The sequence below is a fragment of the Ruditapes philippinarum genome, unplaced genomic scaffold (assembly GCF_026571515.1).
Source record: "Ruditapes philippinarum isolate M1 unplaced genomic scaffold, ASM2657151v2 ctg4322_1_1_1_1, whole genome shotgun sequence".
Classification (NCBI taxonomy): Eukaryota; Metazoa; Mollusca; class Bivalvia; order Venerida; family Veneridae; genus Ruditapes; species Ruditapes philippinarum.
In genome coordinates, this window is record NW_026858350.1 from 53,140 (window position 1) to 125,228 (window position 72,089).

At 32.0% G+C, this 72,089-nt stretch overlaps 3 protein-coding genes across 3 annotated transcripts; 1 reads left to right on the top strand and 2 right to left on the bottom strand.

The window, feature by feature from the left end:
- The first annotated feature begins 28,629 nt into the window (after window positions 1-28,629).
- Window positions 28,630-37,204, top strand: LOC132752931 (methylcrotonoyl-CoA carboxylase beta chain, mitochondrial-like). Its single transcript, XM_060743342.1, has 7 exons — window positions 28,630-29,095; window positions 32,852-32,943; window positions 34,229-34,377; window positions 34,799-34,920; window positions 35,303-35,398; window positions 35,767-35,919; window positions 36,559-37,204. The coding sequence occupies exons 1-7, from the start codon at window positions 28,880-28,882 to the stop codon at window positions 36,634-36,636; spliced, it is 906 nt and encodes a 301-aa protein (XP_060599325.1). The 5' UTR covers window positions 28,630-28,879; the 3' UTR covers window positions 36,637-37,204.
- Window positions 37,205-39,511: 2,307 nt separating this feature from the next.
- On the bottom strand, window positions 39,512-40,699 carry LOC132752930 (neuronal acetylcholine receptor subunit alpha-6-like). Its single transcript, XM_060743341.1, has one exon. The coding sequence runs from the start codon at window positions 40,697-40,699 to the stop codon at window positions 39,512-39,514; it is 1,188 nt and encodes a 395-aa protein (XP_060599324.1).
- An 11,663-nt stretch (window positions 40,700-52,362) lies between these two features.
- Window positions 52,363-53,718, bottom strand: LOC132752932 (uncharacterized). The gene has a single exon (XM_060743343.1). The coding sequence runs from the start codon at window positions 53,701-53,703 to the stop codon at window positions 52,501-52,503; it is 1,203 nt and encodes a 400-aa protein (XP_060599326.1). The 5' UTR covers window positions 53,704-53,718; the 3' UTR covers window positions 52,363-52,500.
- Window positions 53,719-72,089: the final 18,371 nt, after the last annotated feature.

Here is a 72,089-nt window from a genome sequence, read left to right on the forward strand (position 1 = left end):
TTTACAGAAATCTTATCGGAACTGTTTAAGATATCAGAAGCAATTTCCAGATAAAGCTAATTTATTGATAAAACAGTCTAATCGTTAGACAGATAAACTTTGTCGCACTTCCATATAAACAAGAATTCGTAACAGAGTTACCAACGTCCCCCACCTCGGGGAATATTTATATGAAGCGTAAAATTGTGCTATTTCAAAAGATTGAGGTATGGAGTCCAACATTATGATCAATGCTAGATCTGCAAATGCAACAATAAATTTATTGAAGAAATAAAAACGAAACACGGAATTTAAAAATCGATCGTGTTTAGCTTTGACCTCTAAGTGTGACCTTGACAATGGAAGTAGGGATGCAGGTGTTGTGCATGACATATCGTCTTATTATTGTAACTATTTGTGCCAAGTATTTTCAAAATCCCTTGAACTATGAAGAAGTTATAGATCGGACACAAAATATACCCTATTACAGACTATGTTAATCTTTTACCTCTAAGTGTGACCTTGGAGGTAGGGACCCAACCCATGTTTTGTGCCTGACATATCGTCTTATTATCGTGATTATTTGTGCTAAGTATTTTTAAAATCCCTTGATCTATGAAAAAAGTATGGACTGGACACAAAATATACACTATAACAGACTATGTTAATCTTTGACCTTCAAGTGTGACCTTGACCTTGGAGGTAGTCGACCGATTATTGCGCATGACACGTCGTCTCATTATTGTGAACAATTGTGGCAAGTAGTTACAAAATCCCTTCAAAGATAAGAAAGTTATGGACCGGACACGACATATACCCTCAAATAGACAATGTTTACCTTGAATGAGCAAGTGCGACCTTGACCCTAGAGGTAGGGGTCTGGTTGTTGCGCATGACACATCGTCTTATTATAATAAACATTTGTGCCCAGTTATTTCAGATTCCTTTGATAAATGACAAAGTTATGGTCCGGACACGAATGTGTGACGGACGGATGGACGGACAGACGGAAGGACATTCTAACAAGAGAGTAATAATGTGGCTACTCCATTGTTCTCTCTATTGTTCATTTTAGCCACACAAAAGAAAATAGCCACATAAAAGCATTACGGAATGAATGGCATCAAAGAGAAAGAACAGTTACCTATTGTTCCTCTAGCCACATAATTACTGTCCTGAGTGCGGACGGACGGACAGGCGGACGGAGCCTATTTCTATATCCCCTTTTTTCTTCGAAAAGGCGGGGGACAATAAAGGTTATTACCTTGTTAAAGAAAGCAGGATGTTAGAAATTAAAATGATATACATGTATAAGGATACTGCACGCACTTAGGCACAAAATAGACGAACGCAGTGTGCTATTGCCTCAAAATATTATAATGGAGTACCATTCAAATAACTAAAACTTCGAAATTGTACAAGCACTCAATCTTAAAATATATCATACATAATTCAAATATGTTGGCAAATGCTCATGGCCAACTATACAAAATGTTATAAATTTATGTCCTCAAAGATTCGGAAAATCATAATTATTAAATGTTAGAATTCGGTTTCTCTGTACGTAAATAATACACTTGATATTGTTAATGTATACTGTCCGTTTCATGTCTCAAAACAACGATTAACAGTATTGAAAAAGAATTGTTGTTTTATCATTCTTTAAATTAGATTTACCTACTTTATTTGAAAATTAGTTAAGTTTTAAATCTTCATGGTCCGCCCAAAATGAATGTGTTAAATGTAATTCCTATATTCTATACCTTTCATAGACAAATACATTTTGAAATTTACAACTTTTACACTAGTAGCATTCTTGCAAATGTGTTGCGATCCTTGTAAATCCATTTCTTTATACGTGATATGATACATGATGTAGAATGAAACTAATTATATCACGAGTTATTGTAAAATCTCTTAACAGTCACATCAAGTTCTATCAGAAAAAGTATGTCGTATTTTCCGTTGTCACAGTTTATATGGGCCGAGTTCATTCGATGACAATTTGCGATCTTATTAAGTAATCGGTAGCTTATATTGCATTGTCTGTTATTTGAACGGAAAAACAACAGTTCCATGTTTTTTCTACTTTATCAAGAGCTTAATGACGCATGTGATTGTATTTGTGACGATGTCCAGACACAAAGGTAATACAATTACCTAAAATAAGACAAATCTTGTAAAGATTGTCATTTTCTAAATATTTTGATAAAATAATCAATGAAACATACGGTCAATCATGTTCCTGAATAATCCAGCCTTATATTCTTCATCAATCTACTATATTTTAAAAAATATACTCTGTATAATGAAGTTGTAGAAGCACATTTGTGAAGACTTGCTGATAATGCACACATTTTGATGTGTGTTTTGTTTCTTAATTTAAACTGATGGGACCAGAATCGTATCGAGATTAGGTAAAGGTTAGAGATTTACCTACTTAGGTATTACATCATTGGCACCGTGTCAGAAGTTTACTGAAACATATAAGTGAATTGAACTTAAAAGACCGTTATACATTTATTGTTTCTTTAACAAAATTCAAGAAAGGTTTGGCATTGTCATTAATGTAGTTTCTAATTACCATATTTCACCATTGTTATATATAAATGTTGAATACTATTTAAGCCGGTGCAAGGGAGAGTGGACGGTTGTTTGCATTTAGCACTTACATCCATAAACTCAATCAAAGAAAGCCTGGAACAATTTCAGTTTTTTAGAAGTTTTTACTTAAAACTGTACTAGTATATGTACCACTACCCATACAATATTTCAAAACTTGGGTAGTACTTAATTAAGATATTAAATCAATGTCCCGTAGGGTTTGAAATATATAACACCACTGTGACATAATCAGTCAACACATTATAAATTAGACGCTGGTGTCAGTTTCCTTTTAGTACTGTTGTATATTCTCTTCTCGATTTGAAGATGGCTGATAAAACGAGATATGTGACAAAGTTTCAACGAAAGAGCATTTTTCTAACGTCAATTTGTAAGATCTGTTTTATTTCTCGTCATGAGATCAGGAATACCTATCTTAGTCCGTGATCTAGGAAGTTACATCTTCTGGAGATTCTTTTTACATTTTCGTATGTGATTACTTATTTAGTATTTTATGATATCTTTTCTTTTGGTTCTAAACGGTATAAATGAAATCATAATCGCTTAAGTAAGATATAATTTATCTTAGATTAGAATATTTTTGTAGATATAACATATACTACATCAACTGATTTGTAGATTTCGAAAAATAACCAAGAGACTATCTCTTACGGAGCCCATCAAGTGACATTTTCCATACTTTTCCACCAGGACTTTATTCGTTTTTATGAAATATTAAATCGTCAAAACGAAACATTATTTCGCAATAACGAAATATTATTTCTTAATTACGAAATAACATTTCGTTAAAACGAATAAGTATTTCTAGAGGGTTTTAAAGGGTTTTGGTAATATTAATAAGCAAGGCTTTATTCAAACTCAGACACTGACAATTTTTCTTTTAGCTGTTTAGTTTTGTCGATTTAATTGAGTCTTAAATGAACTAGATAAGTAAAGATCAGGGGGTCAGCCCATTTAATTTTTACTAATGTGTATGATAAAAGAATAATATAGCCTGTTTCTTTTTTAAGAAACATGTCAGAAAAGATTAATTGTCTAAAAAATTTAAAAACATTTCAATTTTTGTTAGCTGTTGGAATTATTATATGGTTTATCAAAACGAGAAAAATATTAATAATATTTGTTCTGCTTTATCAAAAGTTAATGAAGGATATTTGTAATTTCCGACGGTGTCCAGAAACCAAGTGAGTAAAGTTATACAAAGAAAAAGAATTGGTAATTCCCGCTGTATTATACAAGTTCATTGAATGCCTATGCTTCCATTTTATCAGAAAATTTATAATGACTAATATAGACCTACTCATGTGAATATGAATGCATACAAACAAATGTTTTGTTTCATCGTTGTATAAAAAAGTTTAATTTTCCGTTTGAATATGTCATTTTGATATATTATTTTCTGTATTTCTTAACGTATCAGTGACACAACGTATACTTCAATGTAACAATATGATTCGTTTAATTGTAACTTGAAATAGATACCAAAAAAATTTGCTCTCTAAACGCTGTCCATATTTTCATTGCTAAAATCAAAAGACTTGTGATTACTCGACATTTCAGTATTGTTTCCCTGTATATGGTCAAACTATTTAACACTTTGGAATTTGTTGTCATACTTTCTAGAAAACTTCTGACCAATAATCTGTTTGTAATATTTGGTTTGAATATCAAAGTTGAAAAATCTAAATAAAAAGCCTTTAAACAGTCATTCGTTCGTGATTTTGTGTACATATAGATATTTAATTAATCAACTAGCAGCGGTCATTAGGCATTTTAGATAATCTACGCAAATCTTCTCTGTTAGGTACAGCTGTAATTCAATTTCTCAAAATGGTCGTATTTTCTTACGAAAGAAAGCTCATAGCGTAAATACCCAATAATCTTTTTAAGTGACCAAGTAAAACCACAGACACTTGGATTTGGAGCACAAAACGCCTTTAAAATCCAAATAAAATGCATATTTGTCAATCCCAGCCCATGTACTGATCATATACGAGTATATATATATAAAAAACTTAATATAAGCCGTTTTGAAAAAATTCATATTTCAACATCTATAATAATACACAAGATGTTTGCAAAATTATTTTGTCCGTATTATACTTTCTCACAAATTCTAAAATGGGGATATACGATGAAAGACATTTAATGTCTCAAAAGTAATAATTTACTGTATTCAATAAAATGTATTGTTGTTTCATTATTGTTCTATAATTCATAAAGATTACATTTATCTATCCTATTTGAAAATGAGTTAATTTTAAAGCATCATGATCCCCCAAAAGAATTTGTAAAATGAAATTTACATAACCTCTGATCCCCTTTCAAAATTCCATTTTATTTAGGGAGGGTAACTTGCACTTTCCAGTACCGTCCATGAACAGGCTCAATCATACCGAGCCTGCAACATTTTCAATTTTGTCGTATTGGGCTTTCTTTAGGTATTCTGTATTTATCTATTTTACATCTTTTACACTTTGATGTAGACACTTCTGGATAATTTACACTTCTTGTAAATGTGATCTTTGTAAACTCTTTTTTTATACGTGATCATATAGAACATATGATACATGGTTTATGTAATACAGAAAATGAACGACGAATTATCGTAAATCTCTATACAGTCACATCAAGTTCTTTTAGAAAATAAGTATGTCATATTTTCTGTTGTCGCAGTTTATATGGGTCGTATAAGTACAGTTCATTCGATAATAATTTGCTATCTTATTAAGTAATCGGTAGCTTATTTTACATTGACTGTTATTTGAACGAAATAAAAACAACAGTTTCCTGTTTTTTTTCTACTTTATCAAGAGCTTAATGATGCACGTGATTGTATTTGTGACGATGTCCATACACAAAGGTAATACGTTACCTACAACAGGACAAATCTGGTAAAGATTGTCATTTTCTAAATATTTTGATACAATAAGCAATGAAGCATTCAGCCAATCGTATTCCTGAATAATCCAGCCTTATATTCTTCATTAATCTACTATATTTTAAAAAATACAAAATGAAGTGTATTTACATATTCTACAAGCACATTTGAAAAGATTTGCTGATATTGCAAATGTTTTAATGGGTATTTTGTATCTAATTTTAAATGGATGAACCCGAAATCATGTCGGGATTAGAATCAAGTTAGGGTTTTACCTTCGTAGGTATTATATCACTGGCACTGGCCGACAATTTACTGGAAAATATGAGTAAATTGAACTTAAAAGACCGTTATACATTTATTTTTTCAATAACAAAATTCAAGAAAGGTTTGTCATTGAATGTAGGTTTTAATTACCATATTTCACCATTGTTATATATAAATGTTGAATACTATTTAAGTCGATGCAAGGGAGACGGAACGATAGTTTGCATTTACCACTAACGTCCATGAACAGACTCAATCAAAGCAAGCCTGCAACATTTTTAGTTTTGAGAGGTCTTTACTTAAAACTGTTCTAGTATGTGTCACACTATCCATTTAATATTGCAAAACTTGAGCAGTACTCAGTCTTTGGAATAGAAAATACTGGCATCAATGTCCCTAAGGGGTTTAAATATATAACACCACTGAGACATAATCGGTCTCAGCACATTCTAAATTAGACGCTGGTGTCAATTTCCTTTTAGTGCTGTGTATATTCTCCTTCTCGATTGGAAGATGGCTGATACAACAAGAGATATAACAAAACTTCGACAAAAGAACACTCTTCTAATGTCAATTTGTAAGATCTGTTTTATTTGTCGTCAATAATCAGAATTATCTATCTTAGTTCGTAGTCTAGTAAATTACGTATTCTGGAGATTCATTTTACATCTTCGTATGTGATTACAAATTTAGTATTCGATGATATCTTTTTTTAGTTCCAAACGACATTAATGAAATCATAATCGCTTATGTAAAATAGAATTTATCTTTAACCTGATTTGTAGAACATATATAGCCAAGAGGCTATTTCTATACATTGAATTAAGGAAATACTATTCTTAAAAACATAGAACATGAGTTATAATTTCAGAAGGTCAGTATAACACAAGAAGTTTTATTAGCACATTTTAATAAAAAGGGATTTCTTTACTGAAATGCAATGGGTAATATCTCATTTCAAGGAAACAGAATCAATGAAAATTAAAAACTTTAATATAAATTATCGTCATAATATATGTGACATTTGTGACGTTTCAAATGCATTGTGTCACATTAAATTATATTTTTGCATATCAAATTTTGAAATGTGCTTAGACCTATATGTAAAATATAACTGGATGAATATTAATACATATATAAAGAGCAAATATCTGATTTTTTTGGTTTTGTTTGATATGTTATACTGTGCGAAATTTGACAATTTTAGTTTGTGTATATGACTCTTTACAAGATACCATATCATTACTGATCAAATATAATAGACAAAGGGAACAGACCAGTATTCAAATATTCGAGTGTCGTATCTGGATTACGGGAAAAATACATTGCAAAAACCAAGAATTTTCTTTAAAAAGATACTCAGTGGTAAATATAGTTTGTTGTAGTAAATCTAGTTTATATATTTTGTGTTATTATGAAGTCAGGTTTTCACAACTTCTGAATCGGAACAGAAATGTATTTATTTATACAAGATCAAGAAGAACTATAAAGTTTAGACACTTGAAGGCACTGTCTTCTATGTATTGATTGTCAACAAAAACATCATAATGTTTAATTACATGTAGCTTACCACATGAATAGATATTAACCTATATTGTTCGTGTAACAAATTTTGTAGAGTATGTGATGCTTAAGAGATTGGTTACGAAATTGCATGTAATTAGGTGTAAAAATATCGAGTACAATATGAAAACTTACCTCTACATATAAGATTGTTTAATGGCGCTAATCATTTTCGGAAATATCTCTGATAGCAAGCAATTTATGGTACCAACTGAATCAATTCAATGTCTTCAATTATTTTGTTGATTGATCAAATCACAGAGGAATAACCTCAAGAATGTGCTAATTAGTTAAAGTCGTATTGGCACTCTTGGAGCGGTTGTGAGGAATAAGGATTACAATGGCCAGTGAAAATTTTATTTTATTACGTTCATCCCTGTGTAGTACACAGGAAGTTTATCTGAAATCTGGCATTAGTCGGCCAGTCTGGGTATATAATAATGTTGCATATATATTAATCAATGTGTATACTATTTTATGCTATTGCAAGAAACACTTATTGAGATATAGATCCACTCATTTTTTTTTCAAAAAAATGCGGTGAACTTAGGCATAATGATGTGTACATAACAGACTATACTTTACTCAAAATTCAATATTATCCGTGACAACTATGTCCCAAATATAAATAAAGGATATTTGTTTCTTTTGTATGAAAAATCCTTTAGAAAATTAACATATTTAACTGAGTATACACATCATGCAATATTTTTACGAGTGGCATTGCCACGAGTGAAAATGTACAGATGGTTTTCACTAATGAAATATATTTTCATCCTAAATGTAAATGCAAAACAATCAAATTGTCTACATAGAGTTTCTGTCGCAAAAAGACATGCGCTTTCATTCATGACGTCATTATATCGTGACGTTATATTGTTCTTCTTGAAAATATTTCTGTTACATTTTACGAATTTTGTTGCATTTCAAACATGCTCTGTCATTATTGTAACCAAGTATTTAGTAACTATAAGGCGTCTTAACGCTATGTTTTGTATAATGCAAACAAAGTGATGTCATGTCAGGTATATGCACGGTCGTGCAATACCATTCTTTTCTCTCGCAAAATCGGCATGGGTAGGCTATGTGATGGTCTATGTGATAATTTCTTTTAAAATGAAATTACAAAATAATTTTTGGAGTGTAAGACAACTGTTCTATCCTACAGGCTAAATCAAACCTGTTCAAGGTATTTATTGCAGTGCCATGAATGCAAAGCAGTAGCATAAGCTATAATATGTACTTTGTGAAACAACACAGAACAGAGCAAAACAGAAATTTATTCAAAACTTGTACACTTAGATCATCTTACAATACATGTATACAATCTTACATAATACTAGTATACAATAGTTACTCATAATTATAGAATTTGATTATATAAACATGGTTGTTATATGTGCCATATCATTTCTGCATAATCATCATCAAGATTTAACAAATAGTTTCAACATTCTAAGCTTAAGTAATATTATCTTCAAACATACAAGTTTATGTATTACAGTATAACCGGTACATATAAATATGAATTAATACCCATCTTATATATCACAAGTGTTACAAAATACACAATATCGTTCTAATCTAGAGATTTTATTTATATTAAAACATCAACGACAACGTTAACAACAAATACTTTTTGATTTCAGATTACTAACATGTCATAACATGACTTAGTTTGTTTCCTAGTGAACGTCCAGATTGTTTTAGTGCTTCAAAGTGCACTTTAAATAATTAAAATGTAATATATACAAGGCCTTCACATCTTTACCAATTAGCTGATCTTGCTTAAAAAGAACCGTGTCCTTGGACTGCGTGCTCCACTTGTCTTAGTGTTGCATAGTTAAATAACAGCAACCTAGAAAATGCAGAGGCGTACCTCTGCTTATTATGAGTGTACGCCGAGTGCCGGTTTTTGGCCGAAAGATCGCCAGAGACTTATATATCAAATATAGCTTTGTGCTATTACTAAGGATTTAGGGGATATTTTAGCTAATTGTACTACTATTGTCTTTATCTTTAATTATGAAAATAGTACATAAATTGAATGTAATAGAAATAACACGAAATGTAACGTGTATACTGTTTTAAATAGTTCAAAAAATATTTGCTTTAAGAAAAACAAAACATAACCAGGTGTCTCTCTTGTAAAAAAGATGGGTTTTATTTTATTTTGTAACAAGTTTAGTTTTTTCTTTGTTATTTTATTTTGTTTCACTATAACTTAACGTGAGATATAAACAAGGAAAATAAGGGGACAAACTTCTGCATACTTAACAGTCGATGGTTAATACATATGTCAAGTTTGAAGTAAATACCTTAGCGGTTTTTCAATAAAAGTCAAAAAGGGAAATAGTAAAGCAAAAAAGGTTTTTTATCATTATTTCCCTCCTCCCTCCTTCCCCAAATACATTTTCAAACTTAATAGTGAACAAGTACTCCAAGTCTTTTAAAGTGAATAAAAAAGTTACACGATAAATTTTATTTCAAATGACGTCAAAACTGAAAGAAAATTAAAAAGTTACCTGTCCTCTAATATGAATACTTAAACAGTATTTTAAGTTCGAAGTAAATAATTTTTACAGTGTTTTATGAGTGTCATCAGAAAAATGAATTTAAGTACGGCAGAAAGAATAACTTTGCAAAACTGATTTTTTCATGGCTTATGAAATTGTGTCATATTTTTATAGCGAACAAATATATTAAGATTGAAAAGTGTCTGAGAAAATTGGCCCTTAACAAAAAGGTTAACCAGGGCAAAAAATAAGTCGAAAAGGGCATAAACATCTGGAAAAGATTGATCTCTCGGAAACATTAAAAAAAGCAAATTACATGAAAATTGAAGACTCTGTTTGATTGAGTCTGTTCATGAGGGATAATGAATATGTGCAACATCCCTCACGCTCCCCTAGCACCGGCTTGAGCGTACTCAATTCTCAACACTTAATAGTGCTGGGTTCAATGACCCCGAAGCACCAGAAAAATTTAATAACATTGAAGTGAAGTATGGTGCAACTTTTTACGACTGCTACACAGCACTTGACACCTGCTGTTGTGATTTATAAATACAATGAAAAGAGAGATCCCTCGGGAGCATTAAAAACTGCAAAATTAAATTAAAATTGAAGACTCTGTTTGATTTAGTCTGTGATAAGTTTACAAAATTTGTCCTTTTGAAATTGCGTTCTTTTATGACATCAATTTTAAAATCCAAAGCTTGTATATTGTCAGAGGAAAAGGCACTTATCAAAAAGGTCCACCGACGCCGACGAGTCATGATAATAGCCCCGCTTCTTTTTCTTTGAAAAGTGGAGCTAATAACACTGATATAATTAAAATTATTTACACTATCTAACTTTCCGTTACCAAACACATTTTTTAACATTTTGCAATAACCCCAATGTTTTCTACATATTTTCATTTTAACAGTTTTTTAACAATTTTTTTTCTACGTACTTCTAAGCTGTCCTTTTTTGCAAAAACTATATAGAAAGACTTAGATAGTATATAACCCCGATACATATCATGTAAAATAACGAAATAACTTTCCGAATCCGAAAAACGTGACGTTATCAACAACTCACAAGAAACAAAAAAAATCGATTTGTCTATTTCATGAATTTATTCATTGACATTAAAGTTAAGATCTGTTGCATATTTTCTTGAAAATGCTGTTGTAAGACTCCCTTATTTCACTCAATCGTATAAAATAAATAAAGGGATCACATATTGAATTGAGTAAATATAAGTATGAGAGTATTACCGAAGCATTTAAACCAAACTTTAAAAGACAGACCGGACTACACATATCAGGGTTATAAGCTATAATAATTGCAAAAAGCAAAGTCCATGTCCCTGGCATCATAAAGACGAGATAAGTTATCATGACAGACAAAAATGTAATAGCAGATTTCCGCAGTAATATAGAACGAGGCGAACGCCTTTTAAGTTTGTATATCATGAAAAACACAATCGAATACAACGCTATTAAAACAATAGCAGATAATGTTGATGCAGTTATGACTGTAAAATATACAATGATCAAAGCTTCAACGTCCTCAGAATAGTGTACCATCGGGAATGGTGCTAGATGTTGACACAGAAAGTATATAGAAACAACTACAAATCCATTCCCTATCTAGAAACAGCACAAGAAGATGTTGCATCTGTTTGATGAAATCAAACGTCCATGATGTAATGGAAATTTCGTTGCTATGAAAAGATTGACAGCAAATCCGAGCATTGTCGCTGTTTGTGCAAGCTGTGTTGTTAGATAAGTAAGTGACAAGAACAACTGTTTTGAACTAATGTCAAAATCTAAAGTTGCTGATACCAAAGTTGGAAATTTAAAGAAGCGCCTGACTAATTGAAGAGCTGATATGATCATATCAGAGACAGCAAGGCTAAATATCAGCTTCATATGGGCACTCCAAGTTGTTGCCATGTTTACCAGTGCTATTCCGTGACAAACGTTTAACAGAATACCAACTAAAGCCAATGCCATTTCTATATCATGCATATACTCTGGTGGCATAAAAGGTAACATCGCCTGATACAATTCATCTTTAATATTAACAGTCACTGTATCGTTTGTTGAAATGCTAGTATAGCTCATATTTTAGTTGGAAATAAATTGCATAATACGCTATCTATGATGATCAAATGATTGCTTTGTTAATCACAATAATCCAATATTTATAATCTTTCGTAATTAAATTATCACTTTTCATCATACGAACTCAAGAGTTAATTTCTACAGCTTTGGTTATCATGTGTTTAGATTGTGCTTTAAGCCCCTCAAATGCCAGTTATGGAATGAAAGCAGAACAGAACATTCCTGGTATGTTTGTATAAGTGTTGGCATTTTGTAGCTTATAATGTTGCAATAATTAGGAAATTCTCAACGGTGTGCTATTTAGCGAAAATATCCGAGTGTAAAAAAATGATATTGCTATATTATAGAGGCCCTGGTATATATATAATTATGTAGGTTTGTATTTGAGCTGACAACAAGTTTAACTGAATATCTGTTTCTGTTTACATATTACACTACAAAATCATGATACAAATTAAAATGTACTAAGAAATAACTATATAAACAGGCATGCAAACATAGCTTCCATGGGTTTCGATGGCTGTTTGCAGTATATATTATAAAGTTAATATATGTTCTTCATCTCAGTGATATAACATTTCTATGGCGTCCGATGGTTTATTGCCATATATGTCAAAATCAAAATTAACATTTCCATGGCATTCGATGGCTAAATATTTTATCTCAGCGCTATGAACAAGGTTTCCATGGCGTTCGATGGTTTTGATACTGTGATATATGCCAATTAAAGATTATACTTTATCTCAGTGCTTTACCATTTCAATGGCGTTCGATAGCTTATTGTGATATATGTTATTAAAGTTTATACTCTATCTCAGTGCTTTAACATTTCCATTTCGTTCAATAGCTTAATGTGGTGTATGTCATATAAGATTATACCAAATTTTATTTCCATAGCGTTCGATAGCTTATTGTGACATATGTTATATGTTTATACTTTATCTCAGTGCTTTAAAATTTTTAATTTTCATGTCGTTCAATAACTTTTATTTATGAAATTCTTAATTTTTGAAATGAACTCTATACTCTCACGAATATTATATGGAAATAAAATATGTCAAACTACGATTTCTTTTCGTGGGGGGGGGGGGGGGGGCTAATGAAGCATTTATTCCTAACCATTTAATTCAATTATTTCACAGCTAATTGATATGGCATTTCAACAAATATTAACGTGAATTATGATATTATACCTTGTAAATTACCATGGGAATACTTTCAAACAATGTCGACATTTTGCAATTTTCCCTCTTTAGTCTGTACATTATAACACACTGTACGAAATTGTTAACAGTTGTAGGAAAGGCTGATTGGATTATTTTAACTTCATGAATTCATGAGTTCACTTCCAAATTTCTGGAATTTAACTTCATGAATTCAGGATTTAACCTTCATGAAATGAACATTCGTGAAAGTCTATTGTCAAATCATGATATTAGAATGTCCCTACCCGTCTTTCTTGAGCTTCCTATGATAATACCTATTTTTAATTACATTGTATTTGAATACCCGACCCGTCAACTCAATAAATTAAACTTTACCACCTCACAGCCTATTAATTAACATAACACAACTCAACATACCGTAAAGTGATCAGTTTATCATTCTAAAATAAAATTTAAAAAATCAAGGATAGCTTTAAAATGAAATGTAAGGGATAGTTTTTGCCACTATAGAATAAAATGTAAAGGATATTAGAAAATAAAATGTTTATGAATGAGGATATTTTCTTAATTTTTAAGTTAATTTGTAAATGATTACAAAATTTATAAAGTCAAATATAGAACAAGTGAAAGAAATACCTGAAATAGAAGTTGTCCTACTTTGAAAAATTATCAATATCAGTATGTCATAGTTTACAAAATAGGTATTTTAAAGTGTTGAGAATTGAGTACCGTTCAAGCCGGTGCTAGGGGGCGTGAGGGATGTTGCTCTTATTCATTATCCCTCATGTACAGACTCAATCAAACCGAGTCTGCAATTCTTGTTATTTTGTTGTGATTAATGCTTCTGAGGGATCACTTTGTGTCCAGAATTTTTTTTCATAGCTACAAGAAATAATTATTATGTCACTGTTATGCAAGCATTGCTAACATTTCTTTTTGTGCTGAAAACTTAAAAATCACATATTTTAATCAGTTTTACTTCGGCCAAGTATCTTTTTTAAAGATACTTCTTGTTTTTAAGTATTGAGTATTTAATGGCACAGGAATGTTCAAGGTGTGATCAAATTCCGTTATTCTAACCAAACAAAATGGACGCGGATAATTCAATACAATATTGGGTCAAACGAAGATATTTTTGGAACGGAAATGGAGAATCATAACCAACAAGCATTGACAAGAATTTAAATTTTGCGTACAGTTTTGATAAAATTTGGATCTAATTCAAGAGTCATAGACCCGAATGTCAATATATCAAGCACCATAGGGTGTACCCAGATCGGCAGAAACTATGTTTAACCTTCAAGCTTTTTGGAAACGCATGGAAATAATAATTAACATCTTTAGTGAAGATCGCCCAAAATATTTCTTTGTGATAGAAATAATATTGGCTTTTTAGTACTTCTAAACCCATGTCACAGTAGGGCTCTGAAATTCATTCCAGGCGCATGGAAAACAAACATGAACTTGATCGTCAGCCTTGCAGCCTCAGATATCATTATACCGACCTTACATTTTGTTCAAACATCTTTATTTTTCTGTCTGTTCTTGTACAATGTGTAATTTTAGAACGCGGGCCTGTGCAGACGTCACAGGGGCTAAACTGAACAGTTAAAGGAGGCTATTCCAAAGACGCGTATGCTGTTAGGAAAGAAAGAATTTTGATGATATTGTGTCCTCGAGTAGGGTATCAGGTAGTTCAGGTTTCTTGTTTGAGTAATATGTTGGTGGCCAACACAGACAATGTTGTTTTAATTTTTTACACAAGTATGTTACAGCACTGATGCTTAGGGTTTGCCAATTAAGTTGAGACACTATACTTGCATAGCCATAATCTTTAAAAAATATATCTAACAGCTGATCTTTGGACTCGATCTGCATGAGCATTTTGTGAAAAATAGCTGTTTTCATTGAAAAGTCTCCCGTTACAAGTTCAAATTGCTATAAAACAATAAAATTTGCTTTAATACTAATATAACTTGGCATAAATGTTGAATGGACCATTGCCTCTGTAAAGACATGCTCAGTCTAAACTTTCCTGTTACCATGACAACGAGGGGACATCTCAAAATTGCCAAAAATCACTATTTTGCGTTGATTTTTTCCAGTCAAAATTGATTACTTCTCAATGGATTGAGATAGAGTCAAATGCTTTTCAGCGTTGGTTACACGTTACCTTACTTGGTCGACCTGGGGTAATTTTTGGCTTGTCACAAGTCCAAAATTTTCTTGGCGATGAGGGGGACTGCTGTCACCCTCAACCCCACCCCTCCCCCCAAACAGAAGGGGACACATCCACCTTCTGGCAACCCCCTGATGTATCTTTTGGAGAGGGGACGGCGCCAAAAAAGTGGTCACGTTTTTTAACAACTTTTTTCAGACAAAAACAAATGTTGGGGGCCTAAATAAGGCATCTATTCACCTTTTCATCATTTGAGACAGCAACTTAATTGGGGGAAGGGGGTGAAAAATGCGTTAAAAGGCGTGTATATCGGGTAATGGGTAAACATGATTTTAAGCGTATTTAAAACATAAATTCCCGTTTAGAAGCTGGTTATTAAATAAATGCCATTTGTAAATAACATTTTCAAAGCAAAAAGGCAACTTTATTTTTTTTCCCTTGCTTTTGTATGGTTTTACATCTTTCGCTTCAATGAAGGAGAGTTCAGAAAGTATAACTCTTATTTGTTTATATATTATTATCTTTTGTCGGAAAATGCTATTTTAACGTGGTTAACATGTGACCAGTTATCCTGTTTTGATTGATGCAAGTACTGTCATTTGAAAACTGTTTGTAATTATGCTTATTAGTTGATTAAATTGTTAAGTGCAGAGTAATCGGATACGTAATTTTTGTATACCGGTGAGCAATATCCTGAGATCCTCTTTGTTACTATGCAAATATTTGATAAAGTAAAATACTACTAGTAAAGATTGACCTAACAATACATTCTCTTATACAGACCTGTCTTTTAATCCAGAACAAATCTTATTATTACCTAATGCCTTTTATAAATTCTATAATTCCTTATTCAGTTATAATTTAGAGTAACAGTACCTGTGCCCAGTGCTCGACCAATACTTCTATTTGTGTACGATTTATGCATTAAAAGTGGAAAAAGCCTGGGGATTTGTGTTTGCTATTTGTACCTGACATGTAACCTCTACACCATGTACAAGTACTCCTCGTTTGGTAGAAGATTGGCCATTTTGCAGACAAAATTAAACAGTACAAAAATACAATTCTATAATAAAAGTAGCAGTAAAAACTATTTAAAACACTGAAATAATGATAATTTAGGGCTAATGTGGACAATACTTTGTTAAATTGCCTTAACTCTTATGCTTCCTATTAATTTCTGTAAGAAAGGTGCCCGAAAATCATCAAAACCCTGCTATCCATAAAAGGCAGAGGCTATGAACATGTTAACAAATATGGCAGCTGTACGGAAACAAATCGGGAACACACCACTAAAAGCATAGACCATTTGTATATTACATAAGATATCACACTTTACTCTGTTTGCAGAGTGTTTTAAGTAAAAGAAATATGAGAATAAGTAATCGCAAATACCCCAGTAAATTCCAAAACTCTTATAAACTCTTTATTTGTCAATGTTTAGCAATTCCTTCGTATCATATTTGCTCTCTGAAGACACTAAATCATAAATGTTTTAAAATATTTTTGAAATACAATTGTTGAACATAAAAAGCCATATCTGTTTTTAAAAAATAAGAGTTATGATAGAGATAAAACCACGTGGTCGAGCACTGGTTTGGTTGCCTGAAAAATATAGTGGTTTTATACCCTATATACAACTCCGTGGTAAATTGTATTCTGATCCGTGTTATTAAAACGCTTTAGCGTATAGTGAGTTTGAAAAAGCCAGCTTTATACCAAAAATAAGTTTCCCAGCAAACTTTTTGTTCTGATAGAGTTTTTATGTGATTTTGTGAAAAACTGGTTGAGCACTGGTACAGTAACTCTACCCATTTCCCTGTGTATTTACCTGTTTACAACAGTTAGATAGAACTGCTGAAATCCTGTGCATGCGCAATGATGAAATGAAATGTTGAACAGTCAGCATTTTATAACTGTTACACCCCTGTCCTAAGGCGCTAGTCACATAATCAAATATTTTTCACAATCGGCCTATATGACTCCAACTAATTGTACTGCGCAACAAGATATTGCGCTATTTTCGTGTCTGGGCAATATCTCGCCTCTACGGCCTATATATGTATATAAAGATATTGGCCGATTATGAAAAATATTTGATTTTGTGACTTTAGCGCCTGTGCCCCTGTCGATGTTAACGGATATTTCTGTTAACGCCGCCCGCCACCATTCAGTTATTGAAAGCCTTTAAGCTCATTGTAGGGTAGCGGTTTGTCTGCAGGATTCACAGTTGAAAACAATTAAAACAGTTGTAAAAATTTTATGTGTGTGTTGTTGCAATATGTATTGTAGTTTGATTGCAAAGTATTAGGTAATATAACAGTTATTTTATGGTTGATTGTTGAACAGTCAAAATTGTTGGCCTAAGGTATCAGGGATGACATTTGGAACCTTTGCTTCGGCCTCCAAATGTCATCTCAACAGTTTTGATTGTTCCACAAACACCCATGAAATAAATGTATAGTAGCTTTGCAATGCATGATATCCCTACAGTATCCCAGAACAACCAATAATAAATGGAAGGCGATGATGCTTCAAATCTATTTTAGGTATTTATGTATCTATCAACATTTATTCATTTTATTGTTGAGCTTGCTTAGAAAAAAATTAAAACAATATGACCAACTCAGGTTATATCCAGGAATATTTAAACCTCAATTCAAACAGCTGGGTAAACACCACTGAATAAGAACAATGCTCATATTCACTACATTTGTACCAATGTATTAAAAGTTGTATCACAAATTAGTAAATTGTAATTTGTAAATTGTACAACTTGAAATTGATATTTGTAAATTGGACATTCTAAACATTTTGTTTGATTTCGGACTAAATTATCTCTGACTGAAATGTGGCACTAATAATACAAGGAAAATGTTATGTTCACTCTGCTTGGGTAACAAGTTGGTAAAACAGCAGTATGTGAACCAAATTCTTCGGACATTGTATATGTCAAATCAGAAACAACAACAACAACAGCAACCTGAAAGGAGAATTAAACCATTTCCGGTTCTTGATGGAAATATTGATTCCACTGATAAGAACTTTTTGAAGAACCTTGAAGTATCGAAGAGCTACGAGACTAGTTAGTGTGAGATAGTAAGCAAGTCACAGCTTGGTGGAGGGGAGAAGGCAATTGCTAGACATGTGAAGCAGTATCAGAAACTACTAGCAGAGGACAGGGTTAAACTCTTGCTTGATGATTATACTGAGTTTCTAGAGTTGTCTCCAATTGCAGGGCATGCGATGGAGTATGGAGATGTTGCTAGAGCTGGTATTCTTGGAGGTATTGTTTACTATGATAGAAAGAAATCTTTACTGTTACAGAAAAATAAGTACTGGTATATGAAAAAAATCTTCAATGAATTATAATAAGGAGTTCTATACCTTTACTTATAATATACATGGATATAAAAAATATTTAAGAAACGTTTTGCATAGAAAAACATAAAAAAAAATATTTAAGAAATGGTTCGCTTAGAAAAATAATAATTATTTCTGTGTTTCTGTTATATATTAAAGCTACATGCTCCAGATGAGCTGAAATATTTCAATAGAATCACGGGGGAGGAAGTGTTACACGAAGGATGGAGTTCTTATGATAACTTGTTCAGGAGTTCTTGTGATAACTGTCACGGAGTTCGTTGGAAAACATCTGTATATACTACAAAAACACTCGTCAAAAATGGTTATTGTCATCGTTCAAAAATGAGTTTAAGGTGCTAAATTAAACTTTAATGATTAAGCTTGTCTTACATCTTGTATCATGTGTTAAAGCCTAATTTACAGGCCATTTTGCATCGCCTCTTGCTTCAAATCTGATAGTTTTCAATAAAATTTCAAAATTACTTGCCAATTCACAAGTTTTGACCGGTTTAGTTGTGGTCTTCATCCTTGGCATACTAGTTATAACATTATAATGCAAAATTGCAAACATAAAGCACCGGCTAACATATTTATACCAGATTTTTCAAATGTCCCGGAGTTCTTGTGATAACTCTGATGATGTCACAGAGTTCTTATGATAACTTTTGTTATTGCCAGTGTGTTTCTTGCGCTAAATCACGGCACGTTTTAGCGTTTTTTATTATTCAATGAGATTGTAAATCATTATGAAATGCAGTACAATCATCCTTTGCACAAAAATGTGGATAAAACGTTGGTCTTAAATGTCTGCAAAGGATAAATAGGTGATAGGCTATCATCTACAGTAAAAATTGAACCAGCGGCCACTGATATTCAGCAGTATAATGGCTTAAACCGCAAAACAAAAATGTCTCAAAACTCTCAGTTTCACATGTTTTAAGCAACCACCTTTCTTAAGCAGACAATATATAGGCATGCTTCCCTTACCTAAGGGCTAAGTAATTTGTATCATTTTAAACCATAATAAATAAGTATATAACCAGGACAATTTCCACACCTATGTCTTAAAAAAGTACGATACATGATAAAAACTCAAGTGCGGTTGGCTCTAACTACCGATCTCTCGAACAAATTTGAACTGTCCCTCCAGGTTCGAGCGAACTAAGTTTGACTATATATTTTTGTTATCAATTACAGTAGAAGTAGCAGATGTTCCTCCACTAAGATTACATAGGGGAAATACTCATCAAACATCGACAGAAAAATATACATGAAAATACCATATTTGAGTATTTCAAAGTGCATTTTATCACGTACATAAATGCCCTACTGGTTTCATAGCAGTTCCCGGCCCCAAATCGCACTTTTTAACAAATACAATAAAAATCTGTCTACCGAAGAGTGCAAACTTGACAGAACAAAGTTAGGTACCTGTCCAGCATTATCATGTTTTAATGTTGCTCTTTTATTTTACATTTTAATGGAATAAAGGCCTGAGATGTAACACCTTTGTTCACATTTATTCAAAATTTCATAGCAGATTTTCGGGCCTTTTTTATTTTGAATATATTTCAGTACCAATAAGCAATATTAGGCTGGTTTTTTCTAAAAGATATAACTTCCCAAACTTTTCCGTGTCGTCTGCAAATATATTGTTTAAAGTAGTGATTTACCAAGAATGGGATAACTAGAATTCCCCAGGTGTTGCTTGTAAGTGTCGCAAGTTCTCTAATGTAACTTAAAACAACAGACAAAACTTTGAAACATATTACATGTATTAATCGCTGTACTATTATAACAGCTGTATTACATAGAAAACAAATATTTCTCTGATTGATGCAGTAACATAGATGCTTAGAAAAAATAGAATGTATGACTGGATGAAAATGATAAAGGGCCAGAATACTGCTATGCTAGGAAACCAGTACATAAATCTTTTTTCCAGTCTACGAAATTTGTGTCAAACAATAAAAATACTATGAAAAAGAAACGGGGGTAAGAAATAATATCTCTTGAACTAAAATTCACTCAAAACCAACATTATATATCCTATTTTTGCGCAAAGGATGAGCGTACTACATTTCATAATGATTTACAATCTCATTGAATAATAAAAAACGCCAAAACATGCCGTGATTTAGCGCAAGAAACACACTGGCAATAACAAAAGTTATCATAAGAACTCTGTGACATCTTCAGAGTTATCACAAGAACTCCGGAACATTTGAAAAATCGGGTATAAATCTGTTAGCCGCTGCTTTATGTTTGCAATTTTGCATTATAGTTAGGTAATTATGAATGGCAAGGATCAAGACCAGAAATAAACAGGTAAATATTTGTGAATTGGCAAATAATTTGGAAATTTTATTGAAAACTACCAGATTTGAAGAAAGAGGCGGTTAAAAATGGCCTGTGGATTAGTTTTTGACACATAATACAAGATGTAAGACAAGCTTAATTATTAAAGTTTAATTAGCACCTAAATCTCATTTTGAAAGATGAAAATAAGCATTTTTAACGAGTGTTTTTGTAGTATATACAGAAGTTTTCCGACGAACGCCGTGACAGTTATCATAAGAATTCCTGAACAAGTTATCATAAGAACTCCATCCTTCGTGTAACACTTCCTCCCCTGTGAGAATCAAAACCAAAATAAAGTACTAAGTTTTTAGGAAAAGTAAAAACATTCAAGATTTAAGTAATAATTTACATGTTATGTGTGATTAATGATTGACTTTTTAATTCTATAACCATGTTTCTACTGTGTTACTAACACAGTAAAGGCTATTTTTTTGTATTTTACCTCAATTTGGTAATTTACGTGAGTTGTGGATGCCGTTTGTAATGTGAAAATTGATTCCCTTTGGTTACTTCACAATATTTTTCATTTTCAAAATGTTCGTGAAAACTAGCATGAATGTGGAGGCGTGCTGCTTTAAGTGCACTTACATGTACATTATGTATGTGTCTACTATAGAATTTAGCTACAGAAACTAATATGGGAGGAATTATATAATGCAGTAAAGTCTGAATAAGTAAAAAAATCTTAGTAAAAACATACTAGTTTCTGTTATATGTATTATTATATGTGTTAATAATGCTGTATGTGTTTTGAAATATACGTCACCTTATTAAACTGATATTTTCCTCTATAGTTTGAAAGATTGTTTTTAGATAATTGCTTATATTCAGTTACAATCAGTGATGCTAAAACCTCAGTCTTCCATCTAGTGTCAGTATACTAACTACATGACATAGTTATATCAAGACCTCTATTTTGATTTTTATTGTTAAAATAATATTAGCTCACCTGTCACAAAGTGACAGGGTGAGCTTTTGTGATCGCTTTTCGTCCTGCCATCGTCTCCGTCCATCCGGCGTCCGTCCGTAAACTTTTACTTTAAATGACATCTCCTCATAATCCACTAAGCCAATTTCATCCAAACTTCACAGAAATGTTCCTTTGGTGGTCACCATTTGAAAATTGTTCTAAGAATTTAATTCCATCCAGAACTCTGGTTGCCATGGCAACCAAAAGAAAAAAACTTTAAATATCTTCTCCTAAAAAAACCAAAGAGCTAGAGCTTAGATTTTTGGCATGAAACAATTTCTAGTGAGTGTCTACCAAGTTTGTTCAAATAAAAGCCCTTGGGTCAAAATTGGCCCTGCCCCAGGGGTTATTGATTTTCCCAATATGCATATAGTAAAAACTTTAAAAAAATCTTCTTTTAAGAAACCCAAGGAACCCAAAGAGCTAAAGCCAAGATATTTCGCATGAAACATCTTCTAATAGGTGTCTACCAAGTTTGTTCAAATAAAAGCCCTGGGGTCAAAATGGTCCCCGCCCTGGGGGTCATTGATTTTCCTTATTATATGTGTATAGCAAAAACTTAAAAAATCTTCTTTGGAAAAAACAAAATAATTAGAGTTTAGATACTACATGTAAGCATGAAACATCTTCTAGTGAGAGTCATCAAAATTTGTTCAAATAAAAGCCCTGGGGTCAAAATTGACCCCGCCCGGGGGTCATTCATTTTTCTTATATGTGTATAGCAAAAACTTAAAAATCTTCTTTGGAAAAACTCAAATAGCTAGAGTTTAGATATTAAGCACGAAGCATCTTCTAGTGAGTGTCTACAAAGTTTTTTCAAATAAAAGCCCTGGGGTCGAAATTGGCCCCGTCCCAGGGGACATTGATTTTCCTTACATGTGTATAGCAAAAACTTAAAAATCTTCTTTGAAAAAACCCGAATAGCTAAAGTTTAGATATTAACCTTTTACCCCATGAGCATATTGCGAAAAATGGCCGTTTTCATTGAAAAGCCTCCTGTAACAAGTTCAAACTTCTATGAAACTATGAACAATGCTTCAATACTAATGAAACTTGGCACAAATGTTGACTACACCATAGCCTCTGTAACAGCATGCTCAATGGTAAATTTCTTGTTACCAAGGCAATGGGGGCACCTGTCAAAATTGCCAAAAATCACTACTTTGCATTGTTTTTTTCCATCAAAACTGATTTCAAAGTAATGTAACTTCTCAATAAATTGAGATAGAGTAAAAGGCTTTTCAGCGTCGGTTACTTATTACCCTTAGATCGACCTGAGGCCATTTTTAGCCTGTCACATGTCCAAAATTGTCTTCCTTCTGGCAACCCCCTGATGTTATATTTGGATGGGGGACGGTGCTGAAAAAGTGGTCTCAAAATTGTGCATAAAGACGACCCTGTTAAATAATTTTTAATGCATGTATTAGCGCTTGATGGCTTATAATTTCAATAATCATTTGTTAAGGCTGCCCAACAAAAAATAATATTGTGCAAGGTTGAGTGCATTCGCGGATTGATATCATTACAGCTCTAACCTGGGACATAAGATAAGTTAGTTAACATAAACCCGTTTAAAATACATGAATGGCTAGCTATCATTTAATCAAATCACTAAACGATCTAGCTAAAGTTGTTAAAAATTCATATGATAAGGGTATTTTATTAACGTTTAGAAACGTTTTCTATTTTGCGTGCGTTTTAGCTTGCATATATCGTTTAGCGTATTTCGTTTTGCGTGCGTCTGCGTATTTCGTTTCATAAAGTGTGCGTGTAACGTGCGTTCGTATAGCATGTAACATGCGTGCGTTTTTTCCGGAACATGCGTTTTGCGTTTAAACTGAAACGTTGACCCTACTATATCACATACACAAAATAAAGACCGTTTAAAGTGAAATAAGAGTAGTTTTTCATTTACGCGCCTATAGTATAACGCTAACATTTAGGCAAATTAGCGCGTCTTTACACAATGCTTGTTTATAAAGCTAATGACGTCACGTCAAATTATATGCACGGATGTGCAATACCATATTTACTGAGTGGCAATATCAGCACCGGTGTGTGCTAAGCATATTAATACATATTAAGCGCATGTCAATAAATTTCAATTTTAAGTGATATGAAAAATATTTTCTGTTGTGCTGTCCTTGTAAATCCAATAACTTAACATCACAACCAGTTTCCTTATTTTCCTCATTTTTTTCCTCTCGATTACAGTTTCAGACCTAAAATAAAATTGCTTTCTTAATATTTATATAGATCTATACTCATATATTGTAATGCCCTAGAAATTTTACCTTTTTTAGTGATTTCACTGTTTATTTCTACTTTCACTTTCGTTTTGAGAAGCTTTTACTGGCGACAACACAGTATAAATCATGCGGTGTCCTAATGAAACATACAGGACATCAACTTAAATCTACGTATTGTGCCAGCAATTTAATCATTCTTGATTCTGGAAGCTTTTCCTTTAATGTTATCCATTTCCCTTAATGTTATCCGTGGTAGAATCCTGTATTTTTAATCTGTTTTCGTGACATCTGTCAAAATAGTTACTTCCTTTTATTTTACACTCGAGATTATATCGTTCGATTGTTTATGATGCAGCCTCACTTAATATATAGATTTGCGTCATAAATCCATCTGAATTTAATTGTTAGCACTGTATATTTATGAAAAAATGCAATGCATTTTTCAATGTCGGCCATGTTGGACTATTACGTAGAGATTACGTATTGAATGCAAGGGATAGTTCTTTAGGCAGCACACCACACTAAATAAAGCCACAGCTTCGAATGGCCAGGGAGGATTTCATGGATATAGTGACTTTTGTGGATTTAAATGACTGGTTGTCTATAAAATGCATTTTCAGCATAAAATTTGTTTTTGTGACATGTAATATGATCATTGGCAAATTCGAAAACATGGTTAGAAATCACATGCTGATAATTATTGATGTCAAGGTCGCCATTGTTTGTAAACATTGCTTTTAAACAGCATGCTCGGTGAAAACAAGTAATTTTACAGGGGGGTACAAACTTTCAGCAATAGCAAAAAATCTACAAGGCCAAGGACCTATTTTTTTGTGATATTTTGCATGCATAGGGAGTTGCTAAAGCAGTGACAGAGTTTTTGTAGACCGTATATTTGCAGGTATTTTTTGCTGGAGGGACGAAAAATGTTGTTTTGGGTCTCGGACCACTATAGATTTTTGGCTTTTACGGAATGAATTGGAATTTTTTTAACTGCCTGACTGTTGCACATGGGATGATTTCATTACAGATTTGCAATGTTATGACATATATGTTCTTAACAAAATTGTTCTTTTTCCAGGTTGTGTAGTTTGGGATCAGATTTATCAGACATATTGCTTGTAGGACATTGACGGCAGAAACTTGAAATTTAGTGTGGAGTGCTACCTTAATCCGATTGCGCATAAAAAGGAACACGTTACCCTAACTATTTTACTTTCGATATTAGCGCATGGTAGCTTATAAATATTTCTAAAAATCATTTGTTGAGGCTGTGACAAAAATTAATTTCGGTGCTAAGTTGAGTGCATTTCAGTTTTTAAATTACTCGTTTTAAAAAAAATTTTTAAATACCATATGACCCCTTTATTTAAGACCGTATCCCAAATTTTCGCCCTTGGGGTGGGCGTCATGGGGGGCCGGGTACGGTGGGAATTTAAAAGGGTTAATTTATCTTAAACCTTTCTCTTTTAAAAATTGGGAAAATTGAAAAGGGAAAATTTTGTGTAATTGAATAAATTTACATAAAAAAAGGATGGGGTATGAATTAAAAATTTTTTTACCTTTTAAAAAATATGTTTAAAAGATTTATTTAATAGTAAGGGCCATAAATTTCCCGGGGGGAACGGAAAACATTTATTACCAAATTTTTTTGGGGAAATTTTTAATAATAAAAAATTTTAAACCCCTGTTAAAATTTGCTAACTTGATATAACCGAGATATAGATAATGATTTGTCTATGCAAAAATACAAACCCCCCAAAAATAAATTTTGAGTTTCAAAAATGTAAGGATTCTGTAGTTTCGAAAAACGGCTGCGTAGTAATTAATTGCAAGATACTGGTTTATTAAAAATCATTTTGATTTAAGCATTACTAAGAAAAGAAAACAAAACAATATAAATCTATGTAATTTCAAAAAAATGTAAAGGAACAAAAAGAAAAAAATCTTTTGAATGTACATGACTGTATACTATTTGAGTCGGCAAAAAGTGCACTCTCAAAAAATCGTACATCACACCAATATATTTAAGCTGGTAAAGTAATATTTTCAACATGATACTTTTTAATTCATACCCTGCTTATCAAATATTTTTAAAAAAAATCACAAAAAACCAACAAAAACAAGTTGTGAAACACCTTCACAGAAATTCGTTATATTTTACGTATTTTTGACTGTGCCAGTTGGTAGGACTCTAGATCAGTAAGGCATGACCATTGACCAATAAAGTCCCTAGGATGATCCATAACAAAATTAACAAAAATAACATAAATATTTTGACAACTAACAAAAGTGACGTAATCTGATGTAATGTTATAACTCTAAAAAATGCACCCTGTTGATTTATGATACCACAGCCAAGTGCCACTTGTATATACAACATATGAAGTTTATTTCAATCAAAACCATTAGGCTTAAAAGCCCATGAGGCATACATTTACAAAACTTTATGACGAACAGTTATTATAGCTTAAAAAACAATCATTAAAAGACATTGGCAATCTTATTTTCATGGGTAGCAAGACACCTCACCCCCAGACACTTCACCCCTCAAATTTTGAAGACACTCCACCCCTTAAGACACTTCACCCCCCCCCCCCAAAAAAAAAAAATAAATCAGTAAGACACTTCACCCCTCATCCATTTTTTTCTATAAAGTAAATAAAACAAGTTGGCCAACAACAAAATGCTTAAATATGTTTATATTTATTATTTTTAGTATTATTTGATTAAAAATTTTGCTTATTACCTTTATTTTTACTAAGTTTAAAGCTGATTTAGGTTAATTGGTTGTATTGCCAAATGTATATCACAGCACTTTCATCCATTAAGTGTTTATTGCATGTCGCCTTGTTTATTAAACATGTTGATTAGTTGTTTATTCAACAGTTATCTCACAATTGATTAGATAATTGAATTAAATGGTATAATTGTATGAAAATTAAATTTATTCTTAATAAATAAATAAAATAAATAAATAAATAACATGAATATAAATGAATATGAATGAATGAATCGGTTGCTTTATAAAATATAGTAAATATCAATTATTTATCATCATTATCAGACACAATTATCCTGCATTTAATACAAAGATCATTCATAATGTCATTTATTAAACAAATAAATAGCACCAGTTATGTTAATTAAGCACAAATTAATGCACAAACCATCACCAAATGAGCGTAACTCAATGATTATTATATGGTAAGGATCAAACTGAAAACAAACTTAAGTGACAAAACTTCAAGAATTTAATCAACTCAAAATTTATTAGACAATGGGTTAAAACAATAAACATACTCAATCACTATTGAATGTATTTAACATTATCTACATAAATAATTGTAAAACACAAAATAAAAAAAAATGAGGGGTGAAGTGTCTCAATCAAATTTCTTAAAATGAGGGGTGAACTGTCTGAGGGGTGAAGTGTCTGCAAAAAAGGGCCTAGGGTGAAGTGTCTGGGGGTGAAGTGTCTGTAAGCCTTTGTCACAAATACGCCGAAATTTTCTAAATGACAGAAAATAACACAGAAAACTAGAAAATGACCATTTTAATTTATAATAGGCAATTTCAGTTGGAATTGGTTTTTATTAAATATTAAAATTTGATTAAGTTACTGGCTTTTTGTCCTGGCATTTGGGAAAATCTAGGTCTTATAAATATATTCACTTTGAAATTTCGCTGTTTCACTCCGTAGCGAAACGGATTTATAAATCCGTGGTAGCGAGAATTAATCTCAATCTTTGTTTTTGTATTTTTTCTATTGTCTTGATTAAATTTATGTATGCATGCGTAAATTTTTACATTTTATCATCATAAATTGAACATCAGTAAATTTACGCATTTAACTTTTCAATAAGCCTGGGACATAAGATCTGTCCCAGAAATAAGCTAACTTTCTATGCTTCATGCATAGTTTTTATCCCCCATTTACGTCACATCCGGTAAGAGGTGAAACTCTTTCCTGACTATTATCACTTAAATGAAAGGGTCTATAGATCTCTATATGATAATCAAAATTTATCCGCGCTAAACGATCTACATGTAGCTATTTTAAGTTGTTAAAAACTTAAAAGATTAACGATGTTTTAATAAAGTTTAGAAACGTTCATTTTGCGTGCTTTTAGCGTGCGATATATCGTTTTAGCGTATTTCGTTTAGCGTATATCGTTTTGCGTGCGTCTGCGTATTTCGTTTCGTTTTGCGTGCGTATAACGTGCGTTCGTTTAGCGTGTAACGTGCGTTCGTATAGCGTGTAACGTGCGTTTTGCGTGTAAACTGACACGTTCACCCTACTGTATATCTTGCAGGATGGTCGGCTGATTTTCGTGACATTCCTGGATGTCTGGGACTTTATGACATGTATGATGTTATATGTGCATCATATATAGGTGTGTAGGGGTGTGTGAGACATATTTGTAAAATATACATAAGTATAGACCAAGTAAACATCTCTTTATAGTCAACATCAGGTATTTAAATTTGTATATTGGTCACTCTTGTACAGAATTAGTTTCATATGATAGATGAATATTGTGTTATACTGCTGTAGTTTTAAGGAAAATAAAGTCCCATTTTGAAGTATAAAAACCCCTGTACATTCTTTATCAATGTGTTTCCCTATAATTAAGCCATAGGAATTTAATTAATGTTGCATGCATACACCATTATATTACAGTGTTAGTGGCGGCACAGACTATTATGCTGCAGATGAGAATGAAGTGTTTCAAACTGATCGTGACCTGGTAGAAACCCTTAATCTACCCAGCCATCCTGGTCCAACTAGAAACTCAGAGGAGCCTTTGTTTGACCCAGAACAAATACAAGGTCATATACAAGCCCAGCAACAAGAAACAATGGATATTAGAAAGGTGTCTTTGTTCTAAAATAGATAACCCAAACAAAAAATACATCAACAAATTATATCAAAATTGTGAATAAATCTGGAATAAATCATGTTTTCCTGATTTGTTAATACAATTTGTTCATGATTCACTAAATGAATCATAAATAAATTGTGCTTTTACTGGAAAGAAAAGATCCCATTTATTATAGATTCATTACAAAAACAGATTTATTAACCATTGATTACAAACATAAGATATATTCAATACAATTTATTGCAAATTCATTACACTTGAACTGGAATGTATACAATTTATTCATGATTTATTGGAAATAGAACTTTTCCCGACTGCATTTAATACCATTTATTACAAATTCATTACAGTTTAAAGTTCTGAGATATTCACAAGTTGTTCATGATTCATTAAAATCAGAGATTTTGCAGGATTTATTCAATACAATTCATAACATATTCATTGTACTTCAGATGTAGGCCCTTTTGTTTTATTGTTCATAACAACTAAACCCCTCTCAACTATACAAATATTTTTTTAATTTCCCTTTACTTATTACCGTACTTGTTTTTAATCAGTCACTGGAAAATATATATGGGTTTTTCAAGTCTCTTAGTTTAAGCATCACCATATTATTAATTCAATGCTCAGCGCAAAACGTAAAAAAAGAGTCAATTAAACAATCTCGTTTTACTGTTAAATATGTCTAACTAATTTGCATGTAGATTTTATTTTTGAGTGATCAAGATCAGTTTTTGTCTTTCTTAATTATTGTTAATACGCAATCTGATCCATACCCACGGCTTTTTATGATTAGATCTATCATTATCAGTAAAAAAACTGTCGAATAGATTAACGTATATGCGTAAAAAGGTAAAATGTCGTAAAAAAGCGACTTAATTCTCTCGGACTTAACATCTGTTGTTAGTTTATTGTTTTGAACAGCATGGCTCCCAGTCGCGCGATTAAACGATAAGATATTGCAGGGAACTGCAGCCTACCGAGCGCCCCCTATCAGCCGACAACAGAACAAAATTAATAGGAAACGAAATTTTTTTGCCATTTCAGAAAAAAGATATCTTACCATACAAACAGTTTTCTTTCTTTTGGATATAACAAATGTCAGAAACAAACTAACTTACAACTGATTTTGTCATTGCAGGTGCAAAATTAGGAACTTAATTTATACAATACTATAGTAGCTAGGAATAACATTTCGTTTGCATTAATTCTATACATAGGAAAAAGGCGGTTTTTTTGGAAGATGAAAACTTGTGGTGTTACACAAAAATATGGATAAAAAACAATATCAAGGCATCTAGACTACTGATAGACGGTAAGTTCAAAATTTTCTTTTCGTTCTACATAGCGTTTTTAAAAACCTTCTAGATCTATATCATATGTAAGTTGACAAAAAATAAAATTTACTGGAGTAATGTGCAGATTAGGATAACGATCGATTCGCCCCATAAGGACTCACCCCATTTTAGTGACGATTCGTCCCACCCTAATGGCATGAAAAATATTTATGATACAAGATACAAGTTTTAAAATATGCACGCATGTACATGCATTGTTTATGAGGATATCTATGTACAGCCCATTTTAAAAACATAAATCTTCATTGTTTCACACCTGGGACATACCTATGTCCCAGTTCACACTGAGCTCATCTGCACATTTGAATGCGATGAAAAATGATGTTCTTTTTTTATTTTAAGTGACTTCAGAAGACTATTTTTCTTTTACTTAGTTATCTCGCAGACAACTGAAAAGAGCAGCAAAGAAAGGACAGAACGTAAAAATCAGCAACTCTGATGAGATGGCATAAAAAGCAGATGAACGGGAGATAATAAAATGCAGATGGACGGCTTCTTTGATCGTGAAGAGTTTGCTATTAGTTATGGGACGAGGGCATTCTAAGGAAATGACATATATGAGTCTTTGAAGCGTAAGTATAGGGCTACATATATATCAATCATTTTAAAAATGACAATGTGCTTTTTAAATATTAAGTAAATGATGAAAAATAATACTTCTCAATCTGAATTTTGTTCATGTACATATAGTAATTCAATGTCATAGCCTTTCAATTTCGTTTTAAATTTAATTGAAGCAAATGGTAAAAAACTGGACTTGCTACAAAATATTTGTTCATTCCTCTGTTGAAAATGAAATCGAACATTCACCCGTTTGTTTTATCAACAAATATTTATCTATCATCAGACTTTGTGAAATATACTGCTGGTTTTTATTCAATAGAACATGTACAGTCCAAAGCTTGGTTGAGTCCTTTAGTGTATTTGCCTCGAGTTGAAATTCAAATTAAGATTGTATTGCAAATATAACAAAAATATATCATACTTTTTTCAGAGTGATATGTCAGAAGTCTAAGTTTAAATTTTGATATTTTATTTATAAATATGATACTTTTTATGAGAATTTTCTTTTCTATTTCAGAGTATGCCATTCATTGCCTCAGTATAGAGATTCAACATTAAATGATTATAGGAATAAAAAAGGTGTAGCTCCAGACAGACACTGAAAAGGAAGGCAAAGATGTTTTCAGACTGACATAAAGCCCTAGTTTTTAAAACTAGAAATATATTCCTAACAACAAGCACGCATATTTCCAGAATTATTCCCCTTTACTTGTTTACCTGACATTACCTGTTTTATTTGCAGGGATATTTATGAAATGAGCTATGCACGTACATTATGAGTTTTCAATGTTATGATGTGGTGGCATAGATTTTTTCACAAATTTTAATCTTGTTGTATGTTCTTGATTAATCTAGTCAGTTTTTCTTTGTAAAAAATAAAAGAAAAATAAATAAAATTTATCAAGATGTGTTATTATTATTATTATTTTCATATTTTTCTCCGGAATTGACACCATCATTGGAACCTGCATTTATTCAAAATCCATTAGATGAATATATGCAGACAAACCTGATTTGTTAATGATTCATTAATACATTGAATTTCGGTTTATGGAAGAAGAAAAAATACAATTTATTAGTGATTCATTAACAATTTATTTGCAATTCATTAATGAATCAGGTGATCAGCGAACCTAATTTATTGCCAATTGAGTGACCTGATTTGTTGATAATTCATTGACTAAGTCAAGAGAAGGACCAAATTCATAACCCATTTGTTAACCTGATTAATTAACAATTTATTCATAATGCATTGGCTCATTTGCATGTCATTTCCATCTATAATAAATTGGGAATAAATGGTAAATTTGTTTATCATTTATTATACTGATTCATTCCTATCTTTTTTTTGTTTGGGTTAAATTTATATGTTGTTATTAAAGAACAAGTATCAAAGATGCCTCTAGATTCATGATGATTTTCACGAAAATGTTGAAATGTATTTAAAAGCAAAATATTGTCAAGTGAACAAAGAAAGTTATTTACACATTGCAAACGGCGCCTTAAATCTACGCAAAATACCCCCAAAAAAGGTCATAATTTGCAAAAATATCCCTTACTATGATAGTTAAATGCAATAGAAATATGGTGAGAAATAAACAAAGCCAGACATTAATCGCACATTACATGTAAATTATTATTAAATCTTGAGTCTTTTTACCTTTCTTAAAATCTTAGTGCATTTTTCTCAAGTATGATTTCTTGAAATATTTTGGCTTATCTGGAGGCATGTAGATTTAAGACTCGGTACTCAATACTTTAAAACACTTGCATTACTATACAGGTAGCTGTGATTGATAGATGTATGTTTATTGTGTTAATGCAGGTCTTGTCAAGAATTGTTGATGGTAGCAGATTTAGCGAGTTCAAAGTCCAGTATGGTACGACATTAGTTACAGGATTTGCTCATGTTCAAGGGTGAGACATTGGTTTAGTTTATACAAATTTATTTTATTTTAGTTTTTGTTGGAAACTATATGCTTATTAAACCACTCATGAATCCATTCTTGAAACCAACAAGTACTATGCAATGAATGTAAAGTTTCTTGCTCAAGGAAACTCTTTTTGTTCTATATAATTGCAAATAAATCTTGTTAAAGGTAGTTTTTCATAAATAAAACTGTTTTATAACTTTTGTTCCATCATTATGCCTGATGAAGAGCCTGAATTGTCATAACGATTATAGTCCTACAAATATGACGTCGCTTTGAGATATTTTTCATGATTATAATGATTAAAACCTCTTATTTAATGAAATAACTTATACAACAGATAAAAAAATGGCCGTCACACAGTCTGCAAAATCTGGTTGGCTTATTCAGATACAAGGATTTAAACCTGTCAAACGTTTCAAGGGAAAATTTTTGAATGAAATATTTGCCCATGCACTGTCAGCATGTACAAATATTTTTTTTTGTTCAAAAAGTTGTCATTAATTTGTAAAGCCCTTTACTTAACCAGTATGGCCCATATGAAAAATAGATTTATGTTTGTATTTTATTTTAAATTGATAACTACATTGTTTGAGAGTTTTTGTTAATTATTGAGCATGATATTGAAAGAAAATTTAAAAAAGCTTGAAAGGCAAGACAATGGACATTTTCTGAATTTTTATGATGCTATATGTTTATTAGCAATAACTATTAGAAGTTGGGCTTGACCAACATAATCTACAAACAAACCCAATATATTGGACTTGCGACTAATATACTCCTTGAAAATTGATAAAAAGTCATTGAAAAGTCCTTTTGGTCAAGTCCTGTATGACAAATGTCATATATTCTAACTAAATATGGTTATATTATTAGTTATAAAGATTTTTGTCAGGTTATATGGCCCTATATAAACGGTTGGTTGTAAATATAACCTGAGCCGCTAGGTGAGGGTTATATTGAAAACAACCGTTTATATACGGCCATATAACCTGTCAGAAATATTTATAATGAATTTATAATACAACAAGCATCATTTTTAGTGAGAAAAGTGAGATTTCTTCATAAATCGACAGCAGCCGTGTATATAAAGCTATAAAAACGTCACAATTATCCAATGAAAAGTGACGTTGCAAACGTGCAGTATTATAATGTTGTTTTTTTTTAGTTTTTCTAATGTAAAACATTTTTACTTTTATATAAATATCTGATTTGTGAACTGAGCAATATGTTCATTCATTTCAAATTATGATGTTAATTTTTTGGTACAGGTATTTGGTGGGTATAATAGGGAACAATGGTGAAATAACAGATACAGCTGCCGCTAAAGGAGCTCATTTTGTCCAGATGTGTTCAGAACGTAACATTCCAATTGTTTTTCTACATAACACTGTCTCTCAATCCACAGATAATACATTTGGTAGGTTGAAAGATTAATTTAAACTAAACAAATTCTTCTGATGAAAATAATGGGTTTTTTTAATCTCAGGTAAATCATGATAAACAAAAATCATTTAAATTTTTTAACAATTAATTTAATGTAATCATACCATATAATTTCTAACCATGAACTGACTTCATTTAAAAACCTCATCTAGTGCTTTAAGTTTGAAAAACATATCATGTTTGAAATAATCAACCCAAAATAAAAAAATGATTGGACCACATGTGTTTTAATTTCAGTCTTGTTAAAATTTTATGTTTTGTGTCTTTAAATAGAATCATTGAGTGCTGTATTTGTTTTGCAATTATCAATTAAATTTCTCTTGGAAGATTTCTCTTTCACATAACTTTTGGTTAGCTTTTTGCAGAAGTAATGCAAATATTTTTGTTTGTTTCAGGTTTAACGGGTGGTAATTTTGTTCGAGATCATGCTAAAATGATGGCAGCTGTAAGCTGTGCTAAAGTACCAAAGATCTCTTTTGTGATTGGTAATAGTATTGGACCTTCAAATTTTCTGATGGTAAGTAGTTGGTAATTGCTTAAAAGTAATATAGATAGAAATATAAATCCACAGCCATGGATCTAAAGGATCCTTATTTTTAGCTTTAAAAAGGCTCAGCCCCTTGTCAGTGTTTGATTAGGTTTCGTTTTTGATCATTAATTTCAGTATTTTCAAAGATTTTACAATTAAATTAAACTTAATATTTTGATTCATACAATCCCAGGGCATATCATTGGCGAAGATATGCCATTTTTCGACTTGGTTTTTTTTTTCCCTTGTCAACATTTTTGCTAAGTAAATTTATCAAAATTTATCAAAGATAGTTACTTTAATCTTATTATACTTGTTCACTATTAAAATTTGAATGCATTGTATATAAATATGGTCTTATTTATTCCAGTGTGGACGTTCATGTAGCCCAATTCTAATTTTTTCATGGCCAAATGCTGCAATAGGTATGATGAAAGGCTCCCAGATTGTGCAAGCAATAATGCAGGTAGTGTTTTTATTACCCCCTTTAACAGGAAAACTGTGTGTATTTCTTACTCTTTGGTTGATCTAATAATAACTAGAGAATAGTTGTACCTAATGAAGTGGTGAATATTGCACATTTTCTCCATCACTGGTTACCAAGGGGGCAACTGGGTTTTGAAAATAGGCTTTTTTACTGTATAATTTACAGATAATTATTGACCATTGTAATGTTATTTGATATTTTTGTGAACCTCTGATTATTATAAAACCAAATTGAAATTCTTACATTTGCTTAGTAAAGCTTTCATGTTTTATCGAGCATAAGTGAATGACTGAGATTTGTCTCCGGTAATTTTGCTGTATTACATTTAACTATTATTATTTATGCAGGAAAAGTTTGATAGGAAAGATGTTGACAATACTGAGGCGAAAGCAGAATTGGAGAAGAAGTTAACACAGAAATATTTGCTGGAAACATCTGCCTTCTACATTAGTTCTCGTGTGTTAGACGATGGAATTATTCTTCCTCAGCATACCAGACAAGTATCTACTTTTCTATTTATGTGTCATGATAATGAAGTTCTTTATCATTTTGTTTAAGAATCCCGACAAGGACTTTGGATTATTTCATGTGAGGAAGCTATCTAGCTAGATTACAGAACATTGGTGTTTCTACTCAGGTGCAGGTGCATGCCTAACATAATGTACAGAAGGGCACCTAAGGTCTTCCCGCACCAGTAAAGCTGGAACATTTCAATATGACCTATAAAACTGTGTCATTGTGACATAAAACCCAATCAAACTAACAAACAATCATTTTGCTTAAAGTCAAAAACATTATCATTGTCATATTTCGTTAATTTTTGTAATGTAAAAAGTGTCCATCCATGTCCATGTCTGTAAATTGATTGCATATCATTTTTATATAAGTTTCTTTTATCCAGGTTAAGACAAAATCTTTTTATACATAACCTGGAGAATCTGTTCTAGTTTCCCTTAAAGGTTAATATCCAACACTTCTTAGAATAAACTTGCTAGGTTATGCATATATTCCATTCTAATTGTTCTTTTTCAATCATGCTAGTATCAAATATAACACACTTAAAAGCTTGATATACATGAAGATTCATTTCTGTTTACAATTTATGAATGTATTTAATACAATGTTTACTTTATTTATAGGTGATAGGAAGATGTCTTGACATAACAGCAGCATACCTTCCCCGACAACAGACTAACTATCCTGTGATACGAATGTAAACTGTGATATATATATTTCTGACACTGTAAGATAATGACATAGCAAATGATATTATTAGATATAATTATTATATTTTAAATCAGCATGCCTCCAGATTAATTTTTTTAATATGAAAATGTAGTTAAAAGTAAATTAATGTGAAGTGAACAAAGAAAGTAATTTCCATGTTGCAAACAGCACTTATAATCTATGTTTGTTACTGAAAAAGAGGTCAAAATAGGCCTTACTAAGTTAGTCAGGCAGTAGAAATATTGTGATAAATACTGCAAAATCCAAAAACAGTCATTAATCACATAAAACATATAAACTATGGTTGAATCTTGAATATTTTCTCTTTTCTCAAGTTTGATTTTCTTAAAATATTTTTGGCTCATCTGGAGGCATGCATGCAGGTTTATTGGTTTATCATTTTTAACGTCCATTTTCTCAGCAACTATCACAGGATTCACTCCTAACTTGCTATACTTGTTCAGAATGAAAAGGGTGATACTATATAAGACAGATAATCTTAATTTCATTTTTTTAAAAACTTTATTACCCTTTTTCAACTTTATCTCAGAAACTATCAAATTTTCCAAATTTTCTCAAAAACTGTAACAGATATTCACTTGAAACTTATATAACACATGTTAACTACCAGCGTTAGAAGAAAGGTCATTATTTTCCTTTTGAAACTTATTTTCTTTTTTTTTCCAAAACCATGATAAATATTCACCTTCATATGTGAATTTTACTAATCATGAAGTGCACAGTGTAACAATGTTCAACATGACATGATTGAATAAGATTGAATGTATACCTATTTATTTACAGATGTATCCTTACACTGCCAGATTCTATTTCGTACCTTTATAGTTTTAACTTTTTATATCAAGTTTAATATCAAATCTATTAATTACTATGTATACAAATTTTGCTGTGAAAAGGCTTTGACTGTTTAAATCAAGTTATGAAATGGTTGATTAAATTATTAATATTGTGGGAAAGGATTTATATGTTTTACAATGATGTTACATTTTATAATGAATTATACTCATGGTAATTGAAGTTTTTATCAACCTTATATTGACAATACTGTCAATCTAAACTTATAATAACTTGTATCATATTAACATTTTCTATCCAATCACAATCAATGTAAGTCATTTATCATTTCATATCTAGTTTAGAATAAAACTATATTTATTTATGTGTGTTTTAATGTTATTCTTTACCGTAGAAGTAATGGAATAATTGTATACACATGCACTTTAAGTAATATATTAGGTAGCTGTGTGAAACCCAGGCTTGCATTATGTTTTATCTTAAAAATCTGTCTTAAACAAAATCAAGAACGTAGCTTGGTATATATTTATGTGTAGGTCACAACACCTTGAAGATGTTGTAATGATCAAACCATCTTCCATGGCTGCCTGATTCATTCTTGCCACACACAAATTATGCATTTACTTCTCTCAATATAAAAAATAGCTCAAGTTATGAGCCTGTTTGTTTGAGATAAGCCGGTATCTCGAGCATGGACAAGACAACACCATCTATAGGGCAAGAGTTGCATAAACCGCTTCTAGAATTCCTAATTCACACTTGTGAAAGAATGAAACACATGTAAGGCATCTTAGATAAGAAACATATTAAGTGACTACAATAAAGTCTGATTTTACTGTTCTATGAACAGCGTATATTCTTTTCGAACGAATGGGTGTGCAGGATAGTAAATAAATGGTGTAATGTCCTCGCTACGTTTGTTAAATTGAATCTTTCACACATAGAAATGTAAACATGTGCCTACTCATGTCTTATAGGTGTCACAGATATCCGCATTGGTGCACATCTGCGTATGTTAAATAAATTTCTTGAATTACATAAAATGCGTTGCTGGCCTTGTCGTCGGGGCCGTTGACAGCCCCTCACAATTGTAGGTTCGAATCTTTGGATTTTGACTTTTGATAGTATAATGTGAAGAAGCTGTCCAGCGAGTTTACGGAACATTAGTTGTTCTACTTGAGTGCCAACTCGAACCTGAAATAATGCACGGGGGACTGCTGAGATCTTCCTCTACCAGTTAAGCATGAACAGTGTTGATTCGACATAAAACCCAACAAAAAATACTTTACATAAGTTACTTTTATTAAGAGTGTTTAATTCTCATATCCGTTGCTGTATTCTTTTTTGATCCGGTCTATTTTCCATTACACTGTTTGACATTTAACAAAGTATTTTAATATAATTTGTAATTAAATTATAAATATTATGGTATTTCTATATTTGCTATAGTTCCCTTAACATTCAGAGCACTATTTTTTCAGGTATTAAAAATTAATTCAAATCAATTTTATTTTTTATGTGTCCGTTAAACATATAAAGTCATTGCAATTATGCTTCGTTAGGTGGTTTCAGTGGACACGGCGAATATAAACAGTATTAATAATGAAACTTGCCTTGTGACCGATGAAATATACAAGGAGACCAGGGATCATCATAGGAAAACGACAATCATAGAACATAGCCTTGACAGCATTTATACACTCGACCAGATATTGTCAATCTTTTAAAGCGTTATTTAATGACGACTATGAACTTTTTACAAAGCTTATTATATCCAGTTGGCTATTTTGGGTTGGCAGTTGTTTTTGTCCAATTTCTTTTTTATCAATTTCATCTATTAATATTTTATTTGAATTGAGTTGTGTTCACAAATACTTCCACTTCGGCTTTGCCAAATATTTAAACGTTTTATCATGTGAACAATGCATCTTTTCAAGAACTCCGTATCAACGATTTAAAGATTATCAATTTTTGAATTTGTTTTGTAAATATCTCATCATTTTGCTTGTCATTCTCTGTTTCAGTAAGCTGTAAACTTTCAGCATTTATTTACAGAACCATTACTAACATACATACAGTTGTTGAAGTAACAAAGAAAGTCATAAAGGTCCAAAAACAGATACTGTCTAGAAACTGCACCAAGGTCTGATTTTTGCTGCATACTGTTTCCTTCATCTCATTCCCTGTACTATCTCCAATATCAATATCTTTGTGTCCTTGCAAGCCTTCATCATCGTTTTCTTTATTTGTCACATCCACCTGTCTTACATTCTTGCTACATTTTAAGAAAATTCTGAACAAGACAGACACAAACTGCGGTACTTTTGTTTGATACTTGTCATTCTCCATTCGGACAACAGTAATTGATAGAATAGAGATGATGATAGCCATAGAAAACTGTGTAATAATGTACAGTTGAATGTATGATACATATTTGGACACTCTTGGTACTGAATCACTGATCATGTTTAAAAGAACTACGTAGGTCAACAGTAAGGAGATATTGTAGCCTATCCTTTCACCACAAGATGATGGTAACTTGAAAGTGAAGACATTCATCATAGACAGCATAACTACTGGTATTATTACATTTAGTACATAAAATATATATCTCCTTTCTAGAATAATCTGTATTTCTATGTAAGTCAGATAAGGACGGCGAGTTAAGTATTTGATATTTGTGTCTACAATTATCCATTCATTGTTTTCCTCTGTCATTTTTATCATCATTTTATTTGTCACTGTTCTCAAACTTTCTTGAACGTCTAAATAGGTCATTTTACCTAACAAGATTGTACATATTTGTGTATCAAAAGGATATTTTCTTATGTCCACATTACAGCCTGTCTGAAGATTGGCACCTGTGTTCCATACTGCCATGCCTTCATATTTTATTGTAACTTTTGATTCTTTACTTTTATAAACCCCTATGTTTTCTCTGAAAGCATTTTGATAGGTGACATCAGGTGTCCATACACTGCCTGCAGAAATAATAAAACTGTCTGCTTCTCCAAACTCAGAAGAATTCCATGTGAAAGTTTCATACTTCCATGAAAGTTGCATGGCGAAAGTTGAAGTAAGAACTTGATTTTTCTCATCAAGTCCATGTAAATGTGTTAGAACTGGCACTACATCGACATGTACGGTATCAGATTGGTTAATTACTGGTCTTATATCAATGTCCATTCTTTCTGTGAGATGCTTGTGAAGTCTCTGTAGATCATTAAAAGTTGCCATACTCACAGCATGGAAACATAAAACACTTACTGCAAAAAATAAATTGAAGAATCTTAAATATATAGCAAACATCTTGATTATTTTTTAGAAAATCAGTGTGTCCGTCCATGAAGGATCATGTAATAGAAAATAATTTTCAGGGTGCTTTTTATATATCACAGTGTAGTTGTCAATAATTCATTGTTGTTTTTATTTGATTTTTGTTTAACTATAATGTATTTGATAGCTTTATCTATTCAAACAGTAACAGAGAAAAATTATCTCTAATGGATTTTTTAAAAGGTTTTATATTTAATACAATAGTCTTTGTGATTTGTTAATATTTAAAAGGCTTATTTCATATACAAAATGTATTTTTTAATGCTGGAAATGTGATGTATGAAGATTTTTGTGGACATTAGTACTAAAATGTATTATCAAATAACTAAAGGATTAAGTGATTTAATGTAAAATGTATTGATTTACCAGGAATAATGTCAAGCTAGTATTGTATTGCGTGTCTCTCTGAAATCTGTTGAATTCCGATATGTTCAGGTTCAAGGTTTGAATGGACATTTTACTTTATAGATAAAAAGAAATTTGGAAGCTTGAAGAACATCCAAAACGTCAGAATTATGATTGTAGTTTCGATTTGATTGACCCTGTTTTTGGACGACACTCGGGTAAACCATTTTTATTGTCCACATCGGAACTAAAAATTGTGATTTACAGTCACTCTTTAACTGATGTCAACTGCTTAAATGCTTACAGACGACTGCTTAATGCTTATTGTTAATTAATAAATACCATCTGTCACACCTGCCAAATACATGTACCCGATTAAATGCTTGAAGTAAATTTAGGCTTTTTACGTCCTTCTTCCAATGTGTTTATATGTTAAAATGGGGACCTTTAAAAACAGTACTGGTCAAAGAATTACTCTGTATCATAGATGAAGGCTTTGACTGATAAAACCTTGGCATTCGTTACATTTATACATGTATAATTCTCGTATTACTTAGCAGAAAGATAGGTATATATATTTGCAGGCATTTGGAGCTTATAAAAATGTTATCAAACCAAATGAAACCAGTTTTTTCTGTCTTTAACTCTCGTTTTCAAATTTTAAGATACCAATCATAACTGCTTTCTTAATTAAAAATTGAAGGTATATATCCGTTAACGAACAACCTTGTAAAAGACAGTCATTTAGATACATCTACCATGTAACATACATATATTATAATATTTGATATAACTATATGTTATTTTTGACTGTAGGCCTGGTAATGCCATGAACGTCGTTGCTTAATCCATGGTAGGGGCCGGTATAACGCATTTCTTCACTAAATGTAGCTTTATGCTTTTAAGAGTTGGCGAAGAATTCAAAGAATAGTTAGGTCTTAAGTTTACAATAATTAAAAATATTAACGTTAGTTTCATGAAAATCATAGATTTGATACATTACCTTGGACATAATTTTAATTAAAATGGTAAAGATATTTTCACTGTAAACATTTAGTTCTCACTGCAGAGAAACATGTTTTCCGTATTTTGATGGCCTACTTAGTTTCTAAATCCAGCCAATACACAAAGCTAAAGGGACAGTCTTTCGAATCGTCAGGTCAAGAAAAGAGAAAAGGTGTATTATAAATAGAAAATATAAGTTTCTTTTGTAAATACAGGATTGATTTTATCTTATGGTATGAAATTTGTCATTGTTTTCTCTAATAAAGAAAGTTTGCAGTATATTAAATTCATTTTAAAGATTGTTGACAGGTTATATGACCTTGGGATATATAATTTATATAAATGTACAAACATTCGTTTATATAGGGCCATATAACCTGTCAAAAATCATTACTATAACTAGATCTAATAATATACTACTAAACATGACACCTGCTCGAAATAACCAATGAGCTGCACGATTACACGTAGAAGAAGCAAATTTCCTTGTTAAAATAATGAATTTCATGTTACTAGTTTCCTACTTGTTAACAATGCCAATGTATTTGCATTTCTCCAGCTAGAAGGTATAATTTCATTTTTCGAAATGATGTTTAAACATATATAATTAACTAGCTTCTTGAGATCAACGTGACTAAAATCATCACAGCTGAGGAAATGGGCAGCAAACTGCAAGAAAAAGTAAGCTTAACATAACGTTTGCTTCGATTTTACTTTATAACGCCACGGAACATTCATCATTATAGCATTAACATTGCACAAACCTATGTTAACCACGGTGGTGAACTGACTCGAACTTTTTATCTCCTCAGATTTTCTTTGATTCGGCAAAGATGGCAAAGATTTTTTTTTCAATTAAAGTCATTACAACAATGGACAGTGCTAGTTAAATTCTGACTGATTTTGACATAGTACTACACTTAAATTATGCAATTTATTATTCCACGGAATATTGACCTGTGTATCCTACACATACATGCATGTACTAAAATAGTCCTTGTATTTCTTGTACAAGGTCAAACTGATAGAGGTAGCGGGCAGTGCATCACTATCGTTCCGAAATTACGACTTTTTAGTCTGATTTTAACAAGGTCAGTAAATGTGTTGTATATATTTTTTGTCAATTGTCAGAGTTGTTTCCCCTGGACCTTTAAGTTACAGTATAATAATGCAAATCCTATTTTAATTATTAATGTAAAGTTTATGCAGAATTTCAGTCATCCGGCTAAATTTAATCAATAGACTATGCCATGCTTTTTTTTTGTCAGAAAAGCCATACGACTGCTTATGATCATTTGTTTATATCACTATAATAATGGAAATATTGTACTTGCGCATACTTACAAATCCAAGACGCCTAAGTAAATAATACAATTAGAAAAAGTGAATATTGTATCATCATATTAAAGTTGCATGCCTTCAGATGAGAAAAATGATTTCAAGGAAATCAAAATATGAAAAGAAAATTCATAGTCAATTGACTGCTTTGAAGCATAATCACAGAATAAAATTACAGGAAATTAAAAACCTTTTTAATACACTAAAGGTAGAATTTCTTTGTAAGTCATAGCCACAGATTTGAGATATGATTATTTATTCATATTAACATCATTATTGGTTATACATTGATAAAAAATAATCACTTGAAACTGTAAATGGCAGGCATTTTACGATACGGAAATGCTTGGCCCTCCTCGGACAGTTTATCTTTCCGAAAAGATATTAAAAAATACTTGCAATTCAAAGTTTGTTTGCTACATAAAGATTATCGATTTACTCTTTGCAAACTTTTTCTCTGCCTGATTGTAATAATATTCAAAATATTTTGACTTATATATACATGTAAACTTTAGCAATTAGTTTTAAGGTATATATAACTAACTTACCTTCTTATACACAGTAGTGGTTGTAAAAAGTGTATGGTTAACTCTTTAAGTATCTTCTTCATCATGGTCTTATTAATTTCATCTTATAAGCATTGCAGCGTTTAACGGGAAACGGACAAAAGCGCACCCGGACAAAAGATCTCCCGTCAAAAAATGACACAGGGCGGACAAAAGCCCTCCCGTGAAAATGACACAGGGCGGACAAAAGCCCTCCCGTGAAAATAACAGGGCGGACAAAAGCCCTCCCATGAAAATGACACGGCGGACAAAAGTCCTCCCGTGAAATTAACAAGGCGGACAAAAGCCCTCCCGTAACAAAAATAAGGGATGGCTTTTGTCCGGGGCAGCTTTTGTCCTACACTCGTGTTTAACTTATAAGGGAGACTACTCAACAGACCATATTACAAACGTCTGTAATGCAGGTGTGGATTTACCTCCCTTATTTACACGCAATACAAAGCCTGTTTTTGTTGGGGGTTTTTTTGTTGTTTTTTTTTGTTGTTGTTTTTTTTGCAATGATATGGCGACTTATGTCCCCACTGACTTTCATATAATTTTCCAATTTGTCATGATTTATAAAGCAATATTCCTATCAAGATTTAAAGAGGATTGTGATACACAAGTAATCTAAAATCTAAAAGTGAACACAGGGTCAGAGTTAAGCCACTAATGTATCCATTTAATTGCTTAATGATATCATTAGACAAGAAAGCATTCGGCATCAGCTGCAGCTTTTGATCACAATAAACTCCGTGGTACAATTATAAAATGCATGTTACATTCTAGCTTACATTATTGTAGAATTCTCTGTTAATATTAGGATAATAACTAAACATATTTGCCATTCACTGTGAACAAACCTGCCTTGTTGTCATCTTAATATTATATTAAATACAAGAAATTCCAAGAACAATTAGGACACATCTAAAAGAAGTTAGAAGGTAATTAAGGTAAATTGTTCAAATATGCGTCAGTGGTGTATTTTAATATACAGTTTGGTTGGACTTTAAAGGCACATTATGCCTCAGAAATTCACATTTAAAAATCTTTGGAAAGGTCATACATGTATATGTGTTTAATAATGCTTTAATATGGATTTAGAGCATGTGAGATATTGAATACCCGTTAATTTTGGGGTTAACTGAAGAGAGTAGCGCTGAACTTTCAATTATGTGTTGTAAAGATTGTAAAATGTAATATTTTGTCTTCCATACAATATCACTGTGTTATATCACAGGAGTTTGACATTCTATCAATAATTGAATAATATAAGCAAATAAGAATTAATGGCAAATATACGGACCCCTCTATACAAGAAATAAACAGTTTGTTAAAGGAACTCCACTGAGGTTTATAAGCGTAAAAACATAAAAATTTATTTTTTCACATAGATAGTCATTAGCACTTAGTACAGAGATACAAATAAAATATTACCAAGAAATATACAAGAAATACATTGAAAATCATATGTTTGTGACAAGCTCAGTCCGATTTGAGCGAATAGCGTTTAAACGCTTTTTCCAGTTTTGGGTCATTTTTCACAATTATAATAATTATTCTGGAAAAACGGAGCGAGCTAATGATCTGATATTTTGCACAAAAGTTATAAGTATAGATCTACATCGAATAGAGTAATAATCTCAAAAAATTATTTCCAGTCCCGTCATGTCAAAAAAAACCTCAGTGGAGTCCCTTTAAAATTAAAGAGCATGGGTGTTTCGATTTATTTCTTATTTATTTGACTTTATATACAAATTGTCTCATAGTTTTGGGACCTTTCTAGGGTTAAATCATATAAATATACATGCACAGTTCGTTAACATTAGTTACCCGTTTTGCTGGGGTTTACTGTTGACGGAAGAGAAAGGGCAAGCGACAGAAACATCATATTCAGATGCTCGTTCATTGGTTATTTTTTTCCGGGTTTTCATATTGTGACAATAGGAAACGTTTTTTTGTGTATAACTATACGAGGGTTGTTCAAAAAGAAATAGGACTGGGAGTCTTGCGTACTCAAATTTCATTTAATTTAGAATATTTTCATATGTATAGCAACCGTAAAATGTTTTCTACAAATCAAACATAAGTTTTTAATATATTGTGCTAAACGCGCTTTTCCTTTGATATTGAATAACCATGGTAACACGCACCCGGCGCAGCACATAAATATATTTATTGGAGCTAAGTTCTACTTCTAATTTATTCATAAATAACTATTTGTTTTCCCATGTATTCCATCAATACGTTAAAATATATTAATGTGACATTATGTCCAAATTAGACGTCATTCGGACATGAAATGGCCTATTAATCATGTTTTGAACAGCAGCGGTCATAGCGTTAGATGTAGAAATATGACATTTGTTAACAAACAGAAAATGTGTGCAATCGTTAAATTTTGCCAACATATTGACTATAATCATTCAGATACACACACAATGATTAAATAAACAAAGGAAAATTATCCTGCCATCAGGACACTTGTTTTCAGCTGGCACAAGCAATTCATGATCAAAAACTGCAAATACAAGATCACTAACGAGAAAGGGCGAGGATGAATGTTGAAAATTGACGGGACGTTAGTGACGTCAATTGCAAAAGCGCTACAAAAGAATCCACAGTAAACGGTGCGCGAACTGTTTATCGTTGTTTGTATCTGCTTCGGGACTACTTATTCAGTTTTAACCAAAGGATTGTAAATAAGACATTTGTTATCAACACTTTTTATTGTATTTAACTAGATATACGTGTAATCAATAAATTAATGTAATAGTTAACGGTAATAATTAGTAGTGTTTCCCGAAAACTTGTTTTAATAAACGATAGACTGTGCTAAGTAGAACAAGATACTTTTCAATTGAGAAATATCTTTATTGTTCTGTATATAATCATATTGTTCTAAAAACATACAATGACATGAGTAAATTAATAAAATAAATTGCTTTTGCTTTAACATTTTCAGTCCTATTGAGTTCCATGGTTACTCAAAAAGACGAGAAAACCCGGAGAATGGCCGGCTATCGGGCATTTATTTTATTTTGTTTTTTTGAAACAGTGGATCGAGAATGTGATCGCTTTTTTTCTTGCTTCATCTCCACATATGAGGCAAAGTAAAAGTTACATGACTCATACACCTAGAGACTAGGGAGACTACTTTCAGAAAGAATGACGCTTATTACAATTTCGATTTACTTTACGACGTCATGAACGTCAATTATTGTATTGTTAGCGTGCGCCGCGTTTCGTACCCCTTGTCATTTGAAAATTTCACAGAAATTTCATTTGTTTACATTTTGTTTTGATTTTTTCACTGTATATAGAGAACATGTTCCGATATTTGTTTCATGTAAAATTTTGTACGTAAATTTAAAAATGTGAACAGTAGAGCTGCAGTCCTATTACTTTTTGAACAACCCTCGTAATACAAAAAAGAAAGAATATCAAAACAATCGGCAATCTGATTAATACTCGGGTGGCTACACCCCCTCGTACAAATCAGATAGTCTCATGTTTTGATGATCTTTCTATTACTTATTGATAGAATGTCAAGCTGCTGTGATAATACTAACTGCCAAACAGAAAAAGATAGTTCATCTATACGGCCAATAATTAACTTTTGAAAACAAGACTGTCACATGAGACAGCGAAGCTCGACTTATTAAATACTGGACGCAGTAAGGAAAACAAAACTATGAAAGAAAAATCAATTTTGATATAATTCTATTTCTTCGTATGACAAGATGTTGTAGTTTTTAACATAAATTCCAAGTTCAAAGGGAAATAATTCTGGAGATAGTCACACTAGAGTTATAGAACTTGTCACACAGCATGTGTGTAATGATAAGAACTATATATTTGAAGTTTTAAGGAAATACCTTAAAAAATAAAGAAGTTATAATTTTTTTTTCAAATCTAAGTTCAAAGGGAGATAAATCTAAAATTGCTTCAAGAGTTAAGAACCTTGTCATATAAGATCTGGTTGATGATAAGGAATATGTATTTGAAGTTTGAGGTAGATACCTTTCAACCTAAAGAATTCAAGTAATAAATAACATTTTTCAAGTAAAAGAAATAAAATCTTGGAAAATTGGTGCTAGAGTTATGAAACTTGTACAACAGATGTGAAAATGAAAGAAATATCGAACTTTTAACAGCGTACAGTTATTTTATCGCCCAAAACCCAGCGTACACTCAAATATTTTGACCAGTAAGCGTCTATGCATATCGGAGCACAAAGGTAATTCCTGTGCAACTCAATTATGATTACCCTTATAGAATAAAGAAGAAAAAGAAATTAACTATATTTATATAAGCTTGCTTATTCACCGACACAAAATCAGTTGCCGTCAGTTTACCTTCAATAATTTTTAAATTATGTTTTATTTAAGCCTCTGTTATTTTGATGAAATGTGTGTCGGTCCTATCTTCACATCTTCAATACAAAATATGCAATTGTAATCGAAGATTTATGAAATAAGTAATAAACTACACTCACTCTGACGTGTGTTAACATGAATAAATCCGCCATTAGTCCGTATCGCATGATTTCACCTCGCTTTAAGGAGTATCACACCGCTATACGTTCGACCTTCTGATTAATGTAAATATAAAATGAACAGCCAATTTTAAAATCAATAGAGAGCCAGTATTGATCATCATTTTTCATTAATGATTATATATTTAATAAGGTAAGAGAAGACAGAGCCCTGAGAAGAGACGGTGGACTAGAGATTGGCTTTAACGAAGACCCCTTCATGCCCAGTATGAGGCTCTCATGGCCGCCGAACTTGTTGCTGAGGATCCGGCGTCGACGCGATGAGACCAAATCCTCACCGCAAGGATAATTGAACTCTGCAATTCGTTTTCGAAATGTTCTTTTCTCGTGAAGCATTTTGAAAATGAGCATGCAAGAGGTTGTAGAGGGATAAATAGGGCCGTATTGATCCGTGGCAATTCGTTTTTCTCCGTATCAGACCGTACTTACTCGTACTAACCTGTGCTTATACCGTAGCAGACCGTAGTGTATCCGTAGTGCGTCCGTCCTGATTCGTGTCGCTCCGTGTCAAACCATGTCTGTCAGTAACAATCCGTGCCTCTCCTGGGTCTTTTACCTACATTTTGGCGGTAAATCCGTCGTACTCTATACTCATACTGTTGTGCGGACTACGAATTTCACTTTTCCGTAGTAATCTGTGAAGGATTAAGCTCTTCCGTAGCGTTATCCGTGAATATGTGACCGGGCATTAAAGACAAATATATTTGAAACTCTCAATGTAAAAACAAAATAGCACAGGAGAAATGTTAAGTTTAGCTATGATAGTCAGTAATAAAGTAATTAAAATAAGGGATTAATATTTGCGTGAAATTAATATGATTGTGTGTATACATTATTTCCATGAACTTTTAGGCAGCTGTTTCAAGGGGCATAGAGATTTCATTTTGATTTCAGTAATGGCATTTAGATTCTCTATTTATTAACAGTCTTAATAATCAGATGATTGGTATACAGTATTCATCATAATAATTATCACGTTTATTTTTATTTTGTTTACCATTTCCTAATATCATGACATAGATCGTTGCTGTTGTTAACGACAGACTCAGTTCTTTAAATTCTAAATAATTTATATAACTCATCTTCTGTCTGCCTTACAGGTCTGGTTGAGGATGTATAAACACAATTTTAATACATGTAACAGCTATAAAATAACTTGTAAAATAACAAACTCCTTGAACATCTGGTTGCATGTCATAAATTACTTAAAGTGTATTACAAACAATGCTTATTTTGTGTTTCCATAGTCCTTCCGATAAAACACACTTCATATGCCATATGTGCATTTATTTATATAACCTGTTGTATCTTAATATTTTATTCGTCAAAATTGAGAAATGTGTATGAACAGGGTGCAGCATGTGCACACAATGTGCTCTAAAATCTATAATGTTTGAATATAAAAAGAAAAACCACATATGAAAGGGCCAACAGCTTAAATGTATAGATCAAAAAGAAATCATGTAATGTATATCATATGAAAAGACTGGAAATTACCGTAGGTTCAAATAAAATATGCTGAAAGGAGAAAAGAAGAAAACAAGTTGATATTTTGGCAGACGCCTTAAAGGCCCGATACGCCTTAGAAATGCCATTTTTTTTATCAAAAAACTTTTGATATCTTGTTACAGTTTCAAAACAAAACACTCAATTGTCACATATTGAACTATCTTTAATTTTCTTTGCTTTGTTGGCAATCGGTATAATTATAGACAATTACATTTGTAGTATTTGATATGGAAGTCAAAGTACTACTTTTACATTTAGCTGCCATTATGAGACTTCAGTGCTACTTTCTTTAGTTGTAAATATCTTACATGCTACAGCTACTCCCTTATTAAAGCATTATTAAACATATGTTTGACATTTATAAGCAATTAAAAACTATGGATTTCTAAGGCATAATGATGTAATTGATCAAACAGGGCGAGATGAGCATTGTATATTTCTATATAATGTTACATGTATATATCTATATCAATGTTATATATAATCATTAAAACTATTTCAGAAATATTGTCGCTAACTTACCAAATAGATTATCGAATGTGGTAGAGCAATAAATCCCGTGTTTCTAATGCGGTTCTGAGATAAAGTTGTGTGTAACATTAAAAGAATTAATGTATTAGAGGAAATACAATGTATATTATAACATTTGATTCACATAAAATATATAACATACTTTAAAAACCTCACAAGGGAGGTAACTAAGAGATCTTACCCATATACGAGACTAAAATGAGACAACTGGAAATCTCTTCTTTTGGAATCAAGGGACAATGCATTTCGCACTGAACCAAGCCAAATAAAAAATCAAGACCACAATGTATTTTTCAACATGTTTGCTTGTTTGTTTGTTTGTTTGTTTGTTTGTTTGTTTGTTTGGGTTTTATGTCACACGGACACAGTATACATGTAGGTCATTTGGCGACGTTCCAGCTTTACTGGTGAAGCAGTCTTTACTGGTATTTTGCAGTCGCGTTATGATCACAAGAAAATATTCGCAAGAAGCATTAATTTGTTTATATCCATGTAAACTATAATAAATAATATAATACATACAATAAATACATAAATAAAAAAGAAATAATTCGTATACTAAATTTCCTTTATTAAATTAGCCGTTTATTTATTTGTTAACATAAACAATAGTCTTGAAGAGTCTAGGTTTTATTGGTTTGAGGATTTTGTGTTTACATATTTTAGAATTGATAGTAATATTAATGTGAAACTTATTTGAAAATCAGTTTTATCGTTGCAACAGATATCCTCCTTCGTTATACAGTATTTACAGGGGCGTTTCACGTTTGAGGGTATGGTCTGACCAACATGGGTCCATGATAGAACACAGTCGAGCAGGACCACCGATCAGGCGTCCTTCAGTTCAGCTTCCTTTTTGGCACAGGTGCAAACCCGGATTAAAGTATGGTAAATGTCGGGCGGCGGGCGGGCGGGAAAAATATTTTCATAATATTTTTCAGCAACTACTCATCAAAGCCTCTTGTTCTTTGGTACACAGCATTAACACATGGTCCCATACCTTGGTGTTTGATTTCAGGTCGGTCGCTCATCCACTTTTATCCCAGTTTACCGACTTAGTTAAATTTTCAACATTAATGGTGAATGGTATGAAATTTTCGTAAAACTACTTATCATAGCCTCTTCATATTTGGTATATGTGTACAGCATTTAAATGTGGTCCCATACCGTGGTATTCGATTCAGATATGTCGCTTATCTACTTCCTATTTACCTGCATAGTTAACTTTACAACATTCATTGTCAATTGTAGGCAATTTTCGTAACAGTTTTTTCAGCAACTACTTATCACAGCCTCCTGATATTTGGTATACAGCATTACATTTTGGACACAATTTCGACATTAATGGTCAATGGTAGACACTTTTCATAACATTACATCCTCGTGATATTTAGAATACACATTTCTGTTATTGACGCATTTTTTATTATTTTTGTTGACAGTAAATGCATTTGTTAACAAGGTTTAGAACTTTTATCAGTATATGTGTTTAACAAGGAGATAACATCAAACTGATCTATTTCAAATTTTATCCGCACAGTATACCCGTGGTTGCGAATTTCTTAATCATTGTTGCTTGAAATAGCATTTTTATTTGAAAGTTTGTCTTATTGATGTTGCTTTTTTAAACATGGATGTCTACAGCCTGTATATGAACGAAAAAGCATATCTGATTGCAGATCCATTTTATAAAAACAACAATACCCTAGCAGACAGTTTCAAATTTTGTGCGGTGTCCTTATTGAGTATACATGTATATTCCTTCTACAGAATGATACGAAAATTTAATTTCTTATTTAGTTACATACATTTTTCGGGGTATTGAAATAGCTCAAATGTAGCCATTACACTGCTTATTTTGGTGAACGACGTTAAAGAAATTTAAATTTAAAAACTTTTTGTATGTTTGTAAGGTTTGTTTCCACAATTATTTTCAGTTTTGGATGATACAAGAAAAGTTCATCGGAAACTCCTCTGATATAAGCTGCTATTGTGCCAAATCCACTCCGTGTCAAGATCAGTTTATCACATAAAGATAAAATAAACTGCTCAAAAACTGCTGTATAAAATCCATCACAGGCTTCTGATTTTTGTTTTTTAAATTGTGCTAATCTGTCGATATGAACAATAGTTCGATTGATGTTGATGTATGAAGTTAGGTTGCCTTTAGCACTTTGTTTCACTTCCTCTGAATCAGCGGCAATATATATTGCATTTTTCGAATTCTTGTCAAGTTTTTTCAAATATTCAAATATCACTGTTTCATTTGGTGATCCAAAACGAAGCCTATTATCTGTAGGAAGTGTTGGGTTTTTACCTTTTCTTATATGAGAACATATTAACTTTCTTCCGTTAATATGATTATTATAAAAATTAATGGCATCATTAAACAATCTTTCACCTGGTTTAAATAATGTATTTAGCACTAAATGGATAGCCTCTTCGTTTGTTATATTCAAAAGCCATTCCAATCTTGATTTAGTTTCTTTATGTTGTCTTATCTTATCAATTGCGTAGCCGTTAAATTTTAGAACTACTGCACCTTTTGTCCAGTTTCTGTCAAAGTCAAACTGATTTATTCCTTTAATGAACTTATAGTTTTCAACATAATTTAATTTACTGATATTTTTGTTTGGCATGGTTTTTAAATAGGCTTTACACAGATTCCAATTGTAGACGTTTGGTTCTAAAAACTCCTCCAAGTTGCAGGGACTTGTCATGTCGATAATGAACTTACGATTTGTCAAAAGAGCCAAAAGAAATGTTGAAATTATGCCTTTCTGTCGATCCGCAAAACCTCCACACAGACTTGAAGAATCACATTTATATACAAGAAACTTTTTATGTTTACATTGATTTTCATTAAGGACTGTAATGTTTGCAAGCTTTTCCAATTGTAGCTCCCGACCACCGTTATATAATACTTGATATGTTTTAAAACGGCTGCCCCAGACACAGTTTTCACACAAATGTTTAGAACTGTTTTCATGGCGATTACAATGCCACCCTATTTCTATGTGCCAATCAGTTACATCGACAACCATCAAGAGTGTGACAGCCAAAAAGACCGTCATTACCTGGAAATGAAACAAAACAAAAATATATATTAAAAAGATTAAATATCAAAATAAAATGCATGGAGATGAAAATATTGCAGAATGATAAATAAATGTTAAATGTATGTACTTTGAGGTGATCATTGCGCTCAAAATTGATGTGTTTAGGACAATATGTCAACATAATGATTCAAATAGATATCACGAAAATAGTTGGGACTTAATGTTCTGCACAGATTTGTTTCTTTTTATTCAATTAGATGACCCCTCAGTGGCATGAGAAATGTATTTTCGAAGGGCAACATCTCACTTTCTCGAGTATCGCTTTGAACCGTTCTCAATCTCATAGTGAACATTAAAAGTATTTAAATGCCAAAAAAAAAACAAGAGAAATATAATATCCATGAAGTGTTTGTCCGGCTGATGAAGATTTATGTATGTTGAAGGAAAACAACCCATTTATGGCGTTTTACTCTGGCAGGTATGTCAATTAGTTCCATTATCTTGCTAAAGTGAAATTAAGAATTCTTTGGTACTGCATTATTTTGTTCAATGCCTAATTTACCAATTCTGGAAACAAAGTGATCCCTCGGAAGCATTAATCACAACAAAAAAACATAAGAATTGAAGCCTCGGTTTGATTGAGTCTGTACATAAGGGATAATGAATAAGTGCAACATCCCTCACGTCCCCTAGCACCGGCTTGATGTTTCTTTTTTTTCTTCAGACAAGCTTTCCTTGTGTTGCAGATAATATACATGGAAACGTGTTTTATATTAAATAGAATTATTTGTAAGATTAAAAGCACCGCCTTCTTCAGCTGGAAACTAGTCCGCATACTGCAAATAATGATTGGTCGTTAATAATTATTCGTTGCAGAGTGTTAAACTATTATTTATAATTAGTCTACATCAGCTCTAAGGGGATCATAAAAATGTTTTTCCGTACCCCCCACCATATTTTTACTACATGTTACTAAATTAGAACACCTTGACTTGTGTATAGATAAAGTTATAAATTTATGCTGCTTTGTTTTAGTCTTACCAAATACTGCCTCTGGTATTGGTAATTCCCTGTAAGACATGTCTCGTTTATGTGATGTTAAGTATCATTTTGACTTACATAGTAAATTTTAATTTTTTATGGCTAAACAAAGCTCATTTATTCTTTTTCCTCAATATAAACTTCAAGTGAGGTTTCGATAGTTGTCGCAGTAAATATTAAACATGTATGTACGTATATATCTCAAGTTTTTGTAAACGTCTTCATCTCACTACAGTTTTTTCAGTCAGTGTTATTGGTTCTCCTCTTAGGTTTTGTGTCTTTTTTTTACAAAAATACTGACCATGTTGACGTTTATGGTCTTTTACCATGTTTAATACAAGTAAAATGGTTTCCTGCGGGGAACATTTATAATGATTTAAAGATATTTCATTTAACTATTTTAAACATTGTTTGGGGGAAAATAGAAAAAATAACGTTTGTATGTGGAATATAGTTGACAATAATCGATCAATAGAAGAAGGTCTTTGGTCTGGGTCGAAAATACTAGTAAAACAATATTTCTGGTTAAGAAAATGATCAAATACCATTGTATCAATAATTCCGTGCAAAAACATAATAAAAAAATTAAAATAAAGTAAACACACAGGTTTACGCAGAAAATATCTCTATCTATTATGGCAAATGCCACAAACGAATGTTATAATTCTGTGGATTTTCACTATAAACAATTTATTGTTTGTAAAATTTCAGATAGATATTAAAGAAACATTGATAATTTTCAAACACATCATGCAAGTTTTTCCACCTTAAACGGTAAAATAATAATAGAAAAATAGAAATATCACGTAATAGTGTTATGCTCTTAATTAATTAGGTGTAATTCAGACTAATTTCCTAGCATTGTGTACACCGGTCATTTGATAGACCGGTGTGTATACAATGATTCCCTAGAGGTAAATTATTAATTATCAGGTTATCTAGTTAGGTATTTGCGTAACTAGTTAACCTGATAATTAACTAGTTAATTGGTTTAAACATATTTATTTTAGCTCGATTGTGAAACAAGTTCTTGCAACTTATATTAATCACTTTCGAGTCCGCTTCCTGGAACCAACCAGTACTGGTGTCATATGAAGAACCATGGTCGTGACCCGAGTAGGGCTCGAACCCATGATCTCTGGGTTGAGAGGCAGACACCTTGACCACTAGGACACCGCTCCCCTTAGTTAATAAATACTTAACTAGTTAATTAAGAGGTTAACTAGTTAAGTATTTATGTAACTAGTTAACCTATTAACTATAATTAACTATAACTGTCATTTAACAGTATGTACATAGGAAGAATTAAAAAAAATAGTGGATCCAATCCAATTTCCAACTAGCCGAGAAGTTAAGGTCAATTTCTAATGTTATCATGTCTTGAGAATTGCTGCATTTTGGTTTTGAAGAATGTATTAAATTTTGCCAAGAAAAACTTGAGGAAGTATTAAAGGGACTGTGCCACAGATTGGCACCAAACAAAGTTTTTTTCTGTAACGAATCTCAGGACAATTATCCAATAGAATGGTTAGTTACGCTTTGATATCATAAATGTAATGTAAAATTATGTGTCGGATACCGGGTTCGAACCTGCATCGCCAAAATTGTAGGCCAGCGTCTCACTCACTGCACTACAATTAAAGGCATATCCTAATTAGGTGAGATAAATAAGCTATACACCTACCTCGGTAATATCACTTGATAACACCGACTAGCCAATCACGCATAGGGAATGAATTCTACCTGGGCTTTTTAATGGAAAAAATATGAAAAAATAAGTGTAATACATAATACTTCTTCATAATGAACACATCATATTCTTGTTCTTCAGCATTGTGAATTATATTGTGACCACCTACAGTGTTGTGTTTTAACATTAAATTGCTACTTTATGTAAACACAAAACATGCTTATTTTAGGTTTACACAGAGACTGTGTAGCAATTATCAATGTTAAATATGTTTTATTATATCAAATATGGATTCTTTAATGTGAGAAAGCAATCCAGCTAGCTTAAAAAGGCGGTGATTCTACTCAGATGCTCGTTGACTGAGCTCTGGCATAGGTCATGCATTTTTCAGTTATATAGCTATATAAATCAGAGCAATTCGAATTGAAAAATGCTGAAAAGGCTTAACTAACATGTAGGGAATATCTCAGTCAGCAATAGACTTTTTCAAAACTATATTTCAGAAAACAGATCTAGAGATGCTTGTTTGACAGATACAGTAATAGTAAGATTTATGGTTCATTGAACTCCGCCTTTCCTTGTTGATCTTGTTTATCATATTTTATGATGGAAGATAGATTGCGGTGATAACAATATTGAGGCACTTCTTTATCACCAAGAACATGAGATGACTTATCAATATTTTCAATATGTTTGAACACCAATTTTAAATATTACAGCTCAGTGTTAATTTTTCAAATAATTAATTCTGTTTTCTAAGTTGTTTTTTTTTATTTTAGATGTTAGTTGATCTTGTCAAGTACTTTTATTTTAAATTTTTATATTTTTGATTTTACTAGATCTTGAAATATTTCATACAATATTAATGTATTTATTGAATTAGGAATTTAAAGTCATGAAATACCTATATCAAATATATAATTAAAATCTTTTCTGTCTAAAACTAAACAGAGTGATATAATGTTTAAAGAAAAAAGAAACCCCAGTGTGGTTTGAATCAGTAAAGTTGTGTTTCATTGCAGTTGATATATAGATACATTAGTACATTAGTATGTCTGTATTGTACACTATTTAGGACGCCTCAAGGTTCATGCTAATTTTCATAGAAATTTAGAAAATGTATTTAATAGTAAAATAATGTGGAGGGAACAAAGAAAATAACTTACACATTGTAAGAGACTTGCAATCCACAGAATTTAGATAGAGAGGCAAAAATAGTCCTTACTAGTATGTCAGTCACACAGTAGAGATGGTAATCGATATTGCATAATCAATCATGAATGACTCGAACCTTTTACTTTCCTTATTTTTTATATTTTATCAAGTTGGAACTTTTTGAAATACTAGTACATTGAATGGAGGCATGCAGCTTTGAAATAGTTGTTACCTATGTATATTTGACAGCAATTTCACATGTTGTAGCTCTTTGAAAAAAATCACTTGAGTAAAAAAGTATATATGTTATGAAATTTTGGTTAACCTTAACCATCAAAATTAATAATCCCCACCCTAAAATATCAAGGGCATATAGTGTTACCCTCTTATGTCATCATCAGATTTTGAATGTTAGCGTGGTCTTATTTTAGAAATATTTGGTTCCAATTATTTACAGAAATTTGTATGATCATTGGAATAAATATAGTTAAAATACACTGATTTTCGTTTATACACTACAATCCATTATATTGTAATGCTTTTCATGATATATACATATATATTTATATATTTATATATATATATGGTCTCAACCATGACTTGGTGGTTTTGTAAGCATAATATTAACTTAACAAAAGTTTGAAGGAGTAATATTTCATAAGGTATGCAAACAAGAGATGTTGGTAGAACAGCATGCTCAACTTCATGCTTAGTGCTTTACAATAAAAGAGCCTTGCTAATTTAAAATGTTCTAAGTGAACGAAAGGACAAAATTACTTTTTTCAAACCCATTCTACAGATATAAGCATTGGAGAGAGTCCTAGTATGCTCGCAAAGAAATGTATAAAATTTCAACTTATTTCAAAGCCAGATGTCAATGGAATACGAAAATATCTTGAATTCATAGGCAAATTTTAACAAATGGGTGCATGATCGGGAACAAGTGTACAAAGTTCCAATGCCATATGTCAAAGGACTTTGAATATATTTGAGGTGGTACACGCCGACGCTCAGGTGACTAGGATAATTCTACTTATTCTTATCGAATAGTCGAGTAAAAATGTGACTTCTGCTGTGAAAGTAAAAAAGGCATCCGCTTGTAACAATAGACTGCTCTACAATCAAGAACTGTATGATATATAATGCGCTCCCAGCAGTGCTTTCAGCGCTTTGATTCTTATCTGGAATTAACCTTTCTATCGGAAAGAAAATGCTTGTTACAGACAAACTTATATCAACTTGCGTTATGGACCTTGAAAGGTTGGTGGGCACAAATTGGCAATTCTATATGAGAATGGGTCAGATACTGGATTGAGTGCTACCACAATGTTATCAGGTGACTAATCTCATAATGATATGACTCGCTTTTTATTCCCTTTTGCAGGTATCATTATCGGATAATGATCTGTGATGTTGGCGATATGCTTTGCTGTTCTATTTTACCTTGATTGTAAAATAGTTTGAGTTGTACCAAAACACTATTTAATTTGTATTAACCCATTACTTCATATACACGCCTTTTAACGCCTTTTTCACACCCCTCCCTTTTTGTTGTCTCAAATGATGAAAAAATGCCTTATTTAGGCCCCAAACACTTGTTTTTGTTTGAGAAATGTTGTTAAAAAGTGACCTCTTTTTCGGCGTGGCCCCCAACCAAAAGATACATCATGGGGTTGCCAGAAGGGGGATGGGCCCCCTTCTGTTTGGGGGGGTTTGAAGGGGGGCGAAGTCCCCCTCATTGCCAAGAAAATTTTGGACTTGTGAGAGGCTGTAAATGACCCCAGATTGATCAAAAGGTAACATGTAACCAACGCTGAAAAGCATTTGACTCTATCTCAATCCATTGAGAAGTTTCAGCACTTTGAAATCAATTTTGATGGAAAAAAAACAACGCAAAATAGTGATTTTTGGCAATTTTGAGATGTTCCTTCGTTGCCATGGTAACAGAAAATTTAAGCCTGAGCATGTTGTTGCAAGGGCAATGGTCCAGTCAACATTTTAGCCAAATTTGATTAGTGTTGAAGCAGTTTTTATAGTATTATAGCAATTTGAACTTGTAACGGGAGACTTTTTAATGAAAACAGCCATTTTTCACAAAATGCTCATGAAGTAATGGGTAAATGAAAAAAATCAAAAAAATCTACAAAACAACAATTTTTCATCAAATTTATATGACAGGCCATGTTTAAACATGAAAAAACGCGATTTAGGGTAATTTCAAGTATTTTCATCATTTTCTGTTAATGAAAAAAATAAAAAAATCTACAAAACAACAATTTTTCATCAAATTTATATGACAGGCCATGTTTAAACATGATGAAAAAAACGCGATTTAGTGTAATTTCAAGTATTTTCATCATTTTCTGTTAACCCATTACTTCATATACACGCCTTTTAACGCCTTTTTCACCCCCCTCCCCTTTTGTTGTCTCAAATGATGAAAAAATGCCTTATTTAGGCCCCAAACACTTGTTTTTGTTTGAGAAATGTTGTAAAAAAAAGTGACCTCTTTTTCGGCGCGGCCCCCCAACCAAAAGATACATCATGGGGTTGCCAGAAGGGGGATGTACCCCCTTCTGTTTGGGGGGTTTGAAGGGGGGCGGAGTCCCCCTCATCGCCAAGAAATTTTGGACTTGTGAGAAGCCGTAATTGACCCCAGATTGATCAAAAGGAAACGTGTAACCAACGCTGAAAAGCATTTGACTCTATCTCAATCCATTGAGAAGTTGCAGCACTTTGAAATCAATTTTGATGGAAAAAATCAACGCAAAATAGTGATTTTTGGCAATTTTGAGATGTTCCCTCGTTGCCATGGTAGCAGAAAATTTAAGCCTGAGCATGTTGTTGCAAGGGCAATGGTCCAGTCAACATTAGTGCCAAGTTTGATTAGTGTTGAAGCAGTTTTTATAGTATTATAGCAATTTGAACTTGTAATGGGAGACTTTTCAATGAAAACAGCCATTTTTCACAAAATGCTCATGAAGTAATGGGTTAAATGTATATCTTTGAATTTAAAGAACAGAAAATGTATGCAAAATACATTTTCATTCAATGTTGTAATTTAACATTCAAAAATAAAGTAATTCAAACAACCATTTGAAATCGTTTTCTGTCATATCTTGGAATTGCAACTTAAAAACTAGCAACGCTAACAAATAATAGCGAACTCACACGCAAAATGTATAGGTCATTGCACAAACCAAGATGTGCATTACGTATGTTTAATTACTGGTGTCATTTAAACACGCATGATTCATATAAGATCGTAAGCATATAATGAAAATATCAACATACACAAAACATAGGTAATTGTACAAATGTGCCATAAGGCATTTTCAATCAATGTTATAATTTAAACACGCATCCAGGAGAGCATCGGTAGACATTTGTGAACATTGGATATGGGTCTATAGATATGTGGAAAGAGTAAATCCCGGTATCAACATAATCCTGTACCATAAACAGTGATAGTGGATCTTCCCAATGTCGATACCGGGTAACATAAAGAATCTATTTTGACATACATTTTCTATGATAAAAGTGATCGAGCATATCATCCTGATCTATGTCCCTGATCCATGAAGATGATTATTTACTTTCATTTGATTTGTCATTTCTCAATGAGTGTAATAAAGTTTGATGTTTCTGCAGTAAACTCGACTGCAATATCAGAAATACCTAAATCAAAGGTGTTATGAAGCCCCTTTATGACACGTGTCGCACGTGTTGCCAATTAAAGGATGTACAAGTGTTTGTGCTGGAATGGTCCCTTCTTTCCATTCTTTAAAAGCATTTATTTTACTTTATTACAAACTTTAACAGAATGTCCTATGTGCAAAAAGAATTATGCTTCGAGATGTGTTTACCAATATAGCAGTTACCTAATATTACGAAGAATTTTATATGAATAAAGTGTCTATTTTATTATTAACAAAATATGTTGTGTTTTTCTTAGTTCCATGTTTTTGGACATACTAAAAGAGAGAAAGATATTCTGTTACAAGCAAATATAACATTGCATGATTTACACCATTATTCATTTCTTAATGTAATTGTATATCTCCCTGTTTAGGTAATGATTTGTGTATCGACGAGGACATGGAATGTTTTCAAAACTTTCCATTTATTAATGGACAGGTGCCAAAGGGTTGGCTGTCATAATAAGATACATGAAAAAAAAACCCATTGATTAGTTTATATTTTATAACATGCTTTTTCATGGGTTAGTGCAATTGATTACTTTAAGGCCCGATTACGTTTCATTTAGGCATGTAATTTGTTTATATAAAAATTGGATATGTATTAGTCAGACAATGAAATTGTCACACCTGAAAGTGTTTACTTTCAAAGGCACTGTACATATAAACAGATACACAAGAAATTGACCCAATGCTGTGAGACAAGTGCAATAAACAAGGGAATATCTTGCCGCTCATGCAAAAATGCCATTTTCGCAGAAATATCCATATTTTCGTATTTTAGTTATACCCGCATAATCGGACAGTACGGGTATTCCAAATATTATGCAATATATATTTATAGATAAGTGATAACGGGTTAAATAGTTACATAACTAGTGAACCTCTTAATTAACTAGTTAGTTAAGAGGTTAACTAGTTACGTAAAAACGTAACTAGTTAACCTCTTAAATAACTAGTTAATTATCAGGTTAATTAGTTAGGTATTTACGTAACTATTGTTTTGCGTAATAATGCCTTTCAATTCTCGTTATGACGCCTTTTGGTTCGCGTTATAACGCCTTTGATTTGCGTTATAACGCCTTTTGTTTCGCGTTATTATGCGAATAAAGGCGTTACTACGCCTTTTGATTTGCGTTATAACGCCTTTCAATTCGCGTTATAACGCCTTTCAATTAGCGTTATAACGCCTTTTAATTCGCGTTAAAACGCCCCTATTCGCGTTATAACGCGAAACAAAAGGCGTAATAACGCGAATCAAAAGGCGTTATAACGCGAATAAAGGCGTTATAACGCGAACATAAAGGCGTAATATCGCGAACCAAAAGGCATAATAACGCAAAACGAAAGGCGTTATACCGCTTATTTAATACCATATAAATTCCAAACCGTGGCCTTGTAATGTAAGAAGAACAATGTTGATTTAAATGAATTAATCAAGATGTACGTTTTATTTTCAATTCTGTACGGATACGTCCTAAGGCCACAGTCTGATTTTTAAAATATTTTATTACCAAATGCTTTCGCGAGTTTAAAGGTTACAATCACCCACTTATAGATACTTTTCGAAGACAATTTCTCCTATAATTGTGACTTAACAGAAACACTTTAACCCCTCTAAGCATACATATCAATAATTAGAGATACTTTCACCCTAATGTGACTTACGTATACCTTACATTTTTCCAAATCTTGGATGGCATTCGTATAATTAGAAGATACTAGAGGTTATTATGTCATTATACAGGATATATCCGAAGATAATTGAACATATTGCGCACATATAAGATAAGATAAGATAAGATATAAGATATGAAAAGAAATTCATTTACTATAGTGACCTGTGTAAAGTCAATGAGGTGATACATGTGAATTCAGAGTTACTGTATTTACGTCCAGGCCACTGGACCTATAAGGCACCAAGTCACCTTATATTGGCAAATATTAAAGAGTCTTCATTAGAAGACACTCGAGTGTATATCTTGAGCAATAAATTCAGATCAATATTGGTCTTCCTTTTTCACGTTATTAGGCCATTTGATAATATAAATATGGTATAAATTTGGCATTATAATGCATTTTAATTTGCGTTATAACACCTTTTGTTTCGCGTTATAACGTCTTTATTCGCGTTATTACGCCTTTTGATTTGCGTTATTACGCCTTTTGTTTCGCGTTATAATGCGAATAAAGGCGTTATTTCGCCTTTTGATTCGCATTATAACGCCTTTTTCGCGTTATTACGCCATTTTATTTTCGTTATAACGCCTTTATTCGCGTTATTATGCCTTTCGATTCACGTAAAACGCCTTTATTCGCGTTATTACGCCTTTTGATTCGGGTTATAACGCCTTTTGATTCGCGTAATAATTCCTTTATTCGCGTTATAACGCCTTTGCATTTTTATTTTTTTTTATCTAATTTGACAATTTTAGGCTTTCGTAAATAACAGTTTTAAGCTTTAAATCATTTACACCATATGATTAGGAAAAATGGATGCCTAACACTGTATAAGTAGTATAATGTCATAATTTTTCAATGAAAAAATAATTCAAATATGGAGGCGTGCTGCTTTAAAGCTTTAAAATGAAATTCATTTATGCTTATTTACTTTACGTAAATGTTTTCCTGATCATATATTATAAAGAGTAACAAACCATACAAACCAGAAAAGCTTGTTTCTGAGTCGTTAAAGAAAACATCGTCGTGTTTCTTTAAATAATCCAGCAACAAAGTCGTCTAATATCTTGCAAGTAGTAAAATAAAATCGGAAACTTCCAATATCGTTTAATTCCACCTGCCACCACAATACAACAACAAATAGCGCTAACATCATATACAGTACCCGATATTTATTACGGAAATTACTAGATAGTATATATAGCCTGTTAGGCCAAATGTTTTATTCCTTTTTGTTTTTCGGTTTTAAATCACACCAACACTTTAAAGGTCTTACGGCGAGTTTCACGCTTCACTGGTAGAGGAAGACTTCGTGTGCCTCTCCGTGTATTGTTTTAGGCACGAGCAACCACTGACATTCCGTAAGCCAGCTGGATAGCTCTTCCCTCCTCACTTTAAGTCCATGGCAGAATTCGATCCCACAGCGTTTACGACAAGTGGCTGGCAGTCATCGACCTTAACTATTCGAGCACGGACGCGCTTATGGCCTCAATACCAAAAATATTAAATTTAATTGTTTGTTTCCTTTTACTATATTTCGTTGTCAGACTAATGGCTCTATTTTTCAGGATATATTTCCTTGTCTAGGTTCTTCATGTTCATTTAAAAAATATATATATTTATATCTAAACTTCGCTTTTGAAACTGAATAGTCTTCACAGAAAAGAATATGATATTAACCTATTGTTAGTACATACATAATACCCTTATATCATGATATCACTCTATTTCAGTTTTAAGAACAAAACTTGAAATTCTGCATGCTATAGAAAAAATCATACATGTAAGTGCTAAAATGAAAGAAGACCCAAGCTACCACTGCCTTAATGAATTACAGTACGTATAAAATATTCAGTTTGCCTTATCGGATTATAACCCACAGAAGTGTCAGAACTCATGCCTTACATATATAAAAAAACATATTGGTTCCACTTCAGTCCGATCGATTATTTACTCAATATAACTTACCACTGGAATTACTTTTGTGACATCGTGATACGCATTAGTAAGCACACCTGTATAAAATAACACAAGAGAACCAATTCTTCATTTCCATTAGTTTCAGTTCTATTTTATATGAAGTACAATGAATAACGAGAACATAAGCAATATTTCTGTACCTAAAGATATATGCTGAACATCGGATCGAAGCGCAAATAGGAAACTATTATGATAGTTGCAAGGCGCTGCAATCTGAGTTCACGAAAAAGGTTGAAATTATGATTATACCTTTTGTTTAAGTCTTCTTTTAATTTCTTGTTTAATGATAGATTGATAAGTATAGTTTAGGTTTTATACAAACGACTGCTTTTTTATATAAAGTCTATGGAATCAGTCTAAAAATAATTACGCGTGTCAAAAAGGTTAAAAATACAGACTCTTTAACTCAGAATTATGGCCCTTGATTAGTTAAGCAGTATGCAATAGAGCAATAATTGTTTCCGCGCTACTTCTCTGCAACTGCTGACTGGAATTAAACAAATCTTTATGGGAACCTTCAATACCATTAGGAGATGCGCATATCATCGCCTTGTTCAGACCAGACCTTTCATTACAGAGTTATGGCCTTGTTTAGTTATTTTGTATGCATATAAAGCAATATTGCTATTTCTTTGCAACTGCTTTATAGATTTCAATAAAACTTTATGGCAACCATCGATACAAAAAGGCAATTTTCATTTCATTGGCATGTCCAGATATTACTATTTAACACGGAGTAATGGCTCTGTTATTGCCCTGAATAAATATCATGTACAAAGAATATTACTGTTTATGTCATGATAAATATATAAATAAAGCCTTATGTGTTAGTAATAACCACTACTCCGCGGGGATATAAATTCAACGAATTCGCTTATTAAATTAGTGATGCAAGTCAGAAAGGTGAAATAGAATACGGTATTTCGTGCAAAACACACACATTTAATGATGTTACAATAAAGTTATCGACATAATAACCAAACTCATATATTTATGTGGAATATGACCTTAATAACGAAACTAATATTTTCATAAATCAAATTTATTAGCAAACGGCTAGTCAAATGTAGATCTATATCATTCGATCATATGCAAAAATAAGCAATGTCAAAAATAAGTACTCAGTGATTTTTTCCCTGTATTTTACAGCCGAATAGCCCTAGCTCAAAATAGGTATATTTTGAGTAAAAAAGTCTAATATTTTCCCCTGAAATGTCTTGTGCACTTCTTCACCAGAACCATGACTTTACAGTATCAGACTTTTTATATCAGCTAGAAGACAGAAAGCTGTCCCTTTAGCCTCTGATATGTACCATGCAAGATAAATTGAATTGAAATTGAAAATTCTATAAAATGTGTTCTTAAATTCCATTCTCAGTTGTTGGAATTTCTGATTTATTGCGCTTTGTTTCCCCTTCAGAAAGCCACAGGTTGTTTTGAAAATTGGAGAAAGAAATCACTGGTACACAAAACAAATATACTATTTATCTATCAAAAACGAAAATAAGAATAATATCTGTATTACATTCATATTTTAGTACCTATATATATATAATAGCTAATAAAACAATTAGTTTTTTTCTACAATTGCATAGTTTTGCCGGACGCACGGTCTCTTTGATATTCCAATTGACGAGAAACATTGATATCAAACAATAATACCAAAATACAAAAAAACTTCAGAAATAACTTGATCATAAATTGTTCTTATTTTCTTATTGTCTACGTACCTTGTATAGTCACAAGAAACACGTATTGAAATTTGTATGTCTCAGAAATGCTGTCATTTTTATTTCTCAAAAACTTTTTTTTTATTTTTAGAATCTTTGTTTACTTATTTGCCAATAAGCTCATTGCTTTATTGCCAATTTGTTTAATTATAGTGAATTGGTATTTTGTATAGAAGTCAAAATACCACCTTATTTACATTTTGCTACCTTAACGACACATAACGGCACATTTAGCGCTATTTTCCACAGCTGTTATGCATCTTAATTGCTCTAAATCCATTATTGAAACATTATTTAACACATGTTTGATATTTCTAAAGAATTTAATGAATATTTATTTCTGAGACATAATCATGATAATGTGCTTTATCTGTCTATTTTCCTTATTCAAGTGAGGAATTATTACATGGTCATTATCTACGTGGGCTTACGGCACAGAGGTGACTAGCTTAAGAGACTTTAGCGAACAGATTTTATAATACTGCTAGACCTATTCACTAAGACCAAAATTAAATTACATGCTACATTCTGTCACCCTTAATAATGCATAATATACGTGAAAAACATTACAATTTAATTGTGGTTTCGCTCCCTTAAGTCCCTGACGGCTGGCCAGGTGCGACATCTATCTAGTATAGGTGTAAGTGCTGGTATTGCTGACCCAGACAGGGAAAAGTTGTAATGTGGCGCAAATATACATGTACATATATTCATATGTATATATAAATACTTCTTTTAGCCTATTCCATAGCAGGCATATAAAACTGTTTAATGGTACGGAAAGGTGTATGATGCTATGAAAATATGATGCTTTGTGAAATGATATTAGATATGACTCTGTTTAAATTCAATTCAAGAATAGAGGATGGATCTTACACTCTCCAGATATTCTGGACAGCATAGAAAATTATTATTATTTTATACCACATTTCTATAGCACTCTTTTCATAAATAATAAATGTTCATGAGTGCTTTTCATAAATCTGATAAAAACATAATCATATATATGACATAAGGTACAATATATAGAGGATATTTGATTGTTTGTGTGTAAGATGAAATTTTATTTCATCGAGTGGGGTTTAAAAACAGTATTATCACGAATTGCGTAGCCACTCGTGAGAATACTGTTTTTAAAGTTCACGAGATGAAATAAAATTACATCTTACACAACAAACAAACAAATTTTCTTTTTATTTTATGCTTAAAAACAAGTTAAAACGAAATTTCCATAATATTAACGTTAATATTAAAATCTTTTTTCCCCATTGAGAGCCCCATTTAGTCGGAATTTCTCATTAAATACAAGAAATCTTGAGCTGAAAAATAAGTTCGGCAATCAACGTTAAATGACGGTGATATATTTCATTTGAATGTTCGCTTGTTAATATTAAAAACAAACAATTCTTGTAGGAGAAAAAGTCCAACCATCCATCCAAATATCTGTTACTTACTGCGAATTCATATAAGACCTGGCTTTGTTAAATGTAAATGGCAGCAATTTTTTGTATTTGTGAATTTTGTGTATTTCACGGGAGGAAAATAAATGTGTTTGATTCAGAGGGATATCATTTGGATTTGATAGTCATACACCTTTTTAAAAGAAAGAAAACTTATTTGAGGATTAAAGACCTGGCTTTGTTAAATGTAAATGGCAGCATTTTTTTGTATTTGTGTATTTTGTGTATTTCACGGGAGGAAAATAAATGTGTTTGATTCAGAGGGGTATCATTTGGATTTGATAGTCATACACCTTTTTAAAAGAAAGAAAACTTATTTGAGGATTGTAACAGACAAAAACATAAGTGTTGACAAATGTGAAAACAGCTAGGAAAATGGAAAACTTGGAAGCTGGCTCAGGAACGCTGGGTTGTTTAATTATTCTTCGGCTGTTAGCTGTCATTGCTTTTCAATTTTTCATAAAGCATACGTCAGTTATTGCTCGTAGGATACTTCAATATTGCTAAATGTCATCAAGAGCAGTTTTGCATGTGGAAGAAATGTATAGTTCAGACTGTAAAAATGAAACAAAAAATTAAGAACAAAATATTTAGAGACAAAATTTGGTGATTGGAATTTGAATGAAGAAGTAAGTTTTCTTCTTTTTATTACTTTGACATTTAAGTTATTTATCAATTTCAGCTTTGCTTTTTCTTAAGAGCCTGACATTGTCAGAATTGTCAGTAAAAATAAGATTGAGGTACCACATGGGGAAAATCTTTAAAAAGTAGTTTCGTCATTGAAAAGTGTGAAATTATATTTTGATAATTTTCACTGTGAAATTATCAAATATAATTTTCACGGATTAATCAGTATTTTACTGAAAAGCATAAAATAAAAATTAAGTAAACCTATTAAACAATAATGATAATCTAAAACAAGTAAAGGATGGTAAGAAATACAGACATATTTAGTTTAAAATCAAGGCTCAATTGAACAAAAAAAATCCTTTAAAAATTTGAACGAAATAAGATTGTTAAAAAGGAACAAACAAAAGTAAAAAAATCAATTATAAAGTAAAACCCTAAGACACAAAATCGAAAACACAAATTACACTGTAGCCAAAGTAGTACATGTATGTTGTTTTATGAAACTTACGTCCATAGAACTATATGAAATAATGTGTTTTGAGAGCTCTCTTAAAACTTGACAAGTTATTACAATCTCTAATGCCAGGTGGTAAAGCATTCCATAATTTCGCTGCGGCTGTCATCGTAGGGAACGTGTTACAGTATCGCGTTTTCAAGTTACAGTATAGAATTTTCAAGATGGAGGATTATTTATGGGAAGAGAGGTAGGTGATTTTTATTCAGGTCCATACTACAAGTAGTTTAGTTCCTAGAAGATGTTTTGTGCTTTGCTTGTAAGCAACAGGATCCGATATTTAGTCATATATTTCTTCAGACCCTGCACCGCAGATTTATCTCTATATTGTTTCATAAATCTGCAGATTATACAGTTTGAAAATTTGAATCGAGAGACCAACGCATTTTTCTCCCATTCCAACATTATCTAAGCATGCCTAGAAAAAGTAAATCTACAAAACGTTAGTCCTTTGTGTTTAGAAACGTTTATTTAAGTAAACGGCCAGTTTAACCTATTTTCCTGTTAGTCATATGCATTTGAAAAAATAAACAATGTTACAGTATAGAGCGATGTGAATTTTGCAGGGTTACAGTATAGAACCGAGCGACTTTGATCCAGTTTTGTTACAGTATATACCCAGATTTCGGTTACAGTTAAGATACTTGCCAAATTTCAAACAAAGTTCGTGTATCCATTATTTTTATGAAATAAACCATACTTTTCGAATTAATATATTCTTATAAGGTTGTATCACATTTTTTCTTCAGCAGAAAAGTTACAGTTTGTTATTTTACCTTACTTTAAGTACTTATATTCAGATTGGGACTTTTTGCAGAATTAGTAATGTCTCTGGACTGTCTTCACGACAACAACAGTAACTTTTATCATATTGCATGGAGAGAAAAAAGGTTATTGCTTCATTCCATTACACATTGTGATAATGCCTATTAGTAATAAAATAGAGAAAAAACAGAATCCTCAACAGAAGTCCAATACGGAAAAAATGAAAATGTTACAGGCGCAATTTGATTGATGGTAGTGGATCGTCCACGACTCCAATCACCGGCTTTGAAAGCAGAATTCACATTAACATGAATTGGTAAACTTTAGTTTTTTTAACATATGTGGATGTGTTCATGAATATAACGGTTATCATTGCACCTTCAATGTGACACGTTATTGCAATTCCATGAAAAGCGGCATATTACACCCAGGTTTAAATTGTGTGTGCCCTTAACGAGAATACAATGGGTAAAACTAAATAAAAAAGAGTTTGAAAGGGAATCGGAGGTTATGAAGTATGCATACCACAGATAAGCTGTCAAAAGACACCATTAAAAAGCAGGCAACTAAGGGTGATTAAACAGTATTCAAGTGAGAAATACTGCAACCTTAGAAGTTATTTTAAGCTGGAATTTCCATCTACAATAATGTTTTTGCAAGTATTAAAAAGGGTTTGTTACTTTGGTTTTCTTGAATTTTAAGTTTCACCGACACTGAGGTCATGTGAAAACATTCCGTCTTAAGTGTATAGAAAAACCCCAGATACCCCTTTGTAAGACATTTCAGACACGAGAGGGCACATGACAAGAACCACCGATCTTCCGTTAACTAGCTTGAGAGATTCATCACATACAAAGAATACAACGTCATGACGGAAAGATGATTTGAAGTCGACGATTTTATCTCGACTCTGTCACTATTATGTACCTCCACCAGGCTATGTGGAAAAGATATTGTAATTGTCTGACCTTAGTTTTTTACTCTAAATCTTTCAATATTATTTTCCTTTCAGAGACATGAAAACTTTCTATACAGGATGTCTGAAATAAAAAAAATTAATTTAATAATGAAGGATTTTTAAACATCGCTTTTTTAAAATCTATATTTTGTTGTTTTTTTTGTATCTCAGTTTGCAACCGAAACCATTTGAACAACGTTGGTAGAAATTCATGTAAATTTCATCAAATTTAGTCAAGTATTTACTGAGCGGATGAGATTGGACAAACATGTGTACGACAGACGGACGAGTTCAGTTTCTAGAGATTAAAAAGTCTATGTATCATTCATACATTTTACTTAGTAGATATATAGAAAATATCAAGGTCTAAGCTGTAACCGAAATCTGGGTGTATACTGTAACAAAATCGGATAAAAGTCGCTAGGTCTATGCTGTAACCGTGCAAAATTCACATCGCTCTATACTGTAACATTGTTTATTTTTTCAAATGCATTTAACGAACATGGAAATTGGTTCAACTGGTCATTTACTTTTATAAACGTTTCTTAACACATTGGCATGCTTAAATAATGTCGGAATGGGAGAAAAATGCGTTGGTCTCTCGATTCAAATTTTCGAACTGTCAAATCTCAATATTTATGAGCCAATACAGAGATAAATCTGCGGTGCAGGGTCTGAGGAAACATATAAGACTAGATACCGGATCCTGTTCCTAACGAGCGAAGCACAAAACAAGACTTTCAGAAACTAAACTACTTGTAGTATGGACCGGAATATAAATCACCTACCTGTCTTTCCCATAAATTATCTTCCATCTTGAAAATTCTATACTGTAACCTGAAAGCGCGATACTGTAACACGTTCCCTACGGTGAACAATGGCACTAGTATATTATAAATTTGCATACATCACATACTCAAAATCTTGATACTGTTATAGATTTACTTTTAACACGAACATTTTCAAAATGAACATTATCACGGGGGAGGAAGTGTTATACGAAGGATGGAGTTCTTATGATAACTTGTTTGGAGTTCTTATGATAACTGTCACGGAGTTCCTAGAAAATGTTACGGATTTCTGTGGAAAACTTTACTATA

Coding starts and splice junctions, on each gene's coding strand:
- LOC132752930 (XM_060743341.1), bottom strand. CDS start 40,699: ATGGCAACTTTTAATGATCTACAGAGACTTCACAAGCATCTCACAGAA.
- LOC132752932 (XM_060743343.1), bottom strand. CDS start 53,703: ATGACGGTCTTTTTGGCTGTCACACTCTTGATGGTTGTCGATGTAACT.
- LOC132752931 (XM_060743342.1), top strand. CDS start 28,880: ATGCATACACCATTATATTACAGTGTTAGTGGCGGCACAGACTATTAT. Junction 32,944..34,228: donor GGATTTGCTCATGTTCAAGG/GTGAGACATTGG, acceptor TTTTTGGTACAG/GTATTTGGTGGGTATAATAG. Junction 35,399..35,766: donor TTGTGCAAGCAATAATGCAG/GTAGTGTTTTTA, acceptor TTATTTATGCAG/GAAAAGTTTGATAGGAAAGA.